This window comes from Miniopterus natalensis, chromosome 16 (genome assembly GCF_054644295.1).
Source record: "Miniopterus natalensis isolate mMinNat1 chromosome 16, mMinNat1.hap1, whole genome shotgun sequence".
NCBI classification, from domain to species: Eukaryota; Metazoa; Chordata; class Mammalia; order Chiroptera; family Miniopteridae; genus Miniopterus; species Miniopterus natalensis.
The window spans coordinates 32,691,884-32,755,325 of record NC_142096.1 but is presented as its reverse complement, the minus strand read 5'-3'; the positions used below and the strand labels follow the sequence as shown (position 1 = coordinate 32,755,325).

The following is a 63,442-nucleotide window of genomic DNA, read 5'->3' as shown; positions in this document are numbered from 1 at the left end:
CAGGACTTACGGCCATAAGCATTTATACTCAAGCTCGCATTCCTGTAGGCCTATTGAAATCTGCCTGGGCTAGGAAAGGCTTGCCTGTGTAGCTCTTCTTCAGACTGTGGGTTGACTGAGCCCGGCTCCATGCTGTGGCTTGGGTTTAGGTCTATGCCACCTGTGTTCATTCTAGGACCAGACTGAATGGCATCACGATAGATTGAAAGGATTGTGACGATGAATGAAACATCAGACCATCCACCAAAGTGGTTATAGCCTGTAAGGGAGAAGATATGCACAGGAATAATTATAATAAAATTTAGAAATAAGTAGGTTTCATAGAGAAGTATTGATAAACCATCATGAGAGTCTAAAAGAAGGAGTGACTCCTTCAGAGTGGGAGGAATAAGGGAAAGCCTTGGAGAGGAGATGAAATTTGAATTTGGCCCTCAAGCTTGGGTAGGAATTTGATTTGTGTAGATGGGAGAAAGGACATTCCATAGCTGAGGAGGCAGCCCATGACCCCAAGGTGAGAAAGCCAAGGGCATGTATAGGAAACCTGTAATAATTCAACTTGGCTTATGAATTAAGAAACAATTTTCACTCATTTACCCAATAAACATTTATTTTGTATCTAAAAAGTAGACTTGGGGTAATTATACTATAATAGACAGCAAAACCAGACATGATCCCTGTCCTCATAGAGCTTACATCTTAGAGGAGACAAATTTAATCAAAGTTGTAAACCGGGTCCAACCTACACCAAGAAACAATGTGTTTGCTACAAAGGACATCGGTATAATAAAGGATTATTGGAGAAATTAAAAAAAAAAAATTATACAAACAAACACCAAATCAAGTCTGGGAGAAATGCTTTGAAGGAGGTATGAGGTGGATGTAGTAACAGCAGGGTGTGTACGAGTGAAGGGAGGGTAAAGACTTGCCTAAGGAAAGATACTTAAGTGAAAGGAAAAGCAGAAACAACTAGATAGAACGGGGGACGAGCATTCCAAAGAGAAGGAGCAGTAGGTGCAAAGGGCCCGTGGCCACGGTGAGCAGAGTAGGAGGAGGTATGTGAGAGAAAGGAAGGTTGGACCAAGACTTGAAAGATATTAAATGCCAAGTAGAGACATTGCTCTGTAGACCATGTGGGCATCTTGAGTTCGGGGACCATGTCTTATTCAATTCTGTATCAAACATAGAATAGTATCTGATATGCACCTGATGCCCCAAAACACTTGCTGAATTGACTCGAGTGCAGATGTCATTTTATAGCTAAGAGAAGCCACTGAAGCGTTCCATTGTAGACTGGAGTTTTACATGACAAATGACACCAAGTAGCTGTGTCTAACCTACAGATGGAAATATAGACCTCCTGCTTGGGAGCATGTTCGTGGGGCTGAAAATATGGATATGGAAGTCACTGGAACTGTGGGCAGGGGTGAGAATAGCACAGGTATTAGACCCTTGACCCCTCTTTCCTCACACTGGACCTTGGTTCAGCAACCTTAGTACTTGAGTCCTGACTAGGAAAGAATTAAGAGCCAAGATTCAAACTATAAGAGAAAGTTTATTTAGAAAGTCACAGCATAGAAGAAGTGAGTGGTAGAAGAAATGGGCTCAAGAAACAAGTTACAGAGGCCAAAGAAGGGACCTTGGAGCTCAGGAGAGAGGAAGGTAATGGTGATGTGCTTGAGGGGAAGAAGAAGGGATGGGGAAGACCTGGGTGTGCTCCCTGGGGGGAGAGCGCTGGGTCCTCCATCCTAAAAGTTTTTAAGGGTGGAGATCTTAGGGTAGGTCCCAGGGGAGGATCTCCATAGAGGATTTATCAGCTTTCCAGATGTGTCCTTTCAGGATCTTTGTCTCCACTGGGCAGGGGGTCATTAGTCAATGCAGCTGGCCTTGATGTCAGCCATGGTGTCAGTTGTCTGGTTTTGCTGCTTTTTTGGGCCTAGAGCTGAAACACAACTGAGGCCTAGATGTATTATTATTATTTTTTAAATATATCTTTATTGATTTCAGAGAGAGGAAGGGAGAGGGAGAGAGAGAGATAGAAACATCAATGATGAGAGAGTCGTCATGGATCGGCTGCCTCTTGCACGCCCCCCACTGAGGACTGAGCCCGCAACCCAGGCATGTGCCCTGACCAGGAATGGAACCACGATTCCCTGGATCCTAGATCAAAGCTCAACCGCTGAGCCACGCCGGCGGGGCAGGCCTAGATGTTTGATGTGGGTCAAAACATCCTTGTACTGGGGGCTTAATGCTGAGGGCTGTTCTCTGGCCCCTTTGTTCCTTTGCCCTCTCTGGAGGTCTAACCTGCATGACTAGCAACATGCCAGGGGAGGCAAGGTCAGGGGAGGGTCTGAACCGCATGACCAGCAATATGCCAGGGGAGGAAAGTTTACCCTTGTTCTTCCAGTTTTGCCCATTGCTAGGCACTGGGGGCTTTCTACCCTAGTGACCTTCTGTATCCGGCCTATGGTCCTTGCTCTGCTCATGTCTGTCTAACTGCCTACCACAGAACCATGGGAATTTCCCTTGTAGGAGGATGTAAATTGATAAGGGGACCAAGGACAAAATTATAGGGAAACAGTCATGTTTAAGTAGCATCTAGAGAGAAATCAACAAAAGAGACTAAGTAGAGATGGAAGAGCTAGCAACTGCAGTCGTGGCTATTCTAATTATTTAATACCTTATACGCCCAGGCTAAGTGAACTGAAAAAATAAAAATATTTCCATTACGATTGGAAATATATATATATATTTGCCACCTATCTAGAACATTCTAGTAAATTAGAATTTACTTAGAAAGTCTAGAAAACAGTAAAATTCCAGAAAACCTGCTATTGATTGATTGACCCAATCAGCTAAAACAAACACACAAAATCCAGGTGAGCCACTAATTCTTAGATCCAAGAACACCAGAAGTCTTTGATACTTGGATTTTAGTCTTGACTCTTCCAATAATTTGGGCAAATGATTTAACATCTATGAACCTGTTTCCTCATCTTCAGAAAAGAAAAGCTAAGGAGGCTGATAGCTACATGATCTCTTAGCTTGCGTCCAGCTCTCAAATCTGCAGTGTCCCCAGAGATCCAAGCAAGTTTGAGATGGATTTCTTAAACAGATTTATCCAAGAGCAAATCCTGAAGTAATGACACCTGTTTCCCAAGCCTACCCTTCCCCCTTCCTCCATGAATATTGATTTGGCACAAGCCAAGGTCACGCACCAGGCACCGGAGTGCCCAGGGCACTAGAGGCGGCACTGGGGGCTTCCCCGTCCGTCGTGAGTCCGGTAGGACTTGCCATTTACGCGCTCTGGCTCGCGCCTGGTGTCGCGTCGGGGGACCGGCGCCCACTTGCACCTCACCCAGGCAGCCTCCCCTTCCTTGGTACCTTTGAAGCGGCTCCTCAAGCCCCTGAAACTCCTGCATCCCAGGGGAACCCCGTCAGCCCGCTTCGGGGGTTTGTGTAACGAGTCTGGGCTCTAAGTGAGGGACCCTCTGTGCTCGGGAGCTAGAGACTTTTTTTCTACCAGAATTTTTAAAGACAAGAAAAAAGAAACCTTTATTTATAGGAAACGTCTAATGTCATCCTTACAAGGGGCATTTACTTCAAACTATATAATCCCGAAACGCCGGTGTAGGAATTGCTGGAGCCGCGTCCTCTCCTGCACTAGACGAGCGGATGACTACCCGCGCCGGGCGCCGCGCTCGGTCCCAGTCACACCAATGACAGCAGACGACAATGCCGGGAGGCCTCCCGCGATTCTGGCGGCAGCACGCAGTCCTTCAGGGCGGGAGCTGAGTATTTCCTTAAGGGCTGGAGGTGAGGACTCCCGTCCGGGAAAAAGACCACGCGCCCTTCCTCTGGGCGGACTCGGTGCCAAATCGCTCACATTCCGGAGCCCGCGCACTCACCGCAGCCCAGGTGCTTCCGGCCCCGCCCACTTCGGGCCCCGCCCACTTCGGGCCCCGCCCACTTCGGGCCCCGCCCCACAGGCAGGCCCGGACCCTGAGCTCCCCACGTTCCCAGCAGGCGCCGCGCGCGCCGTCGCCCCGCCCCTCCGCCCCGCCCCTCGCGGCGCGGGGAGATGGCGGAGTTGGACGTCGGGCAGCACTGCCAGGTGGAGCACTGCCGGCAGCGAGGTGATGGCGGAGTCGGCCCCGCTCTGCCCCGCGGGCCGTGGCGGCGGGAGGGGGAGGCCTGGGCGGGCGCGTCCTCCGGCGCGTGCCGCGAGCTGCGCGGGCGCTTCTCCGTGGGAGGGAGACACGTGGTCTCCTTGGCAGGGACCCCGGCAGCTCCTGCAGACTCCGGGGCGTGCCCCTGGGTTTTCGGGTGCACTCGCCGAGAAGCCGCGCGGGGGGAGGGCTGGAGCCGCCCTCCGCCCTGCCACTGCGACCTCAGGCCTGCCCCGACTCACTGTTTAACCCGCTACTGTCAGGCGAAGGCAGCGGGCGCGGTCAGTGTAACCCGGCTTCACGGGCTCCTCCCGAGACGAGCTTCGAGCGCGAAGGCCCTTAGCTTCTACCAGAGCCTCAGGGATTCTGACCCTCAGACTATTCCGCCTGGTGGCCCACTGTCCCGGCCCTGTCGCTCTTGCATCCCGATTGTCACCCCATCAACAGACGTCTGCCCAGCACCTGGTTTGGGGCTGGGACTTCGTAAAGCTATGAAATTCGGTCTTTTCGTAGAACAGCTTTCAAACTGGTAGGTCAGCTGCATTTCAGAGCATCAGTGACCATGGGATCTCTGTCCCCTGAGCTGGGGGACCCGTGACGCACGGAGCCCATGGAGTAGCCGGCGCAGGGCAGCGTGGCCCAGGCTTTAGGATTTCACACGTCTCCCCAGGCAAGCCCCTGACACACTGCAGCACACAGCAGGCTCGGTCCTTGGTACCTGGGTTTCATGCCACATGGGCGCTATCGCATTTGGCTCGAGAGAGTGGCCAGTAGGCTTCATCTCCCGTTGCAGCTACAGTCACTGGTGGCAGGTTCCTGAGTCACTGATGAGAAGGACTCTGAGGTTCAGCCCGGATTAGTGGGAGCGCCACAACTGACTAGGATACCTGCTGTGGCCTGTGGGCAAAGGACAGCATCCCTGCTGGGCTCTCGTTACTTACAGCCCTCTGTATATGTACCTTTCAATGGCTGTGATGCCAGCCCTCCAGCAAGTAAGAACCTTTGCTTCCTTGTACGTTTTTCTTCCTGAAGCTTAGCCAGTTGATTTTGACTGTAAGTTATATATCTCTGGTATACCCTATTAACCCTAATAAGTTCACCTTATCTACCATTTGTGAGATATCCATCTTCCTTTCCAAATTCAGGTGTCTCCTAAAATCTAAATATCTGAAATGAGGCCAAGGTCTAGCTCTTTGGACTAGTGGACAGGGGTTAAGATTTTGGAGTATGTTAAGTGAATATCCTAATTTTTTTTTAGTTTCTGGGTGGATAGAAGGATGGTGTAGGGTGTCAGGAAATTATCTTGATCTTCACCCCGAGTCCTCTTGGTTTGCATCTAATATTTACATGGTCACCCAAAGTCTCAAAATAACAGGCAGGTACAACATTTCCAATTTGAAAGAGACATTAAAGTTTTACAGAGTATTACATGCTTCAGTTTCTGTCTTGCTGACAAATGTATACACACTTTCTTGGTATGAAACATGTTCACAGAATCATTCAGTCAGAGCAGCAGTGACAGTTCATTAAGCGCAGTTCCCAGGTGAAGGAAGAAGTGTATTTGGGCTCTCATGTCCCACAAGCAGAATTACCCAGGGGTCCTTTTTGATTATAAGATCCTTTCTTTCTGTTGGGAGTTGAGGTAACCTGTAGGATGAGGTCTTCGGGGGGAAACTGTAGCTTCCTATAAAGGGCAGTGTCTTTTCACTTCATAAAAGTGGTTTGATTGGATATAGCCAGCCTTACTTGGCTATAAACTATTATTTAATATGAGGTACACTGAAAACAATCTAGAGAGTAACTAATTGCATCTGGTGCCACATCTGGGAATGGATACTTCCATGTGCTTTCTAAAAATTCTGTTCCTAACTTAGTTGTTATTTAGTTAGCTAATTCTAATTTGGTTGTTCCTCAAGGGAAAACATAGTTCAGGATTAAATTTTAGTATCAATCAATCTATCGAATTTCTGGAGTCTCTAAAAGCATTTCCACCCAGTCACCATAGGATTTTTCTCAGGTTGAACATATTCAAGATGAGTTAATTGTAATTATCTTAGGAATTATAGTTACTTTCTTACTATTCATATCTTTTACAAACATCATTTGGTTTTTATAATTACCCTATGAAGTAGATATAGCATAAAGCATAGCTGTAGATATATACAAACACACATGTACACACAGACATTATATACTTATATCTACATTTATTTCTATATTACCTAATAATAAAGCTTTGATTTTATGTGTATATATATATATATATATATATATATGTATATATGTGTGTGTTTACATAGATATAATACATATACTATAAAATAGATTTATATATAAAATCTCCAGAGCTCTACTGTTAGGTAACTTGCCTAGCATTGCTAAATTAATAAACAGTGGAATCAGAATCGAAACCCAGGTTTTTCACTTAAAATGCAGTGTTTTTTCAGTATGCAGTCTTCAAAAACAACACCTACTAACTCTGGGAAACAAAAACAAACCAAAAACCCCCAGAAATTTTTAGATTTAGCATGCTACAAGAAGTAACACTTATCTCCTAGTAATCTAGTAACTTTCTCCCAGAGGACTTGGGGTTGTGATGGCTTTTGTTTAACCACTACTTGATACACTCGGACATTGATCAAAAAGGAAAGTTCATCTATGGCAGTGGCTCAGTACTTGAAGATTCTATATGCTTAAGAAAACTAAATCAAAATCAGATACTGACCAGAAAATGTAACATTTTCCCTCACTTTTAGATTTTCTTCCATTTGTATGTGATGGTTGTTCAGGAATATTTTGGTAAGTTATGTTTTTACAAAGGGTTTGGGAGTAATTTTAGTGTTTGCAATATGAGGCTTATTTCTGAGCAGCAGAATGATGTAAAATAGCTCTTACTTTAGCCATTGATATTTGATATTCATTATGATAATCACTTGGAAAAAACAGACTAGTCATAGGCTCTGATTACTTGTAGATATATTTGGTTAATCTTTAAACTTCATAGATGGCATTATCTGTGTGTGATTTTTTTTTAATGTAAAAGTTGTACTTGTGTCTTTTAATCACAAGGAGACAACATGTCCACAATATAATGTATATGGAAAAAAATCCAGTTAATGATTATTACTCTATTTTAATTAATGAAAGGAAAGTAGCCCAACCCATACATTTCCTAAATTGGATATCACATGTTCTTTGCACACACATAATATACAAAATAAAACCAAAGATTTTGGAAAATGTATTTTCTTTACAATTACACTTGCACATATCAGGCATTTAATTAATTTAATTTTTATTTAAAAAAATATTTTTATTGATTTTTAGAGAGAGAGGGAGGGAGAGGGAGAGAGAAACATCGATGTTAGAGTGAAGCATTGATCCGCTGCCTCCTGCATGCCCCCTACCAGGAATCGAACCTTCGACCTTTAGTTACACAGGCCAACGTCCAACCAACTGATCCACAGTGGCCAGGGCAGGCATTTAATTTATTGAACAGAACACTGAAAGAACAAATTCTCTTAGGAAGATAATTCAGAAAGATTTATTAGAAGTAGTGCATGTTTTAAAAACAGAACTAGAGCACTCCTTTGACCTTTTATTATTAATGGTCTTTGAGAAATAAAAAGAATCAAAAGATTTTTCTTTTTTTCACACACCTGAAAGCACTCAGAATAAAGGTAATTTAGAGTGATGAGTTGTTTTTGCTCATATGGAAGTTGAACAGTTGCATTTAAAACTTTTGAGGCAATAGATGCTCTGTATCTGGTGTTTCCGGTTATCCTTATATGTAGAATTCTTAATGGAGTGTAAATGTAATTAATCTTAAGGGAACTAACCATTGAAATATCTCACATTATTGCAGTTATCTTCATATTATTGGATTGCATTTAAATAAACACTGTTTTTTAAAATTATTTAAGCCTTGAGCACAGAAGCAGAGAGTCGCACAGCTGTCCTGAGGTATGTTAATAGTTCTGTGTACTAGCACACCTTTGTATTATGTACTTCTCTTCCTATCTGGAAGGGGCTTCAAACCAGTCTGTACAGCAGAGTAAAATTTGGTGTATTAAGCTAATTATGCAAAGTATTATTTTTGCTTCATTTATATTTCTCAGTTTGTTTTAAAGAAAAATTGGTCTACTTGGTATTTATACATTTTTATTCTCATAATTCTTATTTCTTTGCACTTCAGTTCTATTTAGGTGGCCCACTTGCAGCTTTAGGCTCTATATTTGCAGATCTAAAATGGAATTAATGTCCTCATCATATATTCCTTCCAGTTTCCTCCATTCTTTTTTTTTTAATCCTCATTGGAAGATATTTTTTCTCATTGCTTTTCAGAGAGAGTAGAAGGGAAAGAGAGAGAAACATTGATGTGAGAGAGACACATTGATTGGTTGCCTCCTGCATGTACCCAGTCCAGGGCTGGGGATCAAGCCTGCAACTGAGGTACTGGCCAGAATCGAATCTGGGACCCTCCAGTCCACGGGTCAGTGCTCTAACCACTGAGCAAAACTGGCTAGGGCTCCTCCACTTTTGTGTTCATTTTTACTGGTGCCTGCTGTTAGGATTCAGTGGCAATAAATTGTTCTGATTCAGTCAGCCTTAGACAACCAGGAACAAACCTGTAGTTTAACAAAGTCCCATTCTAATTCTGACCAAATCCAGAGATTTAAAAAGGGCTGGCAGACAGAGGCCAAAATATCTTTATTATTGATAAAGGAGAAAGTGAATGGTAAAGCTTAGTAAGGAGAGCCCAATAGGTCTTCAAAGAAAGCCAAAATTAGGCAGGTTGCTTGCCAGTCACAGTAGTGCTGGACCAGGGTAGGCCTCCTCCTGACTTCCAAGTTCAGTTCCAAGAGGGGAAAAAAGAAAAAGCTGAGCCTACCACATGGAAAGTAGTTTTCTCACATTTGACAGTCCGATAAGCGGCCCTACCTCCCTTGGTTCAGAGAGAGACAGGAAGTGAAACAGAATCATTCCATTTGGAAGGAAGCATTAGCCTTGCCCTTGGACATCTGTTCCTGCCCATTGTTTACCAAGCACCTTACCAAGGATTTTACATCTGTTCTCTCAGTTATAGAAAGTTATGGTTAAATGGGTTTCAGTCAAAGTCTGGCATTGTGAAGTTTAGGTGATTTATTTGAGGAAACTAAAAATTAACAAATTTATTGGTATTATGTAGGATTAACTGGAAGGAAATACTTATTTAGAGTCATACAGTAAACATACTGCTGCTTCTTACACAGCTTGCCCTGTGCCTTCCTTTTTCTTATGATGTCATTTAATTTTCTATGAATGTCTCTCACAGAATGTCTATCAATTGGATCTCAGTTAAGTAGTGAAGAAAAATCATTTACCTTGAGACTGTGGGAACAAATTTGGAAAAATAGTTAAGTCAGTTCCAGCAAGATGTAACTATTATTTATATAGAGGAATATCCTTTGATTGTAGATTTCAAGCAATTATTTCCCTAAGTTCATTCAACTCTGGAAGCATAGTTATTTAATACAGGCTCCCCCGGTTTTAGAAAGTTCACTTTAAGCCCCTTCACTTTTATGGAAGACCCACATTAGTATCTGTGCTACCCAAAAGAAATCCAAAAAGGGTTTTCACTCTTATGAACAAAGGTGAAAAGTGAAAATAGTGTTTAGCATTTGTTTTGCAGTGAACTAGCCATGCCCTGTAAAGGCAGTGCCCACCCCGAGCTGTGAGAGCAGCCCCACCAGGCTCCTTCCTCAGAACCACACCTGGCATCTCAGCATTAGGGTGCCCTAGCTTTGAACTGTGTCTGAGCATCTGGGAGACCCATTTGGGGGGTCTGGGAACACTAAAAGAATTTTCCATATAAGTTAATGGTAATTGTTTCTTCACTTTGTGCCATTTCAACTTATGAAAGATTTCATAGGCATACTCAACTACTTTCAGATAGTGGGGGACACCTATACTCAAAGTAGCCTGGCTGATCTGGGTTTTTAAAAAATCTTAAAACATCTCATCTTTTTCTGATGTAATATTTGCTGGTAATGTGATATTGAACACACCATCAAGAACAGTATATCATTATGAAAACTGTCTTTAACCCTCTGTATCATGGATAAACATATAATTTTTAAGTGTGCATTTATATATATTTACTTAAAATTGGTGTAGAAAGTAGGTATGATTTGCCGTTGAGAACTGATGATGAGATGATTACCTGAGCATATTATTACTGGGGCATTTTTGTGTTGGACTGTTACAAAGTAGAAGACTAAAATTATAGAATAACTGAATAGTCACTTTAACTTGACTTAGAAGATAAATATACCACAGTAGGAAATTATGAAAATGTAGAACAGTCAACACAATAATCATTTCTCACACAAATATTATAATCTGCTTTGTGGGAGTGTCTAAGTTGCTCTTATAAGTTTAAGCAAAGATAATCTGAATGCTGCCTTCCAAAGTAGATTTGTTGATTTACTCTCCATGTGAAATACTCCCATTTTCTGTTTTTTTACATTTTCAGGTGACTGCAGTCAAGGAGAGATTGAAGTCAGATACGCAGGCGTCTTACCCATGCTCATTTAAGGACTGTACTGAGAAAGAGCTTGTACCAGTTATCTGTCCTTATTGTGAGAAGAACTTTTGCCTGAGGTGATCACTCAGATCATTCACACTCTGTATATATGCTTAATTTGTATGCAAATACTTGAAGTAGTGTCACTCTTTTGTTGCTCACAGACACCGTCATCAGTCAGATCATGAATGTGAAAAACTGGAGCTCCCTAAGCCTCGTATGGCTGCCACTCAGAAACTCGTTAAAGACATTATTGGCAAGTATCAAGGAAGTGTGTTTCATTGCTTTCCGTGTTGCCCATATACTCTGTTAGTTCCAAAGCTCCTGCTTCTTATGCCAGCTTTTCAGTATGGAAGGTGTTAACAGCCCCTGGTCCTTACAACTTGCAAAAGATTTTGATGACATTCTTGTAAAAGTATTTTTTCACAAGACCTACCTGACCAAAGAAAATTTGGAAATGCTGTAGAAGTTCCCTAATAGATGTTCTCTTGCTGGGCCACTTAGATCAACTGGTTAACCATCGTGGCTAGAAATGGCATTCATGAGGCTAACATGGTGGATTGTAGTCTCTAAAGACTAAACTTTAAGCCTAGTCTGCTGTCCTATGAATGCTTCTGATAATCTGACATACGAGGAGGGAATGTATTTATAACCTAGGCCAGTCTCTCTGCCAACATGTTAATTTAGCAGAATTTTCATTCTCTGTTAAGGATACTACCTTTATTAAAATCTTGTATAACCAAATCTTAAAGTTCTCTGTAGAAGTGTTAGTGATTGGATGAAATAAGCTTAAATTGGAAAGAAGCATGTAACTGAGTTTTTTGACGTGGAGATTGCTTGGATCAACCTCTGGTATTTTTCCATTAACCATGTAAATATAGTACCTACACAATTAATGTTGTCTCTGGATATCTCCATTGTGTGTAATTTGTGTAAGTTCTAGGGCCATAATAAAAAGTAATAATGAATAAAACTCTGGAAAATACAACTGTTCTTATCTGCTTATGTGCTTGTTCTTTTTTTTTAGATTCCAAGACAGGAGAGACAGCAAGTAAGCGACGGAAGGGTGCAAGAAATAGTGCAACAGCTGCAAAGGTAGCACTGATGAAATTAAAGATGCATGCTGATGGAGACAAGTCATTGCCACAGGTTGGTCTTAGAGACTCTGAAAAACAAAAAAGTTTAAATATAGTTAAAGCCCCTCTCTGCTCCTCCCTCCCATCTGGTAACAACTAACCTGAATCTGGTATGTGTCATTCCTAGTGTTACAGGTGTGTAGCTACAAAAATACATCGTTTTGTGAGATTTTTCACTTTGCAGAAATGGCAGGGAACCATGTGTGTCCTTCTTCAATAATTTTTGTTTTTTCACTTGGCATCATGCTTTTAGCATTTATCCATGTTGACACATTTAGTCTAATCTGTTCATTGTGATAGCTGGATATTCCATGTATGAATACACCACGTTTATTCATTCTCTTAATGAACAATATTCACAATTTTTCCACGTTTTTTTGCTGTTATAAATTCTTAAACAGCGGATGTCCTTGTGTGTATGTGGGAATGTTCCTCTAGGCCATTCCCCTTAAAACTCTATAATATCAATTACATTTTATATGTATGTACATACATAAATACATAAATACCTTAAAACAGTTTCCCCTAGCCTTACAACTGTATTAGATAGGCTGATCTTTTTTATTTTATTTTAAAGATTATTGATTTTATAATCCCTGCAGGATTGAGACCCTCAGACTGGAAAATGTTTCTCTAGGGAATAGAAAAGCTGGGTCCTGGACTATGCTCATCTTCAGCTTTTCTGGATATGTAAACTTTGTACTGTCATTGGTTGTGCTGATTTTTTGCCTTCCTGTCTGAGAGTTTCAGAGTTTCTTGCCAACACTGGGCACTATGCACTGTTACCAATCTGATAGATGTGAAGTTATATCTCACCGAGGTTTAAAGTTAAATTTCCCTTTTTATTACTGAGGTTCAACTACTTTGCCTAAGTTTATTGGCTATTGACTTTCTCCTGTGAATTATTTGTTCATATCCTTTGCCCATTTTTTTCTGTTGGGTTGTTTGACACTTTTTAAAATAGATTTGTAAGATTTTTTTAGATGTTCTGAATGCTTTGATTACAAGTGTTGCACATATCTTTTCTCAGTCTGTGGTTTGTCTTCCCTTTGTTTTTGATCTCTTTAGTGATTCAGGCTTGTAAAATTTTAATATACTCAAATTTATTAATGATTTCCTTTAGATTTTTACTTTTCACAATTAGTTGTTTAAGATATTTTCTTATATTTTCCTTTAAAAGCTTTATTTTATTCGATTATTTTGTTTAGCTCTTTATTTCATTTATAATTTAATTGTAAGTAAGTGGAAGTAAAGATTTCCACACACGCACCCCCCGAATGGGTTACCTATGGTCATAACATAAGATATTGAGAGTTAGTCCTGGTGATTACACCTCTGTCACCTACCATCTTGTCCTATACATGTGGGACTAGTTTGGGAATCCAGTTCGGTTCCTCTCTTTCTGTCTATCTTTGCATCAGTGTCCAGCTGTGTTAATTGTCATAGCTGTATAATAAGTAGGACAAGTCTCTGCACCTTATTCCTTGCTTTCAGCTGTATCTATTCTTGGCCATTTATTCTTTTGTAAAAATTGTAGAATCGCTTTGTCCTGCTCTGTGAAATTGTGATTGATTGGAATTGTCCTGAATTTTTCTCCTAGAACAATTGCCCTCTTTAGAATTTTGACTCTTATCCATGTGAATGGTCAATTGTTCCAGTTTTTCTTTAGATCTTCTTTTCTGTCTTTAAATAACATCTGTTGTACTTACCATACCTATCTATATAGCTTTTCTTGGGCATCTTCTTAGGCTCTTCATAATTTTTGCTGTCTTTGCAAATAATAACTTTTTTTAAAAAAACTAATGTTTTTTTAATTGGTTATTGCTGATTGTTGTATGTTGTCCTTCTATCCAGCAGAGAAATGTCTAATTGCTCCCGTAGTTTGTAGGTTTTCTGTACAGTTACATTTTCTGCAAATGACAGTTTTGTGTTTTGAGGGTTTTTTGTTTTTTTCCCAAGTTTTCTTTCCTTTTACTCCTCCCCCTTTTCATCATTATTTGTCTTAATGCATTGATTGAACTCTCCAGAACAATATTGGATAATACAGGTGACAGCAGGCATCTGACTTTAATCCAAATGATTCTAAAGTTTTACCATTAAGTATTATCTTTACTGGAGATTTTTGATAGCTTTTTTCAGGTTAACAATATTTCTTCCTGTTCCCAGTTTGCTAGGAATTTATATCATGAAGTTTTTCTGTAAGTTTTTTTCCTGCATCTATTAAGATGATCTTCTTTCCCCCCTTGTCAATGTGATAAACTATGTTGATGGATTTTTCTGTTGTTCAATCACCCATGTATTCCAGGATAAACCACTTGACTCTGGTCTATAATTCTTTTAAAATGCACTGCTACATTGATTTTCTAATATATTATTTAGTGTTATTTTGTGACAGTAGCCAGATTATACTTAGTTGAGTTTTCCTCTTCTACTCTTTGAAATAGTTGTAAGGGGTGGGGATTTTTTGTTCTTGAAGGTTTGGTAATGGTTATTATAGCCTTTTGGGGGGAAGAATTTCTAACTCTATTTCAAAATGTTAATAGTTCTTGGTTTATTTGGATAATCTATTGCTTCTGAAATAAAATTTTGTAAATAACATTTTTCTTAAAAATTTCTGGTGTAGATTTTCCAGTTTATTGTTGTAAAGTTGTTCAACTTATTATCTTACGTTCCAGAATCTCTACTGTGTCTTTGGTCATTCCATTTCATTTCATTCTTAATATTTTTCATTTGGATTTTTCTTTGTTTTCTCCTTGAACAGTCTTCCTAGAGGTTTGTGTTTGAAAAGACACAAAGAACCATATTTTGGTTTCATTGACCTCTGTATTGTTTTTTGCTTTCTCTTTCACCAAATTCTGTTCTTTTATTATTTTCTGTTCTCTTCTTTTGTTCAGATTTCCTCTAATGTTGTTTTTTTAACTTCTCACATTGAATGGTGAACTTATCTATTTTCAGCCTACTTCTTGGGTGTTTTTTTTAGGTAACTTTAATTCAGACACAGAACAGTTGCAAGAATAGTACAAAGAAAGTAATTTTCTGTATTCTTTACCCAAATGTACCAGTTGCTTATATTTTGCCCTGTCTGCTCTATCATTTGCAGCTCGCTCTCTCTGTCTATAGAGGTCTGCATATGTGTGCCTGTGTGTGTACGTGTGTGTGCATACTAATTTTTGGTCTGGTTATCTGTCTGTTTCTGAGACAGATGTGTTAAAATCTCCTGTAGCTGTGGTTTTCTCATGTTTTTTTCTTTTAATTTGAATGTTTTTGCCGAGTTGTATATTACCAGGTGTGTGGAATTTCTTCATTGTTATATCTTCTTTATGAATTTCGCCTTAAATGCTATTTTGAATTACAATAGTATTGTTTCACTAGTTTTCTTTCAGTTAATATTTAACTATTATGTCTTTTTTTATCACGTTATGTTCAACTTTTCTGTGTTGTTTTGTTTTAGGGTGTCTCTTGTAAGCAGCATATAGCTGGACTTTGTTTTTTTAATCCAGCTTGATAGTATCCCTCTTTCATAGGTGAGTTGAATCCATTTATATTTATTGTGGTCACTGATACCTTTGAATGTGTCTCTTCCATCTTATGATTTTTGCTCACCATCCGTTTCCTTTGTTTCCCTTTCCTGTCATCTTTTGCATTGATCAAATTTTCTATATTTTCTCTTATTCTGCTCTTTTAGAAACCATTAATTGTAGTCTTCTTCTTTTAGTGATTATCCTTAGTATTTTCCTTTCTTGAAATCTTTTTTTGATGTTTTTAAATTTGCAAAGGTCCTACATACTTTTAACAAGTGTAATTATTAAAAGATGTATAAAGGAAAAAATCAACCTCACCCTGAAGGGTTCATACTGGATTTGCATTATATGGTATTTACCAATTTTGAGAGAAATGACCTTTTTATTACATGGTGGTCCTGTTTAGGAATCTTATGTCTTTTCAGTTATTCAGATCATGCGTTCCTGCTTCTATAACATACATGTCTCCATTTAAGTCTTACTCCTTATTTATATTCATCCCTGGTTATTTCTGTTGTGAACAGGACACTTGTGCCCACCTCTGTTTTCAGGTTCTCATGGCTGATAGAAGAGAGGCCTTGATCTCTGTGTACTCATCTGGTCAGCCGCGCCATCAGCTCTGTCATTAATTTCAGAAGTTTCTTCACCGCTAGGGCCCTTGATTTCCTAGATATACAGTCACATCCATTAACAAATAAGGATAATGGTAATTTCATGTTTTAATAACTATACTAGTTATTTAATTTGCTTATACTGTATTATCTAGAATCTCCAATATAATAATAATAATAATATAATAATGGTCATAACAGGCATGTCTTTATATTTTAAATTTTTAATATGTATATATAATTAAATACCAGTTTTCCTCTCAAAATCTAAAGTTACTTGGTATTATATCCTCTTAATAAGGACAAGGAACTTGCCTGGCCAGTGTGGCTAAGTGGTTGAGCGGTGCACCATGAACCAGATCACGGTTTGATTCCCGTCAGGGCACATGCCTGTGCTGTGGGCTTGATCCCCAGTAGGAGGCGTGCAGGAGGCAGCTGATGGATGATTCTCTCTCATCATTGATGTTTCTCTCTCCCTCTCCCTTCCTCTCTCTGAAATCAGTAAAAACATTTTTTTTTTTTTTTAAAAAAGGGACAAGGAACTTGCCTTGCCTACCCACTCGAATATCTCCCATCCCTTCATCTTTGTTCACACATATATATTATTTTCATCAACAGCTGTGTAAATCTATCAACATATTTTTTGAGTTTCTTCTTTCCTTAAGACTTATTTTTATTTTGCTGAAGTCCATTCTTTAGCGGTTCATTCATTCAGAGTCTTGGCTGGTAAACTCTTAGTCTCTTTTGTCTGAAAGTGCCCTATTTTATACCTTCGCTTGAGCTGCATTATCTATTAGACACTTACCTCTGTGGATCTGCTGTACATTGGCCTCTGTTGTCTGTTGTTGGGGAAACGTTTTCTGTCTCTTGATTCTCATTGATTTATGGGTAATCTGTCTTTTTTGGTGGCTTTTAAGATTTTACCTGTGATAGTTTGCGATTTCAGTGCAATGTTTCTGGGCATGGATATACTTGAATTATCTAGTTTGGCCCTTGAGGTACATTTAAAATTTTGACTTTTCACTTTTGGAAAATTATAGTCATTTCCTCTCTGAATATTGCCTCTCCATCATCTATTCTCTTCTGAAACTTTTGTTAGTTTCAGACACATTTTGGGATTTATAATTCCTATCTTGATGTCTATTTGTGCTGCATTCTAGATGTCTTCCTCAATTCCATCTTCCAATCAAGTAAACCTTTTTATGGAAAGTCATAGAAATTTATCCTGAGTTTTTTATTGCAGAAACTGAATTTTTTAATGTTTATATTTCTTATTAGATATTTATAGTTTTTCTTGTTTCACTTCTTCCTGGTTTGGTTTTATAACTTCTTGTTCCTTTTTTATGGATATTATTCTTTAACTTTTCGCACTGTGAATCCTAAATAACTTTTTAAAATGTCCTTTTCATGTTTAGTTATTTTCATCTTTGCTTTGTTTTGAAATTTCAGTTTACAGACTATGCATGTTTGTGTTGAATAGGAGCTCCTTTCTGTGTCTCTCACTGTGCCCACTCACCTTTCTGCATTTGTTTCATTTTTGATCTTCAGACATATTTATCTTTTTTTTTTTTTAGGTGAGGCTATATCTTTTTAATATCCTCTTTTTATGTTTATACTCTTATTACTTTAATTTTAGAGCAGGAACCTACTAGGTTATAGAGTTAGCCCAAACTTGAATTTCCAATGATTTCTTATTTTTTCTTTTAATACTTGTTGTCTGTAATAACACACTCCACTGGTCTACAACAAATCTTAATTCTTTGGTGCTGGGATAGGAATTGTCTTGAATCTAATATTTTTGAAGATAATTATAATCTTTTCTTTATGACTTGGAGATGCTCCTCTTATGCCAACAATTTTATCGTAGCAGGAATTTATGTGTAAAACCAGCTCTTCTTAAAGCTGGTTTTAGGAATCAAGGAAGATCTGAGGCCAAGCATCTTTGCTCTTATACTTCTTTTTCTGCATTTATTAATTTATCAAGAAAATACAATATGAGGAAGCATATAGAGGTTAGGCTACTAGAGGAACCATCCAGACCGAAGAATCCTTCTCTTTTATTTTTATGGTTGGTACTTGTCTATTTTTTCTTTTCTTTTTTTAGCTTCTTTATTCTCAAAAGCCCTGCTATCTTTAAATACGTTGTGAGGTCTTTCACATGAAAAGACATGTTTTATGTTTCAGGGATCTTTCATTTGCAGGCACAGAAACTTGATACCAACTAGCTTAATCAGAACAGTTTTTTTCCTCATGTGGTGGGAGTGGTTTTGATCTGGTCTCTAGGGATGACCGAATTCCAGACTCAGATGCAGTAGAAAGAGTCCATTGTGTCCTTGACTTCTGCCTGACTTATTCTTTCCCATTTGACAAGACTTCTTCCACCTTGGTTCAGGAATGGCTGAGAGGGCTGGGGGATAGCTGCAGGCAATTCCAGGTTTAATTCAGTAAGACTTAAAAAAACTCTGGAAAAAGAGAGCTCCCCCTTCCCGCTCCCAGCTTTTGAGTATAAAATCCCAGGAAAAGACCTTAGTTGGCCTAACTGAGGGCACATACCTGTCTTTGCACAGATCTCTCTCGCCAGAGTCTCTAGTCCTAGTCCCACGCATTCAGGTGGATGCTAGGCTACTATGATTGACATTCCCACCAGCAGTTTTACCATCAGAGGGTAATCCCTCTCTGACCAGGAGAAGAGAGGATGAGATGCCACCAGACAAAAACAGATGTCTAGTTCATGTATATAATCTGCATTTTAACTTTTTTGTTCTTTACAGACAGAAAGAATCTACTTGCAGGTTTTCTTACCCAAGGGGAGCAAAGAGAAGAGCAAACCCATGTTCTTCTCTCACCGATGGAGCATTGGGAAGGTCATTGACTTTGCAGCTTCTCTAGCCAGTCTCAGAAATGACAATAACAAATCCACAGCCAAGGTAACAGCTGGTTATAATAGCTTCCCCGGGAGTTTTAGGGTATGCTACACGCGCATGTTCATTACAGTGTGCTCTGCTTCTCTCCTAACAGAAGTTAAGGTTGTGTCACGTGACCTCGGGAGAAGCGCTACCCTTGGACCACACACTGGAAGCCTGGATCACCAAGGAAGACTGTCCTTTATACAATGGTGGGAATGCTGTCTTGGAATACCTTAGTGAGGAAGACCAGTTTTTAAAGAATGTTGACTCTTACTTGGAATAGTCATTCAAGGATTCAGTCCAGGAATCATGAGGAAAATTCTATGTTAAGTCAGTTTCTTTTACTACAAGTACTGTACATTTTTTTATTTTTAAAAGTTGCTGTAGTGGTTGAGCATTGACCTAGGATCCAGGAGACTGCAGTTCGATTCCCGGTCAGGGCACATGCCTGGGTTGCTGGCTCGATCCCCAGCAGAGGGCGTGCAGGAAGCAGCCAATCAATGACTTTTTCATCATTGATGTTTCTGTCTCTTTCTCTCCCTTCTCTCTGAGGTCAATAAAGACATATTTAAAAAAAAAAAAAAAAAGTTTCTTTAACATTTTTTCCATTATGTCATAATGCCCATTGTCAGTTTCCTATAATTGAGTTTAAATATTTTTGTTTTAAAGTTTAACTCTGAATTGACACGCAGTTGTTAGCAAGTTATTGTACTTAATTAGCTTTTATGAGGATGTGCTGTAATAACAAAAACAAGGGTGTATTTCTCATTGGTTATGTGAGTTGTTGACTAACCATGACTCTACCCCGTGTCACCTTGACCCCAGAATCTACACCAAATGTTTTGATGTCCTTGGGACATTGCCATTCTTATGACAGGGGAAGAAAGAACTGGCTCTTAGAAGATACATGTATTATATTCGCTTTAGTGACATGGCCAAGCATAGCACCGTGGTGCTGGGAAGTGTGGCTTTTCCATATACCTGCTCCATGGTGTATAAATAGATGTGTGTACTTGAATCAGAAGAACTGAGAGATTGTTTCATTGACTCTTCAGAGTTTTTGGATGAGGAATCTCAGGTCTGGGAGGGGAAGTGATTTTCCTGCTGTCATCTACCCACTCTGGGGCATATCTCTGACAAAGGTTCTCTTCTAAGGAGTCACCACCTGTTTTTGTTTGTGTGAATGTATTTCATGAGAAGAAAGATGGGGTAGCTCAACTTGATTGCAGTCTCTTTATATCTACCAAAGCAAAACACATGCCCAAAGTAACTACATTTTACCACCACATGAAAATGAATGCCTCTGACCGATGTGTTCCATCCTCAACAAAAGACTACTATATAGAAGGAACAGAAATGATTTCTGGTGTGCATGTCCCTTTTCTATTTTAATTATATGACATGCATAGTGGCTTTAGGTTTTAAGGAATAAATCTGGAATGTTCATTTAATCTCTAATATTTTTTCATATTATTTTCATGCAAAAAATGGAGATGGCTTCTAACTTGCATCAGTTGCTTATACACTCATTTATTAATGTAGTTATTCGAATACCTACTAAGGGTAAGGATTTAATTCTAGTTGCCATGGTGACTACAATGCAAAGCAGTGTGGCAAGTGCCAAATGAACAGATGGATAGTAAGTATAGCTGTGTTCCAACAGATCTTTCATCACAAACTGAATGACCAGAAGTAGAAATAATCCTTAAATCTGTTTTCAAATACCAGAAAGTTTTCGTACAAATGAGTACCTTAGCATGTGTCATAATTACTTGTGTGTGGCAAGGCATCAACACACGTCTCATGAATCAGCTAAAGCTAAACGTACCAGAGAAAGTGCCAGTGGGGGTGAGTAGGGGGCAGGGAAGGCTGGCAGACACTGAGCCACGTTGGGGGAGAAGGCAGAAGCCGGCCTGTCAGTAATTAGAGAGAGAGGAGAGCACGGGGCACGGAGGGAAGGACTTATGTCAGGAGGCATTCGTGGTAAGGTAGTTTCCAGGTAGTGGGCAAGCTTGTCTGGAAGACACAGGCACCAGCTTCCTCAGAGGCTCCAGAGATGGGGGCTCCAGCCTGAGCAGCCTCCTCAAGAGAACAGGTTGTGGGCAAGAGAAAAGCCCCCGAGCTTCTTGTTTCCAAATTACTGCTATCAGACAGCTTTCTCCGACCTTCTTTTAGGGCTCTCCATTGAGTATGCTCATTGAAATTTTAGGGTTTCACTGTTCCCACCCCACCTTAGTGTCTTTCCACCTGCTTGCAGACAAGTAATATAGGTGGAAAGCCCACAAGTAGTTTCAAATTCAGATGCCGTAGCTGTAACAACAGTATGATACGAATGAGCTTCCACTGAAATGTAATCGGCCAGTGAAGATGTGAAGGACAGATGAGTACATTTCCCCGATTTGTTGGATTTCATTCCCTGCAGACCTGAGGTAAGGGGAAGATCCAGGGGAGCTGGGGAAGGCAAAGGGCGCAGACAGGAACCAGAGGCAAACGAAAGGTTCATTCCTCACACTGTTGACCTGGGCAACAACAACTGTGAGTTAAAATGTTTGGTCACATACTGTGAAGATGGCTTTGGTTTTATAAGGTTTCTGTTTGTTTTGTTTTTGTCTTTTTAAACTAGGAACGGTCTCTGGGAACTTAACTGAGATATCAGGAACATTAGTTCTGTTCCATTTTCAGCATCAGTACACTGTCTTGATGTGGCACATGGAAATACAATTTATGAACTATAGGGTCTATTGCATTCTTTAAAACTTAAAAAAAAATATTTTTTAATTAGAGTTGACATTCAATATTATATTAGTTTCAGGTGTAGGGTCTACACCTGAAAGATTTGAAAGATTAACCTACATAAGTAGAATTTTTAAAAACTCTATGAAATGTCCAGTAAAACTGCTTTAACAGTTTTTGAGGAGCAAATACTGTGATCTAAAAATACTTACTTCAAACTGTCCTTGTTGCGTTGAACACCGGTTGTGTCTTGGTTCCCTGAGGGATCTGCAGAAGTGGTCATCTGTTCAGAGACTACCAGATCTGTAGGCTTAATAGCAGACATACTAGCAGGAATAACAGACATTCCTTGTTTGGGAAATACGTCATCATGGGAGTATGTGGGTTGAAGTCCAAAAACTCTGATACTTTTCTTTATTCTTGGCAGGCAAGGCCCAGGCACATGACTCGGCTGGGTCAGTGGGACGTCCTTGCCCTTCACTGTGAACAGAGACGAGTGTTACAAGGGAGCAGTAAGAGCATTAGTACCATGGCCTCGCACTGCCCCACTGCGTCAGGCTCCAGGTCCAGCAGCAGTGGTCCCTTAACCAAACTGTCCCTTTGGCATGGGTCCGGTCACCTGCTTTCCCTAGGTTCTCAAACTACCTGGTCACCATCCTGGAAATTGTTTTTCCACTTAAGGATTCCAAAAACAGTTTCAGATTTTGCCTAACCGATGCACTCGCTGTGTAAAGTTGTAGGAAATCTATCAGCCGCCTCAGGATGTTGCAGGGCTAATTTCTGGGCTCTGGTTTTCTAAGTCATGCTGAAGGGCCACCTGAGCGAGCGAGCTGCAGGAGGGTGAAGCCGGCGTCTGGTTGGATTCCTTTGCTATGTACCCTGCTCCGGGCTCAGTGCCCAGCAAACGTGGCCAATGAACACTTACTTGATCTTGACATGAATGAATAAAATAGTAACACCCACCTGCAGGCCTCCTCAACACCTATTTTAGATTTTCAGATCTTAAGTGTTTCTAGTATAGATTTTCCGTAAGAAGAAAGAAAACTGAAAAAACAATGACCCTGTCTTTAAATGCAGGAGAAGAGGAAGCTGTTTTTTCATGAGCAGAAACGAGGAAATGGGGAAGGGAGAGGTTGGGTTTCTGCCGTGATCAGTTGAGGCTGTAGTGTGCTGCGGCTCATACATTTTCATAACTACAAGTTAGGCAGGTTGTGCCACTCACGAGGCAGCTTGGTATTTGTTTGAAAGTACACAGTCCCTCCTCCTGTACTTTGATCCCGCAAAACAACTCTTTGCTCAACCTCAGCCCGGCATCGGGACGCCCCTACCGGGAATGTTCTCTAGTTGTTTTTCATGCTTTTGCATATGTGATTAAGCTTTCAAAATGACTCGATGCCTCTTTATTGTCTTGCTTTCTGTGGCTCTTGGAGAAGCAGGGAAACCATTTCTCAGTCTCCTGAGTACAGGGAAGACTGACATCCTGTTTTTCACAAAGACCCAAGAAACCGTCCTCGTCAGATCAAGTTACAGAGACAACTGGCCCAACGCCAGCCACCTCTCTGTGCAGCTCCAAGACCCTAAAATGCTGCAGGTGGTGAATGTGACCAAGACCACCTCGGATGCCACAAACTTCATCATAAAGCTAGTGACAGAGGAAGAAGGAGAGACAAACCTGACCATTCAACTGTGGGATTCCGAAGGTAGGCAAGAAAGACTCGTTGAAGAAATAAAAAATGTCAGAGTCCGAGTGCTCAAACAAAGAGCAGCCGGCCTTTTCCAGGCATCGATGCATGTGGATAGAAACATCCTAATGCTTATTCTGCCAATGATACTGTTAAATAAATGCGCATTTGGTTGCAAGATTGAAGCGCAGGTGTTTCAAGCAGTATGGAAGAGACCTTTGCCAGTAATTCTGGGGGCAGTTACCCAGTTTTTTCTGATGCCGTTTTGTGGATTTCTTTTGACTCAGATTTTGGCATTGCCCGAGGCACTGGCTTTTGGGTTTGTAATGACCTGCACGTGTCCAGGAGGCGGTGGGGGCTATCTCTTTGCTCTGCTTCTAGAAGGAGATATCACTTTGGCCATTTTGATGACATGCACATCAACAGTATTGGCCCTGGTAATGATGCCTGCCAATTCTTACCTGTACAGTAGGATCTTAGGGTTATCTGGTACATTCCATATTCCTGTTTTGAAAATTATGTCAACACTTCTCTTCATACTTGTACCTATATCAGCTGGAATGGTCATGAAGCATAGAATACCTGAAAAGGCAAACGTCCTGGAGAGGATCATTAGACCTCTGAGTTTTATTTTAATGTCCGTGGGGATTTATTTGACCTTCAGAATGGGGTTAGTGTTTGTAAGGACAATTAATCTAGAGGTGCTTCTCTTGGGTGCCCTAGTTCCTGCTCTGGGTTTGCTTTGCGGGTACTCCCTTGCCACAATCTCGAGGCTGCCTCTCCCTGTGTGTAAAACTGTTGCTATTGAAAGTGGGATGCTAAACAGCGTCTTAGCTCTGGCCATGATCCAGCTCTCTCTCTCCCAGTCCCAAGCCGACGCAGCTTCTGTGGCTCCTTTCACAGTGGCTATATGCTCTGGCTGTGAAATGCTACTGATTCTCATGTTCTACAGGGCAAAGAAAAGATGTGCCCTTATCACAGAAGATAAAAGAAAAAAAATCTCCCCTGATCTAGCAATCAAAGCATGGCAGCATTTCCGCTTGGAATGTGGTACTGTGGGAGATTCAAAGAATATCTAAAATGAGGCCTGCTGTCCACCTACTGATGACCTGACTGCAAACTTGACACTAGGGAGGAGGCATATACAATATCAGAGTACGCACATTACCGTAATATAGTCATTATCGCACAGGAGCTCAGGGAAAGAGACCACTGCAGCTGTGTTGGTCTGGAAATGTTTTATGGAGTTGGATTTGAATATACTTCGCGACAGTCTCTTAAGTGGGAAAGAACAATTTAAAAAACACCTCCTGTGGTGATTAGTGATTAGGAGAATATCCCAACTTTTTATGGCAGGGGTGTCCATGTAACAGACATTCTGTAAATTCTCATAGTATTAGGTAATTAGTTTGCCAGCCAGTAAGATACCCAAAGTTCTCTTTTTGTAATTTCCCCAACTTCAGTGTGCAAACACCCAGACATGAAAGTTGGGCTTCGGCATCGTGGTGGCTGGGTGTTATTTGCTTTATAAAATGGTAATTGTCCACTTGGAGTCTCTTACTACTGAGTCCTTTCAACAGAAACTCCACTTAGGAGTGGAAAATACAGCTAAGCTTGCACAAATTTAACATATATATTTCCATGAGCATATCCTACTGACCAGGAGGTGAGAGACCTGCCTTCCTAGTCGGACTTTATCATTAACCTTGTGACTTTGGGCAAGACACTTCTCCACACTTCAGTTTTCACATCTGTAAAGTGAAGAGATTCAGTTGAAGTTTAAGATCTTGCTCAACTCCTGAGTCTAGGATTCTGGCATGAAATTCCAGGACCTAGCAGCATGGGCAGGGAGATGGGGGGGAGCAAAGATGGTTCAGGCTGATGAGAATAAAGGCATGTGATTGCTGTAGTTAAAGAAGCAACCAACACATGGGCTTCTTGAGCGCAGGACCCCATATTCTTTGAATTCTCTGTGGTGTTTAGCACAATGCCCCGAACAAAGTAGATGCTCATTAAACATTTAGTGGATTAATTAATCAGTAATATCTATAAAGGTCAAGGTCATATGCTCCGGAGCCAGACTGTGCCTGGGTCTGCCATTTCAGCTCTGTCACCTACCAGCTGGATAACATTGGTTAAAATACTTACTCTCTCTCTACCTAAATTCATGTGGAATGTGGGGGTGATACCTACCTCATGCTATTGTTGTGAGGATTAAATGAGTTAACAGGAACAAGGTTCTCAGAGCACTGCCTGACACAAGTGAATTCATCATTACTATTACTATGTGTATCCGATTGGTCTTCCATGTTTAAAGCAGTTGAAAATGCGTGGATGGAGCTTGGAATATATTTTGTTTCTCTTATAGATGTATCATGAAAAATGAAGATTTTTACATAAAATTTATTTAATTTGGGTTGGAATGAAGTTACTTAGTTATTATTTTTTAAAGAACGAGATGCATAAAGCATGCTGCCTAATTGGTGAGTTCATACCAAGTAGTTTACACAACTGTGATTGGTTAGAAAAGGGTTCAGAGGCAGAGGGTTAGGCCAGTCTTAAGTTTCATCCCGTAAGAGAGAGGATTCTGTGATACGTTGTCCAAGTATACATTTCTATGATGTATGTTTCTATATTTGGGAAAGCTGTTGGCATGACAGGGCACGTCAGGGGCTTAACCAATATCTGCAGCCCCAGCCTATTTTACGTCAAAACATTAAGTGCCGTTAGCTACCTGGGAGACTCTGCCCCCTGATGACCTGCACATTGCACATGTAAATTTTTTTTAAAATCAAAGTCCCCTAAACAACTCTTACCCAAGAAAGTCTTGTGATGTGAACCTGTTTTATGTTTGTTTGTTTGTTTTAGTGAAAGGAGTTGCCATTTATAAGCAGTCATCTCTTGGGAATAAGTAGGGTTAACAAGATACCCAAGTGCAAATACAGGGCAATTGGGCACCTTTTACCCTTGCAGAAGCATGACCAGAAAACTCTCTAGCTGACAAAGGCCATCCTTCCCCAGAAGTCCCTCCATGTACAGTCAGGTGTCTGGGGAGGAGTCAGGGGCTTCAGATCTCTCCTCCTTTCCATTTTGAGGTTTACCATACTTAGCACCTCTCTCTTGGATGAAGTCAGCTGGTGAAAAGGGATATCAAAGGCCCTCTGAGGGAACTTGATATTAGTGAAGTGTGGAACTATGACCTGGACTCCACGCCAGAGAGCAGGTTTTGTTCTCACACTATATGAATGGGGCTGGAACCCGGCCCCTCCCTACCTCCCAACCACCTCGGCATGGTAGATCTTTGGGATTGGGAACAATGACTGCAAATGTAGCTTTAAAAATTGCCCCTTTGAGGAGCAATGCACCAAGAACTGAGTGCCCTGCAGCCACCTGGACCATTCACAGACAAAAATCTTTTGGATTTTGTGGGACCAGTTTGCCACACAGCAAAAACCAGAGCTGAGTGCTAGACCACCCGGTGCACTAGAGGACTTTTCATGTCACTTTCTGGCAGATGTTTGGGAGCAGAACAGCCTCTGTGGACTAAAAACTCTCAGAGCTACCTGAGAATAATTGTGAGGTAGAAGCTGAGGTCCCTAGAAAAAGGTTGAACTTCCTGCTCATTTGAGTTAGAAAGCTTGAAGTGATTTTAATTTGAGAGAATCAGATACTTGATCTTCTGTCTATGAGTGGGACCATGTTAATTTAAAGGAGGTTTAAAGAGGATGCTGACGACATTTCTGCAAATGCCTGGAACATTTTATTTGCTTATGAATCAACACTTGTTACCATGAAATTGGCAAGAGTTTATGTTAAGGTGTCTGACAACAAAGAACCAAAAAAGCTAATTTCTGAAGTTTTCTTCTTTTTTATCAAGAACACAGAAGCATTTTTTGCTAGACAAATCAAGGTATTCAACTCAGATACTTAAGGCATCAATCTTTAGAAGAATAAAAGCAAAATTCTGGCTCTTTGTGAGGTTTGAGAATTGGTCATTCATCTGAGAGCTCTTTCATCTTCAATGTGTTGGTGACAACACCCTGTTTTTTGATAAAATAAAGGGAAGCAATCTCTTCACAAGCAAGGAGCCGAACACCACACTTTCCTGGTCCTGTTGTGGCTTGGACATCTCGGATCTGTGCAGTGCTTTTTGCATTAAAATGGTAAGACTGTATCCCATGATGCCAGAGCTGTTATTTGAAGACTTTAAGGACCTCAGACTAGTTCTTGTGTCTCACACAACGTAGCCTCGCTGTTCCATAGAGTTCCCAAGAGTGGACTCTGAGTCGGTGTGTCCCACCCTCTGCCTTTGCTGTGTGACCTGAGGACAAACAGCTTCCCTGGACCTTAGTTTCCTCATCCATATGGTGAAGCTAATTGTACCTTTGTCATGAAACTGTTACAAAGTTTAAGCAAAATAATGCACGTAAAAATGCAATTGTCTGAAGCATGTTAAGTCCTCACTAAATGGTAAACAAATGAATTATTGAGATAGGGGCAATTGGTTGTGGCCATCACCAGTCTACCTGTTTTATATATATGTGTGTGTGTGTGTGTGTGTGTATGGTTTATATATATAATTTATATGAGATATATATATGTTTACTACCTAGTATACGTTTGGCAAATAAAAGTTGCAAAATTGTATGTATACCTGCAATTTGTGTTTTGTCAAGAGTAGTCTGGAATAAGTGAAAGGGAGAAAGAGGGAAATGGGAAAAGGGGAAGGAGTGGAAGAAGGGGTGAGCAGAATAAAGAGGAATTTTTTTTTTATGAACTGAAGAAAGTGCAGGCAGGAGGCAGCGAGTCAGCGCCAGAGGCGAGGCAGGAGCCGCTGATCCGCGAGCCTCAGGCCGGCCGGATGCGGCGGGGCGGGGCCGAAGCAGCCACGCCCCCGGGGCGGGACTTCCTGTCTTGGATCGTTCCTGTGCCTCCGGAAGAGCCGAGTCCAGGTCCCGCCCGCGGCCGGCGAGCGGACGCCCTGCAGCCCGAGGTGAGAGCTGAGTCCCCGCGACCCCGCGACCCCGCGACCCCGCTCGGTCCCGGCGGGCTCGGCGGGCGGGCGGCGCGGGGCGGGCGCGGCGCCGGGGGCCCGCGGGGTCGCCCTGAGTCACCGCGCCCACCGGCCTCCCTGTACCTTTGCGGCAGCTGCCGCAGGACAAGCCCGCTTTTCCTGTCGCCGCCTCCGAGGGAGCTCGGGGACCCGGCGCAGCCCGGGCTCGCGTAGGCACCGTGCAGGCCCCCTGGGCCCGCAGTCGCGCTGTTGGGGACACGCAGGTGACGGCGAGGAAGGCGGCGTGACCCCCACCGCGGGCAGGCGGGGGCCGGAGAGAGCAGTGGGACGTGCTTCAGGTGTTTGGGGAAGTGACGGTGAGTCAGGTGCGGCCCCGCCATCCAGAAATGGACCCGGAGAGGCCGGGGAGGCGAGGCAAGCGCACCGGTCACCGAAATTAAGGCGTGTCGGAGTGTGGGTCGTTCGGGCCCGGGACTCGGTTTCCCTCCTCTGGTGACTGACATTTCCACCTGCGGGCCACACCCCTTCCCGGAGCTCAGGATCCCTCTGTCCAGCTGCCTAATAGACGTGTCCCTTTGGCTTCACGGAGGCCCCTGGTCCTCCACTAATTAAACTCCTGCTCTCCTGACCTCCTTCCCAAATCCCAAACTTGACTCCTTTCGGTTGCTCCCTGTTGCTGTAGACGTCACCATTATCTGTTCAGTTGCCATCGAGGGAAATCTGGGCGTGTTAAGCACTTCCTGTCCGTCATATCCCCAATCCAGCCTGTTACTCAGTGCCCCCAACTCTACCTCTGGAGGCAAATACCTCCTGCACCCCAGCCCCGCCCCCGCAGGTGTAAGCCAGCCATCGGGTGTCCTCTGGACTCCTGGGTTGTAAATCTAAATTCCTGAAGGGATCTGCCCACTCTGCTCCCCTCCAACCCCCAGTCCATGCTGAGTGGCCCCGACAGGATTCCTCTGGGGTTCACATCAGTCCTCTTCCCAGCCCTGCACAGGCCGATCCCTGCTCTCGCCTCAACCTCATCCCTCCCGTTTCCCTTGATGGAGCTGCCACCTGAGGCCTTCCAGCCCCTCTTCGCTTCCAGGTGTCTTGCAGTTGTGTTAGTTAATGCCCGTTCACTTGTCACGTCCCCAGGGAAATGTTATCTGAGGCCTGTGAGCCAGTCAGAGCTCCTCTCTGTTACATGCTTCTCATTGCTCTTCTTGCCTTTGTCACATCCGAGATTTTGCACGTAGCCCGATGCTTTGATTAATATCCGAGTCACCACAAGAGAGTCAGTGTGAACTGTGGGGCAGTGCATAGCATACGGTATTCAGCAGGTAGTTCTGGATGGTAAATGAATGATGACTTCTGGGGGAGAATCCCCAGAAGAAAGGGCAGCTTTGAGGGGGGGGCGGGAAGAATGCTGGGCATTCAGTGCCGTTAGGTAGGGAGAGGGGAGCAAAGCCTTCCTCTGCTCAGCCTGAAAGACATGAATGGGAGTAAATAAGAATGGAAGAAAAGGTTTGGAAGCAGCTCTTGAAGCGCCCTAAGCAGTTACTTCTGTAACTCAAAAAGTGGCTTCCTTTGTAAATTTTTAAATGCTTTTCTCAGGAAGAAAAAGCAGCTAGCAGAAGCAGCTCTGTGTCTGCCCCTCGCCCTTTGCTATCTTCTAAGCACCTGTGATAGGGATTCCTGATGAGTCTTCAAGGTGAAGCTCTGTCAGTTATTTTCAGTTGTGAAGGTGACATAATTCGGGTTGCTTTATAAATAATGCCGCATTTCTGAGTCTGATGGCTTGAAAAGCTTCACTGTTCAGAGTACAGACTCCAGAGTTATTCTAGTTTCCTCAGCAGTTAGGGGACAGCTAGACAGCAAACCCTCAAATATGTCGGGTTTTTTCCTCTCCGAAACTCAGGGAGAGAAATTTCTTCTTTGCTTTATTATTACTGTATTTTAGTCCTGGAATTTTCTCTCCAGGTCTGCCAAGTGCCTCCTCCTGGTATAAAAAGATACACCTCTCTTAATGTGGGACTTCATTCCATCCTCCCTGGCCAGGATCACTAGTGAGATTAATCTGTGATTTGTTTGGAGTGTGTCATTTCTTTATTTGGCTTGTGAGGAGATATTATCCTGTGTGCTGGTGGCTTGTGAAGTTCCCACAGCGAACCTGTCCTAGCAAAGATGAAACCCAGTCTCTGAGCTTAACTGTCCTGCCTCCTCCAAACAGAAACAACACTGGAGGTGAGGGGGCAGTAAAAGCTCTTCCTGTCTGCTGAGCCTCCGTGGCCTTCAGCTCAAAATAATCCAGGTGCAGAGTGGCACAGTTAGGGGAGACTTGTTCTGAACCCCTACCTTTGAAAATATTTCTGTGTCCTCCATTCCCCAAACCAGTGTTGTTTTAAATGTGACATGATTGTGGTCACTTTGGCAGACACTTTCATAGAGTATTTTTTGTTATGAAAAATGTTTCCACAAAGAAGTGGAGTAATTTAGGTAAAAATTTTTTTTTTTTTTACTGGGTCTACCAGTGAATCTTGGGGGGAAAAAAAATTGACTAGAATCAGGAAAGGGAAGAGAATCCTGAATGAAAGTATGTTGCTAATTGAGATGCTTTTGTTAACTATTCTGTGATTAAGACTTTGTCACTCGTGTATCCTGACATGTGTTAAATCTGTTTTGAAGATGGCTGATCCCTGGCAGGAGTGCATGGACTATGCGGTCACCCTAGCAAGGCGAGCTGGAGAGGTACGAACTGCCGAGCGTCACCAATGCTTCGGAGTGGGCAGCCTGTGGCCGTCATGTTAAATTAAACACACCTGTGTTGCTTTTCATTTCACTAAACACTGTAAATGGAGTGAGTACTCCAATTTTATGTCATTAACTTTTTTTAATGGCAGTTGTAAACCTAAAATAGATGTAAGGTTCTATGATTTTGTACCTAGAATGACATAACCACTAAAGGCTGTTTTATAAACACTGTTTGGTAAGAAATTTTTAAGAATATCATTTAAGACAGACTGAATGTCTTACACCCTTTCTCTATTTCATTTTTCAGTTTGGTTTAAAATTACTTACGCTTTTCTATTTGCTACCAAACAATCTCTTTAGGTAGTTCGTGAAGCTCTGAACAATGAAATGAACGTTATGATTAAAAGTTCTCCAGCCGACTTGGTAACTGCGACAGACCAGAAAGTTGAAAAGATGCTTCTTTCTTTCATAAAGGAAAAGTACCCATCACACAGGTATTTCTTACTTCAATTCCAAATGATAAAAACAGAACCTAGTTGGAGTCAATATACGAGGCAATGTTGATTCTAGACACAGAAGTGGACGTGAGTTAACTTAACCTGGAAAGGAATGTGTGGGAGGCTCAGCAGCCCTTTGAGACGGGGACCTGAACATCTCACAGGAGCCACGGCTGCCGAAGCCTCTGGTTGCCTTGCTCTTTATTCCTGTGCCTCGTTAGCTTGTGATTACAGATCCTGGCAGGGACGCCTGCCTGCTGAACTCGGGGCGCAGCCAGGATGGGATATTGAGCTTCCCTCATAGTATGAGGAGTGTTTGGATGCTGGAAGACTGTGGCAGAGGTCTGCCACAGGAATGATTTAGAAGCTCAGTTTTAATCACTATATTGCAGACTTTTCTAGGCAGTAGCTTTAGGGAATTTGAAAGAAACCACTAAGGTCAGGGCTCTGTCACAGGCACAGCTAGAGCAGAAACACTGTCGTCATTTTAAAGCTGCAGCACCATTCTCTGCTTCTTCCTGGTCATTGTAAAGCCTTGGCTAAATCATTACACTTCCTCTCAATGAAAAGGTGTGCAGCTAAGAGATAAAAGATTACAAAAATGATTGTTAGGACAGTTCATAAAGGGAAAATATAAAAATGAAAGTAGGAAAGGAAAGAAAGCAATGAACTTAGACACCATTTCCGGAATTAACCCAAGATTTATTGCACAGCGTGTTTTAGGAAGACAGGTAGACACAGTAATTTTGGTGGGTGATTTGCCTTCCTGCTGACTTATTTAATGTTCTCTATTTTGCTCATCTGTTGCTTCGTAGCAAATTACCATAAACCTTAGCAGCTCTAGACAACAAGCATCTATTGTCTCAGTTTTCTATGGCCAGGAATATGGCAGTAGCTTAGCCCCAGTGTCACATGACATTATAGCAAATTGTGGGTCGGGGCTGTAGCCATCTGAGGCCTCTAATGGGGCCGAAGAATCCGTTCACCTAGGTGATTTCTGGTGACTTCTCTTCCTCCTGGGAGGTCTGTTGGCAGCTCCCCTCAGTTCCTCCCATGTGGGCCTCTCCTCAGAGCAGCTCAGAACAGGGGCGCCTGCTTTCCCCAGGGCATGGCAGGGAAGGGGGGAGCAAAGTGGATGATAAGATGAACCACAGTGCCATGTTGGGAACAAGTCCTCAGGTTTGCACACTGGCCCCTCCGCTTTGTCCTGTTGCTTAGAAACGAGTCACTACATTCAAGTTCACACTCAAGGCATGAAGCGTTCAGACTGCCTCTGGAAGAGAGGAGGGTGAGAGAACTGGGGGCATCTTTTTAAAACCATCACACTCCCCAATAAGTTCCCACCTGCCACCAGCACCCATTCAGGTGTGGGGCGCTCGAGCCTTTGCTCAGCCTGGCACGTGTCGCAGGCAGGCTTTTCAGTCCTGCTGCCTTTCACGTGGTTGGGGAAGTGAAGTTTGCCCACCCTCATCATTCTGAAGGAAGAAGGGGCGACGATAGAAAAGTGCTGTGTAAACTTTTATGTTTTCTAGTAGACTCTGTGGCTAAGGAAACTTGTTGAAAGTGGTGTAAAGTCATTCTTGCTTTTAGTTTCATTGGTGAGGAATCCGTGGCCGCTGGGGAGAAAAGTGTCTTAACCGACAACCCGACGTGGATCATTGACCCTATTGATGGAACAACTAACTTTGTACACAGGTGCGTTTTTAAATGTTTACTGTTGTAATTACTGTGCGTATGTGAACTGAAGGGACCTTTAGAGGGCTCCATTCACAGCACACAGAGCAGCAATTTTCAACCTCCTTCATCTCATGGCACACGTAAACTAATTACTAAAGTTCTGAGGCACTCCAAAAATATATTTTTTGCGATAAGACAGAGAAAAATATAGGCATAATTTTGATTCATTCACATCAGATGGCCATTGTGATTGCTGTTGTCATTTTTTTATTTGACAATCTAAGGGTAAAGAGGTAAGTGCCCCTGACTTAATAGTCAGGCATTGCATGTATTAAAAATGCTCGTAGCACACCAGTGTGCCTCTTGCAGCAGACTAGTTGAAATTTGCTACTTTAGAGAATTGCATGATTTGTGGAATAAAATGTGTTATGAGAATTTTTATCAGATATGGAACTGGTGATGAAATACTGCTGGTAGGACTTATGCAGTACCCTGTTCACTATTCTTTTCCCACTGTGGGAGCCAGGACAAAATATAAGCAAGCACCGTTGCTGCTTTGAGATCAGTTACGGAGCTCATGGGATGGGCACTGGAGGGCTGTCTATACCGAGGGCGTTCAGTCCAGGAGAAGAAGCTTGAAAAGAGCATGGGTTTTAGGGTCAAGACACTTGGGCTTGAACCCGGGTGCTTTTATAGGCTTTGCAACCTGGGGCAAGTTACTTAACCTTTCTAAGCCTCAGTTGTTGTTTTCTTCTTGTCTATAAAATGAGCATATTAGTGGTGCCTGCCTCAGGACTGTGGGGACTCAATGAGTAGTGCATCTATACAAGGATGCAGGAAGTGTATAGAAGAGCCTGTTGGAATTGCCGGTGAGAGTTAACATGAGCAGCCTGATTGGGTGGGATCACACAGAGATGTTGTAGTTGAAGTTGCCCTGTGGCTGCACATACCTTTAGTGATATAGAATCGTTTAGTCTGTGAAGCCAAGATCTAGACTCTGTGATAGGTGGGAATGTGGAAGGACGCTCATGGGGTATTGTAACCCAGAAAGATTATAATGCAGTGTGTAAAGAATAGCCTGATTTTTGTTAAGATAAAAACTTAAATATTTCTAAAGGTTTTTATTTTTAATAGTTATATTGAACCCGTTTTGTCTATTTTCTTTATTTTAAGGTTTTTTAAAAATTGATTTTTAAAGAGAGGGGAAGGGAGAGGGAGAGAGAGAAACATCAATCAGCTGCGTCCTGCATGCCCCTTACCAGGGATTGAAATCTAAACCCAGGCATGTGCCCTGACCGGGAATCGAACCAGCGACCTTTTGGTGCTGGGCACGATGTCCAACCAACTGAGCCACACTGGCCAGGGCTTGTCTGTTTTCTTTATCTTGACCCTCTTCTGAGTCAGAAATTACAGCCCATGTCTTCAGGCTCTCATGCAGCCATAGCAGCCATGTGGCTAACAGGTTACCTTTCCAATGGGAAGCTCCAGGTTGGGTGTTTGTTATATACACTGCTCAGGGTGGGAAGGAGGAGACCATGTGAAAAATTTTGTAAGCAATTATGTTATGAAAAATCATGTTTATTGAAAATAAGTCCTATCTTGGTAAATTTGTGTGTGTGTTTTTTTTAAAGATTTCCTTTTGTGGCTGTTTCCATTGGCTTTGTTGTCGATAAAAAGGTATGCTGTTTACATTCATGGTCATTTTCTGAGAAAGTAACTGTCTCCATAGTTCAGCTTTGTCCCTATACTCCGTTTATCCAGCTGCATTGATTTTGAAATAAGCTACAAGAGTATTAAAATTATAATACTTTTTCCAGTGAAGGAAATTTAATGTTTTTTGAGGAGCGAGGGTTGTGAGGAAGAAATACATACAAGTAACTGAACTACAGTTCAGTATTTACTCATCACTACGGATGTGAGAGTCGGGTGCATGAAGAGTTGACACGTGACCTGCAGTGGTTAATGGGAGAGGTGAGATTTGAGCGGGGGGTGCTTCAGTGGGTGTCAGTGAAAGGCCAGGAAGTGGTGGGGCCAGGGGAGGGGTGTTCCGGAACCCAGTATGTTCTGGAACCTGACCCCCTGCTGCATGTAAATCCAGGAGAGCAGTCTGTAGCTGTGGCATTGCCTTGCTGTTTGGCTATTTGATCAAACAATAAATGCTGTTCATCATCTCTGTAACTTTCTTCAGGAGCTTGTGCTGTATTTGATCAGCACGTACACTAGAGAGTTAGGAGGCTTCTGAAAATGAAAACACAGTCAGTGCAAATGAAATTAGCCATGGGGTTGTGCTGAGCAGTGAGAATGTGTACTTAGCCCTGCACTGTGTGTGGTCCCTGTCTTTGGGCCACAGTCAGTGCCAAAGTTAGATCTGTGAACAGATAGGATCACATGTAGTAGACGGTGGAAAACCTGCCGTGAGAGCTTGAGGAGGGTGGAACCGATTCGCCACGAGTGGTTTGAGGAGATCTTCATAAGGGAAGGGTCTTGTAATTTGGTCATGTGGTTTGGGTCGTAGAGAATGAAGGGTTTGCCAAATGAAGAAAAGGAACGCATTTCAATCAGACAGCAGCTTGAAGAAGAGCATGGCATGTCTGGGGCACAGCGAGATGGCCGCATGGTGAAGCCCTGGACATGGCAGGAGCAGGTTGATGAAAAGTTGGTTGTGGTCATACTTTGAGATTGTGGCCTATGCCACAACATTGAGGTTTTGGTTTTAGGTGGTGGAAACCTGTAGAGCTTTCTAAGTGCAGAGTGACAGGTGATTATAGCCACATGGAGATTAGATGGGAGGGGCTGGCGATTCTGAACTGAGATGGTATAGTGAGAATAGCTGACGAAACCCCAAAATCAGGAAGTATTTTCAAGATAAAGTTGGAGAGGGGAAAGGGGAAGGAGCGAGGTGCAATCAGGTGATGAGTGTGGACCTCTTCAGTTGAGGTTTCTCCAAGATGAGGCTCTTACCTGTGATGATGGTGCTGGTGGGAGCCACAGTTCCAGGTGGTAGCTGATTTGTGGGCTGGAAGGAACCAACCTGTAGGAATACAGAGGGCTAAAAGGGAAGTGGGAGAATGGAAAACCCTGAGGCACACAGCTTTCAGAGGTTAAGCAGAGAAGACGGTCCTAAAAGAAGTGACACCAAGATAGGTTAGGGAGTGAGGTGGGGGACTGAGTCCTGCCAGAAACACGGAGCTGCTGGATTAAATACTGAAGAAGCGTTGATAACGGTTGGCAGTCTCCAGTCCTTCAGAGAAGGAATTTGGCCATACAGGGTCACTGGTGGTCTCTGCAGGGAGTTTCAGAAGATGCATGACCAGGGCAGAAGCCAAATGCAGTGGGTTAAAGAAGGGGAGAGGCAAAGTGTAGACTGATCTTTGGCAGTGAAGGGAAAGGAGGAAGTAACATTTTGAAGGTTTTGTAGTGGGGAGAGCTTTGTGAGAAGGTACCAGAATCTAAATTCCAGAGACAGATTTGCAGGGAGCAGCTTTCCCCAGAAGTACGAGGGGAGGAATTGTACATAGGAGGAAGGATTCACCCTAGAGCGTAGGACAGCTCTGTCCTCACCTGGGCGAGAGGGAGGGAGGCTGACCAAGGTGCATGCTCCTGGGTTTATAAATGGCTGGGATGAGAGGTCAGGGAGTCAAGTCTGATGACCTCTTTCCTCTGATTGATCTAGAAATCACCCTTTTCAGTATCCCACCGTGTAGCCATTTGAAAACATTCGTCAGTATACCAGATTTTCTTGTTACTTACTTAGAGTAAGTATTAAAAACACCCAAGTTTGGTAAGGAACCTGGTTTCCGTCTGCAGATGGAGTTTGGAGTTGTCTACAGCTGTGTGGAGGACAAGATGTACACGGGCAGGAGGGGAAAGGGTGCCTTCTGTAACGGTCAGAAGCTGCAGGTCTCACGGCAAGAAGGTAGGTCACCCTCCGCTGTGGGTGTGGTTCATAGTAGCTACTCATATTTTGTTGTTTTTGAATGTTAACCTGTGGGGTTCTCCAAGTGTTAACTGGTTCATAAATTGTGTTTATTTTCTCTGCTCTCCCCCCAACTGGGGTTTGAATGTGGTAGTGGACTCGGAGAAGCTGGTGGAGTTGAGCAAACCACACTCTGGGGCATCCGCTGCAGGGGCTTAGGACAGAGTTCATGGTGGATTATTGCAGCCACTGCCTCCCGAGTTCTTTGTAGAATTGCTCTGATCTGAAACCACTGGGACCACCTATTGGACAGTAAATTAGGGAAAAGTGTGTTAAATTTGAGATCATTAAAAATGACACATGTACATTTTTGTGTGAGCTTGACGATGGACATTTCAGTCTTTCTGCATGACAGCTGATCAAGGTTTGAGGCACTTTTCTCCTATAATCCACCCCCAGCATTGTCCAGTTTGCTCGTCAAATTTTTTTAAGCACAGCAAGAACGTAACGATACTTGCAATGCCATCTAAATTCAGAATCCTCCCACGCTGCCATAATTTTTCTCCTCAGACACTTAATTTGAGAGCAGACTTTCATTTCCTTTTTATTGAACCCTAAGACCCCAAAGGAGTATGCATCCCGATTGTCAAGATGTTAACGTATGAAAAAATGTGTATCTCAGAATCGAAGGAATGTGGTCACTTTCCTACCAACAACTCTTTCCCTCTTTAATTATTCTATTGCTCTTCATAATGTCTAATTAAATTGTGTGATTAAATATTTCAGGTATTTGCTAATTTCCCACTAAAGCTAGTATGCATGCAGGCAACTTCGTTATATTCTGCATTTTTGAGGGATGACCTAAAAAGCTAGACTCCTATAAAATGACCACGGAGAGATAATAAGTTTATCAGTATTTTAATACTTAAAGACTTAGAAGTAAACAAATTTGATACAACCAGAAAGAGGGCTAAGGAGAATGTCCTGTTTTATTCTGAATTGCAAGTGTCAAATGTTTTTACCATAATTCTTATTATTAAATTAGTGGCTATTGAAGTCATTTTCTTTTAGACATCACCAAGTCACTCTTGGTGACGGAGCTGGGCTCATCCAGAACGCCAGAGACCGTGAGGACTGTCCTCTCCAACATGGAGAAGCTCCTCTGCATTCCCATCCACGGGTAAGCTTCCGTCCCCCGAGTTTCAGGTGGCTTAACACACTGAGGACCAGCTTTCTTTTAGAACTGAAATTTGTTATTAATTGACATGGGATCAGTACCATAATTCTCATTTTCTAATGTAATCTAAAAAACTTTTATTTGAAAATAATTTCAAACGTAACAGAATTTACAGAAATAAAATAATGCAAAAAACCCCCCAGTATATCTTTTGCCCAGATTCACCTATTAATATTTTACCCCTTTTGTTTTACCCTTTTTTATTCCCTCTGTGTGTGTGTGTGTGTGTTTACATACATGCACGCCTTTTTCCCCCTAAACTATCTTAATCTTAAGGCAAATGACTCACACCATAGCCTTTTACCCCTAAATACTTCATTTCGGTACTTCCTGAGCAGGGATCGCTCTTCCACGGCCGCAGTGGATTACTGGCTTTATAATGTCACTTGTTCTCTGATGTGCGTCCCAGGTCGCTGTGGCCAGTTGACCTGGAAGCATCCTTCATAGCGCTCCCCGTCCTCCGGCGCAGACCCAGGCTCCAGCCGGGTCTTACCTTGAGCCGTCCTGTCTCTGTAGCCACCTCTGCTTTGTAGGCTGTTTTTGAGAAATCTGATGCCAGTCTAATTTTCTTGGCTTTTCAGTTATTTCACGATTTACATGGAGCCTCTGAGAATTTTTTTCCTTTCATCTTTGACGTCTGGTGGTTTTACAAGGATCTGTTTTGGCATTGGGCGTCCTGGGAGAGCTTTCTCCTTCAGCACGTAGATTTGTGTCTTTCTTTTTTCAAGTTTTCTTGAGTTATAGTTTTAAATATTAGTTGAGGTCTGTTTTTATTTCCTTCTTCAGAGGCCCCAGCAGGCGAGTTCACCTCCTCAGTGTCCTCCATTGCAGCCACTTTCTCTCTGAGCCTTCTGACTTGTTTTCTTCTGCTTTCCCTCAGGGCCCTTCATTCAGTTTCGCTCGCTGTTCCCGTCAGGCTGCCCTGAAACGCGTTTTCATTCTGGACGCCCCTGTGTCTTGTCTGCCCCACTTTCCTGAATTCAGTCACCTTGTTTTACTTCTTCCTGGGTTTTTGCCTCCTGTGTTTCTATGTTTAGTTTTTGTATTTCTGAGACTTTATCAGTCAAAAAAAATCCCAAGACACTTATTAGCAGCTGAGCAGGGAGCAAAGTCAAATCTGTGTGATACTAAAGGTGGGCAGTCCTTTTTACTGGGTTTTCACAAATGTAATTACACACATAAGCCATGATAATGGAATTTAGTATTTCAGCTTTTTCCTCTGAAAATATCATACCGTGGTTTTTAATGTTATTAATTACTTTGTGAGGATTAGATTTCTCATTTATATAATATACCATGGTCATTTGATTTTATGTACTTTTATTTTAAAATTAGATATGACCTTTTTTCACATGTGTCCTCTAGATGGTTCAGATGATCTCAGTCAACATTTAGAATGAACTGAAGTTAAGGAGGAGGACCTTATTTGAAAGAATTCTTTTTTCCAATCTCGTTTTTAAATGCTGTTGGTTAGGATCCGAGGAGTCGGAACAGCAGCTGTCAACATGTGCCTCGTGGCCAGCGGGGCTGCAGACGCGTATTATGAAATGGGCATTCATTGCTGGGACATGGCAGGAGCCGGCATCATTGTCACCGAGGCCGGAGGGGTGCTGATGGATGTAACAGGTAGAACAATGCGGCTGTAAACCATTTTCCTCTCTCGCCTCTTGGACTCTCTCCTCCATGTGTGGTTCTTGTCTTCCATTGTTTGATGTGTATCATACTTCAGCTCTTAAAGGCAAAACAAGCCTTGTAATTTTCTGCAAATTCAAAATAAACATTGCGGGGTACAGGCAAGGATAAGATGCTAAGGGTAGTGTGGAATTCCTCATGATAAATGGCTAAGCCTTTTCAACTGTGAGCAGCAGGAGCTCTGGAGAGGCTGTAGAAAAGTCTAGAGGGTCTGTGGACCTTAGAGCTCTTTGAATGGTGAGTGTGTAATAGCTGATGAAGGACCTCTGCCTCTGTCACTTGCTGCCTTGGGCCTGGAGAGGTTAAATGCTTCAAACAGATGGTGACATTTCTTTTTTTTTTGCTTTTTAAAACAATATATCTTTATTGATTTCAGAGAGAGGAAGGGAGAGGGGGAGAGGGAGAGAGAAACATCAACGATGAGAGTCGTCATTGATCGGCTGCCTCCTGCATGCCCCGTATTGGGGATCGAGGCCGCAGCCCGGGCATGTGCCCTGACCAGGAATTGAACTGCGATCTCTTGGATCCTAGGTCAACGCTCAACCACTGAGCCATGCCCGGCCAGGCAATGGTGACATTTCTAAAAGTCAGGGTGAACCTGGCTTAAAAATTTACCAGTGGTCTGGGAAATGGGCAACAGAGAAATCAGGAAATGGGAGGAACATGGTGTCAAAATGCACTTTGGTCATATTTCCTGTCCATAGACACTCAGACATTATAGAGATAATAGGAATAATAAAAGTGCACACAGGGTGGGACAGAAAAAGGTGACATTTCAGCCTTGTATTATTGAGAGACCTCCTTCCCCCCAACTGTTATTTAAAAAAGTGGCCTGCCCTGGCTGGTGTGGCTCAGTTGGTTGGGTGCCATCTTGTGCACCGAAGGGTTGTTAGTTCTGTTCCTGGTCAGGTACGGCCCTGGTGGGGGCGTGCGGGAGGCAGCCAATCGATGTTTTTCTCTCTCTCCTTTTCCCTTCCTCTCTCTCTAAAGATCAATTAAAAAAAAAAAAAGATGCCTAGAAACTCATTTGTGTATTGCCAAAGCTTACACATTATGGGTATGTGACAGAGGAGCATTTTGAATAGATAACTGCAAGTTAAAATGCTGTGATTGACCGTAGCGCCCATTGCTGTACTGGTTCTGCAGGAAGAGCTGCAGTGCCCGATGTAACCCTCTTCCTTGTCTGATCTCAGGTGGACCGTTTGACTTGATGTCGCGGAGAATAATAGCTGCGGGCAGCAAAACCTTGGCCGAGAGAATAGCCCGAGAGATCCAGGTGGTGCCTTTTCAAAGAGACGACGAAGATTGATCCTCACAGCCTCACACTCGGCCACGCTTGCTGCCTCGCCCAGATTTGCTGATGCTCTGATGGGATCAGAAAATTTAGGACATTGTTTCAGTCCTATAATCTGATTGCTTTAAATTGTCTTTGGTGTCCAGATGAAAAAATTGCTCCTTGTTCCATATTTTACTAGGACTAGGTATCCACGAATAGGTGAAATGTTTATTGTTTTAAAAGTGTGTGTAGGAACGTACTTTACGGCAGCTGATGAGATGGGTATCACATCCGCCGACATAGTGAACGGTTCGGAGTTTCTGAGTCTATATGAGCCTCTGAAATTTTGACTGGCTATGTAGATAGGCATTCTTAATTACAAAGTCAACTTTTTGGAAAACAAGTTCTCTTTAGATTGAAAAGCCGTATGTCACTGAATTTGTAAGAAGTATGATGAGTACTTCCTAGGCCCAGGTTTCTCTCTTTGCAGAGAACCTTGCTTTGTGCATCCGTGTACAGGTAGCACCTAGCATAGCACCTGTCAGATGGTCAGCAACGCAAAAATAAGTGTTGAAACAACATATTTTGAAGGCAGCAAATCCTAGGTGTAATAAATACGTAAGTAAAGAGGCCACCATTCTCTATTTTTACTTCAGGTTTTGAAGTAAAAATTACGTAGACATCCTTTTTGTATTTCACATTACCAGTCCTTTTAACATTTCATTCCTTACCATTTTCATTGCCACCGCCAGGCGGCGCTCCTTAGTGTGACATTTCTGCAGTGAGTGTATTTCCCAGACACCCCATTTCAGTACTCATACTGTGATGGATTTCTGCACCGCCCCTGTGTTCAGACTGATCTGGCTGAGCACCGGAGGCTAGACCGTGGCAGATACATGGAGCTGATGATACTGAGCTGTTTGTTTTTTCTCAGACTCCTCGTTTACTTCATTGCCACAGGTTCCTATTCGATTTTTAAATATTCCTTAATAGTCTTGGGCTTATCAAACTCAAAAATAAAACTGTTCCAGTTCATAGATACTTGTAAAGATTTATTTATTGCTTAGCCTTGTCCTAGGCCTATTAAGTTTAGTTATGGGCTTATGTGAGCCTCATATTTGAGGGAACAAAAGTTTTCAAGGCAGGGGCTACCTTGGGCGTGTCTCATACCTTAAATGTGTGAGATACTAAGACTTGAGTGTTATTATGCATTTGTTCTGTTGGTCATGTGCAGTAAAACATCTCATACTGTATTCTTGCAATTAAATATATTTTAATTAAGACAATCGTGAGTAACATTTTAAATAAAACATAATTGAAATTTCCATTAAGGTTTATAGTTTAAACTACCTTTTTGTTTATCTCTTTTAATTAATACATTTTCTTTGATAAGTAATAGCATTAATATTTAACATTTGTCGAACACAATGTCAGCACCTGACACCCATGATCCTGGTTAATCCGCACAGGAGCCCAGGAGGTTATTGTCCTCATTTACGAGGCACATAGACATTATTTAATTAGCCCACTTTCCCTGCTCAAGGCAACAAGCAGTGACACTCACGTAGAGGGGGGGGGGATCCATAGTCTTACCTGCTACCCAGCAGCCCTCACCTGGCTGCCAGCAGAGCCATTTGGGACTTTCAAACATGCATTGCTTGGGTCCCACCTGAGGGAATCTGATTTAGTTCATCTGTGGTGTGGCCTGTCCATCTGTCCTTTTATAAGGTGTCCCAGGTGATTCTGTGGGTGGCCAGGATTGAGAGCCATTTGCTACACTGCACTGCTTCCCAGAAGCTCTGATTTCTTAGCAATGGCCCCCCCCCCCCCCCCCCCCCAGCCCTTAGCCCACCTGCACAGACCTCAGAGGGCTTCGTGGGGTAATTGGATGTCCTAACATTGAAATGTGGTTGTGAGTCATCCCTTTGCCTGGTTTGAAAACGATTGTACCGGCCTTTTATTTCCATAAATGGCCACTAGGTGGCAAACTACACTTAGGAATCGCCTCTGAAAACATTTTCTTCTTCCTGCAAATAACCTCATTAGCCAATATTTGAGTTTAATATACAGTATTAACACCAGGGTAGTTTTCTCATAACTTGAAATGCTCTGGATTGTGGGTTAACTCATTCCCTTCAGCAGAGCCATGGATACCCTGTGTGTACTGTGGTCGTCTTGACTTCAGTCATCTTCCAGCTTTAGCTTTAAAAAGGGGTTCATTAATCACAAACAGAAAAATATTTCTTTTATCATATTTGAGAACACCTTTCCACCAGTAGGTCCCAATGTCCCCGTCACATACCGACCCATTCATAAAGGCTTTTACCACGGCCTGCTCACCTCTCTTAGGGCGCTGATTGCAAGGTGAGGCGGGGGCGGGGTGTAGGCCGTGTCGTAGGCCCATGTTCCCCTTCCTTGGAAACTGCTGGGGTAATGGAGGTGTGGTGGTGATACGTGTGAGGAAAGTAACTGGGAGAAGTACCTGAATGAGGGAGAAGCACTGTGCTTGTCAGTGAATGATTTTTACTTTATCAAAAAGCCACTGTACTTCCCGCTGCCCTTCATTAGAGTCTCGGTCTATGTGCCAGCTGAATGGCTCACGCTTGAAGCCACGGTATGGACGTTAGAGGGCACCGCCCTGTCCTTCGTGGCCTGTCCTTGCTGAGCCCCAAACCTTCCCCCCATTTCATCCCTGTCTTGCCTCCCGTTCCCTGCTAGCTAATCCCCATAAAGGCATTAATTTGTGGGCACTTTGGAGAGTGGTTCTCAGGATCACCGGGAGCGAAGGGGACCCCGAGATTGTTTCGGTAGGTTCCAAGGAGGGAAGTGCACCCTGCCCGCCCGCCTTGACCACAGCCGACGTGCCCTGAGCGGTTAAGCCGGGAAGTCTGCGGCGTGGGGAACCGACTGCTCCGGACCCATGGGTCTGGCTGGGAGAACCAGACTTTCCCCTCGCCTCGCTGTCCTCACTTCCGAGGGGGAGGCTCAGGAGAGACCGCAGTTTGAGTCACTGGGTGATGCTGCCTGACATCGGCTCCGACTTAGAAACAGGTGTGAGACCGGCGTCCTCACTGCACCTGCTGGGCCTTCGCTTCGGGGATGTCTGCTTGTCACACAGCCCGTCTGCCCTCAGACATGGTGCCAGCTAGGTCAGCTTTATGATACCTGGGTAAGAATAGGGTCATCTTGGCCCAGCGGAAAAGTCTGATCAGTGTGATTGGGAAATGTTTTGCAGGGCTCTGTATGTCAACACCATGCCTGTCAAGATGCTGCTAAACTTTGAGGTCAGTTTTAAGTGAAAAGATCCACCTGAAGTCAAGGGCCCTCAGCTGAGCCACCATTCTGAGCCCTACGCTGTGAGGCACGGGCTGGCTGTCCCAGGGCCTGGAGGTGGCAGATGGTGTGCGAATAGTTTATAAAGGGGCCAGCGCTTCTCGAGCCCCTGGCAGTTAGCATAGAGCATTCAATCGAATTCAAAAAAGTTGAGCACCACTCACTCTTCGAGAACTAAGTCCAGAATGGATAGGAATGTGCCAAGGCCATGTGCTCAGCAGTTAGAGTTGGAATCCAAAGCTGTAGCTGCTGGTTTTTTGTTTTCTAATATATCTTTATTGATTTTGGAGAGAGGAAGGGAGAGGGAGAGAGAGAGAAACATCAATGATGAGAGAGTCATTGATCAGTTGTCTCCTGCATGTCTCCAACTGGGGATCGAGCCTGCAACCCGGGCATGTGCCCTGACTGGGAATTGAACCATGATCTCCTGGATCCTAGGTTGATGCTCAACCGCTGAGCCATGCCGGCCGGGCCAAAGCTGCAGCTTCTTCCTAACTACGGGCCACCTCCAGCATGGGCTGTGGGGTGTGTGCATGCGCCTGTGTGTAGTCAGAGGTATAAAGCACTAACTGGTACCAAGAAGAAAACAAGGCAAGTATGAGGAGAGAAAGCCCAACGCGCTGTGAAGATCTGGAGGGAAACAGTCTCCCCTTAGGAACTGGACACTTGGCTTGTGAGCTGAGTTAAGGGCCTGAAGGAGTGGATGGAACTGGGAAAGACGGCACTGAGACGGCACCCCAGGAGAATGAAAGGGCACGAGAGAACCCCTTCGGACAGGAAAGGACTCCTGGTGACCAGGTGAGGACACTGGTGTGGGGAGCATCCGGGGTCAGTCTAAGGGCCATCAGGAGGACCACGGGGCGGGGGTCTGGATGCCAGCCGGACTGGGAGTGTCTCTCATTTGGTGGTGGACTCCTTGAGGTTGCTGGGCGGCAGGGAGACTGACAGCAGCTGCATTAAGAAGATGAAGAGCTGATCCAGTCGGGAGTGGTGCTTGGAAAGCAGGGAGGCAGATAAAATTTTAAAGAAGTCCAAGAAGGAACAAGCGAGGCCACTTGGCTGTGAGCAGCAGGACTCAGGTCCCAAATCCACAGAGAGATGTCATTCTCAGGACTCTGGCTTTGGGAGATGGGAGCAGAGTTGATAGGAGTTCACTTTGGACTTGTTGGGCTTCAAGCAACAGCAGGAAGTCCAGGCAGAGGTGTCCAGAGGATGCCTAGATTTCAAGAAGGGAGGACTGGTCAACCGTGAGGGTTCATGCAGAGGTGACAGCAGGCACTGTAGGAAAGGAGGTCACTGCAGAAAGGCAGGAGGAGGTGGAGGTAAAGATCTTCCCAGGGTGTGGGTCCCTCCACCTGGAGACAGGTTTATCAGGGACATTGGTACGTATGAAATAAACTAAAAATAGTGATTTAAGAGCAATTTAACTCCATCAGAAACTGGTATCTTGACCTTTAAAAATAAGATGGGGGTTATCAACTGTAAACCCACCTGACTGTGGAAGAAACAAGCTGGATGCAATGAGAGAGCTGTGTGGAGTCAACTGGCAAACTCACCTGGATAGAACGGCCCAGACACAAAGGGCTTCCCGGGGAGGGAGGCACCGCCCTGGGATTTTAGCAAAGGTTGGATGACCCGCTGGGCCTCCTGGTCGGTGAGATTCAGGATCCTCTTGTGTTGTTTTGTTGTTGATTTTAAATAACTGTCAGCCTGAGATAACCTCTTTTCAGTTTTCTCCTCAGGTGTGTTTTACCACCTTGTGCAACAGGAAAACACACTGGCAATACCTCCGTAAAATGCAAACTCAAGGGTGGGCTGAGGAGCTGTGCCTGTGGCTGTTCCTAGTGACCTTTCCTGCTTGCCCAGCCCTGTAAGCCGCTGCGGCCTCGTGACCCAGTCATTCTTGGGCTGCACCACCACTGAGCAAACAGTGACTCCAGCCAGAAGCACTTCAAATGGAAAGATTGCTCTTCCAACATTTACCAACCTGCCGTGGGCGGCTCTGGCCAGAGGCCGCTAATGACATTCAAACACGTGGAGGAGGGTTCATAGGAGCAAACTATAGTGACCACGCTCTTAAAACCCGTGGTGAGTGGCAGATAGTGACAGGGCATGTAATGACCAAGGAGGCAACTGCTATAAAGTAATTCACAAAATAACTCTGTGGAAACGACCATCTGCACGGGCATTAGGTGCTATTTACACCGGCAGGTGAGCGTGAAGGGCCGCTCACCCGTGTCCACCCCCGCTCCCCACCCCGAGCCTGGTGGCTCCTCCAGGGGCGTCTAGCAGCCCCAGTGGACGTGGCTTTGGCTTCCTCCTGTCTCCTCCGGTTGTAAAAGTCAGGCGAGGAGGCAGGCAAGTATCTGTTTAAAGATCTCGAATCTTCTAAAGAGTCAGATCTTGTCATTTTAGACTCCAGTTCCTTCACTGACTCCATGAGAAAATGGAGGGGACTTACAGCTAGAATGGTTCCCCTGCACCAGCAGTCAGGGGATGCGTCCTAGGGTTTGGAAAGTCGTGGAGGTGGCAGAGCACTGGGTGAGGAGGGATTAGAGCCAGTTAATCCTGAGATCGGTTTCCTCTCATGGAGCCGTGATCATTAAGCGCTGAAGGAAGTTATTCTGCAGAAGCCCAGGGCTGGCCTCCTGTGCTGGGCCCCGCGAGGACGAGCAGACTGAGCGCCGGGTCTCGAGGAGCACGCGTGTCAGCGGAGGAAACAGTAACAACACCACGGGGAAGGTCTACAGCGCTGCCAGGTTCAGAGCTGCCTGAGGCGCGGGCCTTGCTCCGCCTGCTTTGCAGTTTCCTTGGAGAGTTGTTGGGGGGATTTGCTTAAATAATAACCACAAATCACTAGCACGCAGTACAACTATCTGATACTGTTTTAAGCTCCTCGTGACAAGTTTCTGAATCATTTTGTTCACCCAGTGCGGTCCCCCCAGTGCCTAGAGTCGCGCCTGACACGTGGCGGGCATTTATTTATAAGCACTTGTTGGCTCCATGGCTTTAACAACGAAGAGGATCACGGTGGGGAAAAAGAGGCCGCAGAGGAGATACAAGTAAACTGCAGAAAGGACCCCTACCTGCTCGACGGAGCCTTGGTGCACCGACGCCACAGGGAGCAGCTCTTGGGGGGAGAATGTAAGCCCAAACCCAGGAGTCAGTGCTCAGAGAGGGAAGTCACGTTGTGGGGTGAAGGAACCCCACGCTTCCTGTCTGGCCCACTAGGGGGAGCCGGTTACTGCACATAAACCAGCCTTTCCCCAGCGAGCTGAGCCCAGGCCCCTCCAAGCCATGGGCGCGCTTTTCCCTAGTTAGGAAACTGGCTGACCTGTCTCACTGGCGTCATGGGCACTGTCAGGTAACGAGGGGACTCAGGCATGTTGGGGTTTTAGAGCTTCTGGGGCATTCCTTCGTTTGTGTGAGTGTGCATGCATGTGTGTGCGTGTGCGTGTGAGTGTGCGTGTGCATGCATGTGCGTGTGAGTGCTTGAGAGTGCGTGTGCATGCATATGTGTGCATGTGAGTGTGCATGAGTGTGTGCACGTGTGTGCATGTAAGTGCACATGTGTGCATGTGACTGCATGTGTGTACATGTGTGAATGTGTATGTGTGTGTAGATAAATATCTTGCTATTCAGTTAGTGTTCAGCTGCCTGGATCTCATTAAGCATCCAAACCCCTTCTCAGTAGTGGAGAAGAATGGCCCTCAGCTGTCACACTGTTGTTTAATGACAGCTGACCACCTGTCTCTCAGTCCACCCTCAGGCCTGTCCCTCTTGTCTCCTGCCCTGTGGTGCCATCACCTGTGTGGTGACCTGGAAGTCACAGCTCACTGCTTACTCTCCAATCAGCAAGCAAACCTCTCTCAGTCCAGTTGAGGGGACCCCAGAGCCCAGCCCCAGGGCCCCTTATGTTGGGAGTGGCTTGCTTGGGGTGCTGGACCCTTGGCCTCTGAGCTTCTCTGGTGCCAGAAGGTCTATAGCGACCGGATTTCAGGGGCATCACCCCAGAAGCTGGTTGTGCTCATCTGGTAAACGATTAACTCCTCTCGCAGACACCGGATGGCAGCTCGTCCACAGGACGGGTGCCGAGCTCAGTCAGGGAAGCAGCTGCTTGTTGGCCAGGCCCCGGGACAGTCACTGCACTGCGTGGGGACTGCCGAGCCAACAGCCAGGAGCCCTGCGGCTGGGCTGCGGGTTATGACTGTGACGAAGACCCAGCCGCTGTGGAGTGAGTTCAATCACAGACACACGGGCCTGCGTGGGGAGCGGCCAGGCCGCCCTCACGTCATTCCCAAGCTCCAAAGTGAGCTGATCCGACTCAGACAGACCCTTTGAGGTGAAAACCCCAGACCCCTCTTCCGGACGGTCTTCATTCTTCCAATCCTTCCCTTGTTGGCTCACTTCCCTGCCACGTGTCTCGGTCACTGAAAGAATGGCATGACATCATGGTGTAACACAGGTGTGACAAAGATGAAGAGGTGAACATCGTATAATAAAAACACCTCCAAAGTGGCTGTTTGGAGAGGAAGGATCTTCACAAACATTCCTTAGGGAGGACCTAAGCCAGGGCACTGACTTGGTTGCTGACTTGTTGACATGGTTCTGTTTCACTCCACCAGCTTCACAGAACCGCATTCCCTCTACTGCCTGGTGTGATGTGGGCCGTGGCGCCCACGCAGGACGGGAGTCCCTTGTCCCAGTCCAACCTCCTTTAGAGAGTAGCCTACAAAACTCCAGAAAGGCCACGTGCTCTTTTCTGTTTAGCTTCCCCCCGTTAAACACACGGCACGCTAAATTAATGACGAGGGTCTCGTGGAAATGGGGAAGATCGTGGCTCCACGAAGGGCTTGGAGGGGTTGAGAGAAAAAACCAACATACGAGCAAGACATTACTGTTCCCCTTCACAGACATCACATTAGCTGTAGACACGAATGCTGACTGATGAATCCATACCATTCTGAGAAGCACAGGAAACATTACACTTTCCCTGCCAGGATAAGGCACCGTACCTATATCTGGGGGACATATGTGGAAAATATTATAGTTTTCAAAGTAATTAAAAAGTTTTTTTCTCTTGGGAGGATTCCCAATTCTAACTTTTGGCCTATAGTTAGGGTGAAAACAAGCAAAAGTAATTTTTTTTTGGTTTTGAAAGTGAAATGAATATACAGGTTTTCCATTCTTCCTCTCCCCTGATGAGATCCCTGATCTCTCCTTCCCTCCAGGAGCGACTTCGCCTTCCTCTCCCCGATCCTACATCTCACATCATTGTATTTCCCAGCGGAGCTGAAGAGCTTGTAAACTACAAAGCAGAGTCACAGAAAATGTTTTGCGCAGCAATATGGGGAGATTTGGGAAGTGTGTGTGACAGTGTGTTGGAGAACAACAGGAAATACACTTTCGAAGTGGGTTTCTCCTGTTCAGTCTGGAATAAATGGTCTCAGAGTTAACCACGTGGCCCTCGTTCGTTCGTTGGTTCACTGGACGCCAAACTGTGGCTTTAAAGGACCCCGGCATTTTGCTGATGAAATTTAAAAGGGCTGGAGGGTAGAAAAACACTTGCGATGTTTTCACAAAGAAGGTCAGGGTTGGAGTTGGGCCTCCAGCAGTTACTACCTATGTGACTGAGTCTCCATGAAATTGAGGTTTTATCATCTATAAAAAGAGAGTGATCCTTCCCCACATAAAGTAGGATGTTTGAAAACACTTTGTAAGGAAAATGCTGGTTGTTATGCAGAAGAGATTTCTCTGTGACTAGCAGGGCCTGCATTTAAAAAAAAATTATGACTTAAAGGAACTTATCTATGTATTTGCCAAGGATGTATCTGATAAGGGGCTAATTTCCAAAGTGTACGAAGAACTCATACTACTCAGCAAGAGGAAGACAAACAACCCAATTAAGAAATGGGCAAAGGACCTGAACAGACACTTCTCCAAAGAGGACATGCAGATGCCAAGAGACACATGAGAAAATGCGTCGCTAATCATCAGAGAGACGCAAATTAAACCAGCATTTTAAACACCAGTAAGTTTTAGCATGTTAGCTACAATATTACAAATTTAGAATGTTAGCTACAGCAAAGGGGGGAAAAATTAGTGCAATTTCAGTTTGGTTTTTTTGGCCAGTTGGTATGTAACTAGTACATGGACCCAGCTTTGGAACTCGGACTTGGCCTGGTGTGTTTTAGTTGATTTTAGAGCAAGGGAGACAAACACTAATTGGCTGCCTCCTGCAGGCCCCTTCCTGGGGATCACCCAGGCATGTGTCCTGACCAGGAATCGAACCGGCAGCCCTTCAGTGCACAGGACCATGCCCAACCAACTGAGCCACACGGGCCGGGGTAGGAAGTACTTTCACATCTGCTATCCCCATGTGACTCCCTCAGGAAGAGAGGGAGGTCTTAGTTCAGAGATCTGGAACTGAGAACAATTCAGCCGCTCAGGATCTCACAGCCACTACAGGTAGACAGGGGACTAGTGAGAGAACAGATCCTGCGAATTTCCACCCAACCTCACTGCTTCCAGAGGCTGGGGAGGGAGAGCGACAGGTTCCCAGGGAAGACGCGTGATCCACGCGGGAGCAGGGTGAGGGGACCTGTGAGCTGGGGCGAGCGGCAGGGACAGAGGCAGACACGCGGCTCCTCCAGTCCCACCCTGAAGGTGTGACCCAGTGCCAGTTTGTCCAGGATGGCTTCCAGGGCTTCCCGCACTTCCTGCAGAGAAGCCGCACAGCCTGAGGCTAGGAGTGCGGACTTGGGTGTCACAGTGTCCCTGTCTTAGCTCTGCTCTCATTATCTCAGTTGCTCTTGGGGGACATCGCCCAATCTCTCAGATATGTGTTTCTTTAAAACGCTGGGGAGACTAAATGACATGACGGCCTTCCTAGCCCCCGGCACAGGGTCCGCTGGGGAGTTCTTAGGGACCTGGGACAAACGAGGCTGTGATGGAGGGAACCTGCGACATCCAGGCCGTGCAGCTGGCGGCTGTGCCCGTCACCTGAACACAGCCCTCAGCCCTGTTTGGTGGGGCCGACGGAGGGATGGCCCACCCAGGATCTAGATGGGAAACGACTTTTCTGGGGCAAACACAGGAAGGCCAGGAATGCTCTTTGATTGAAAGGCGATGCACATTTTATTTGTTTTCTTTCAATTTGTTAGTTTAGGGCTTCGGTCCAGCGTCTTCTCCTGAGTTTGGAGAGATGGTGGATCTCTCGGTCCTGTCACCTCAGCACGGGGAAGTTGCATGGAGAAGACAGTGCGGGTAATTGTGCCAAATCCCTGTCTTCGTGCCCCCGGTTGGCAGTTTCACTGTGCTTCGTGTGGCGCTACCAGCAGATGGTTGCTGCGGCCGCATATAAATACAGCTGAGGGTGTGGCGAGAAAGACTGTGTTGGGAAGAGGTATTTCATGATTGTTTTTTTCTCAGAAGGAATTCAAGGAAGAAGATTGTGGCTTGGCTGGGGAAGAGAATGGAGGGAAGGAACAAACATAAACGGAGCGAATCATTTTTCAGAATCGTGGTCTCTGAACCTGACATTCCTACGAAGAATTGTTTGAACTACGTGGGAGGCCTTTCTGCTCATGAATTATGGTTCAGGAGTTAGAAATTAAGTCGCTTCCTCCTGGGCCTGACTAGAGAGGTGGGTTACCCCATGCTGCTGATAACTGTAGCCTTTTAGAGTTCCCGGGGGCTTGAACCGCTCCCCAGGGTTGGGAGCGGGAGTGTTGAACGCTCACCTGGCCTTTCCTGAGCTCCCGGGAACAGGGCGTCAGACACTGAGTTTTCTTCAGGGCAGAGCCTATATTACCAGACAAGGCTCATCTTTTGGGGGCCTCAGGGAAAGTAGGCCAATGATCCCCATCCCACCTTCCTTATAGTTGTAGAAAGCAAGGCACATGGCAAGAGAGAGCAGGTACCCAGCAAGGCAGATGACAAACCCCCCTTTTTATTACATCACTGTGGACCGTTTGAACCAGAGCTCTTACTGTCCTGACCGAGGAATAGCAAGTGGGTCCTAGACCCGTAAATGAAGAGAAGGGAGCACAAGGGCTACTCTCAGCTGAGCCCATGTTTGATCAGTAGGCCGGGAGGGCATCTCCCAGGACACCACTCCTGAGGAGGCATAAGACATCACTAGAATGTCACAGGGTGGAGAACACGTCACCACTGGAATTCCTGTTGAGTGTGGAGAGGAATACTTTGGAATGGGAGGGTGGGTTGGGCTAGGACACCCAAGGGAAATGCCAGGGAACAAGATGTGGTTGTTAACCTGCCATCTAAGGAGAAAGGGTATGTTTAAGCCAAGTCTGCGTTTGGCTGAGTGGAGTATGCAAGTCTGGAGCCAGAGCGGAATTGTGAGGACATGAGAAGCTCCCCTGATGATAGCTTCTCTCCCGGCCATCAGGGTCCTCCTTTTCTGCCCTCTTCCTGGACGTGTTCACCCAGCCTCCATACTCTTAAGTGACAGGAGTACCTTGGCCATGTGAGCCCTGAGTGTGACAAGTCTTGGTCCCCTGGTTCCTTCACCTGCAGCAGGCTCAGGGTGTGGGCAGCCGGGAAGGGAGCGTGGGCGGACTGCCCCTGGCTCACTGTGGTGCAGAAAAGATGAAGAAGTGGGGCATCCCAACTTCCACGGTCACCCTCCCCTGAGCAGGGATTGGCAGAACTCTTATTCTGATCACTCTGTACCTCCGAGGGATACACAGGACAGACTCCTCTCTGGCCCATACTCTACCCACTTACTTGTGCGAGGAGGGTGACAGGGATGTCCTGCATGCCTCGCGGCCCTTTCTTCTCCCTGCAGAGCACAGGGAGGGCAGCAGGGCATGTCATGGGGACCGATTCTCGCCAAAAGTAACGTTGATGCAATCCCTGTGTCCATTTGGCCCAGAAAGGGACTTGGGCAATCGTGGGCTGCTGTGTTCCAGTGGCCTCTTCCCTAACTGGCTTCTCAGACTGTCCTCACCGAGGGCCCCGTCTGACCCAGGGCCTCCACTGGCTGCCTGCCCATGGAGACTCTAGGCCACGAGGACCAGGGTGTTGCTTTTGGGTCTTAGACTGAGCACAGGGGACAATGTGTGTTTCTTTGATTAAGCCTACATGAGATTTTAAAAATCAAATATAAAGGATCTTAGAATAAAGCCTTTTTCTTATAAGAAATGTCTTGTTTTTATTCTTTGGCTAATGAAAGACTTGCTATAGAAAACAAAATGGAAAATACAACCTTATTTTTTGGGGAAAAAAATTATCCCAGATATCAGCTAGGAGCTCCCTATAGTTTGAGAAAATACTTAAAGATTTTAATTGGTTTCAGACTGAACTGAAATAACGGCTACTTTTCTAGCTTTCTTCCCATAGCAAAACTAATCTTGCAATAACACGACGTGATGTTCAGACCGATTTCCATCTGGAGACATGTTGCATTCAGGGCACCACATTATAAGGAAATACGAAAATTTAGACACATACAGAGAAAAATGATAAGAATAGTTAAGGGATAGGAAACTGTGTTATATAAAGAAAGTGCAGGAATTTATTACCTTCTTCCTGGAAAAAAATAACACATACTTAACAGGGAGAGGCTAGCTGTCTTAAAATATTTGGAAGACAACTAGATTTATTTTGTCCATATCGGGAAAGCATAATTATATCTAATAAATAGGAGTTATAGAAAAATGAGTTTGACTCAGTATAAGAAAGATCATTCCAGCAGCTGGTGTCTTCTAGAAGGCAATTCAGTGTCGAAGAAAGTTTTCTTTCCCTAAAATCATTCAATCTGCAAATATTTGTTGTGGTTGAGTTCCAGGCATTGTTCTAACACTGGAATATAGCCAGGAAAAACTGGAGAAAGGGCCTGATAGCCACATATCTGGGCTGTTATGGGCTATCTTAGGATCTGAAAAGGAAAGTAAAATTATGTTATTTCTATGGGATTTTTCCCTACTCTAAAATTTTATACTTTTATCCATTTGAAAAAAAACAGTAACAACAAGCTTCTTTATCACCCACCATTGTAATTAGTACTTTCTGGACATGGACTATTGTCTGATTGTTTTCCTCCAGGGCTGACGAGCTGTATGTTGTATGTGGAAGCTGTTCCATCAGTCTGGGCTCTGACCTTAGCCAACCCAAGAGAAAGGCAGCCCCCCAACGCGGTTCCTATCACCATAGCCTGACAGGCCAGCCCCTTTTAGTTGGTCCAGTCAATCAAGACCTTTTCAATCTCGCTTTTCTTTTCAAACACATTAGCTTTCCTTTTGTGCATCGCTACCTGTAGCTATGTGCCTTCCGGATCTTCGTTGCGATCCGTGGGGGAAACGTTCACCAGGACAGGGGGAGATACAAGGTGTTCCCGCCAGCTTTCCATCCAGCCACGAACCCATGCTGCTCGGTACTGGGAATGCGGCTTGCTAACTGCAGGGCTACACGTGGGGTTCTTAAAAGCCTAGCAACAGGTGTGAAAGATTTTGAGAACTGGTTTACAAATATCAAGGAACTGCCTTTGTGGCAGGTTTTGTTCTGCTCATTAAAAAAGTGTGATTTGTTATTAAGTGCCGCGATTCCTTAGAGAGCACATGCTCACAATCTATATTCAAAAATTTATTCTAACAGTTTCCCACAATCCAAATTTACTTTAAAAAAAAAATTAGACTTGGCCGCGTAGTTCAGGTGGTTGGGTGTCATCCCGTGCACCAAGAGATTGTTGGTTCAGTTCCAGGTCAGGGCACATGCCCGGGTTTTAGGCCCATTGCTGCAGGGGGGGTGAAGGGGTGGTGGTGCAGGAGGCAGCCAATAGATGTTTTTCTCTCTCTCTCTCCATCTCCCTCCTTCTCTCTCTACAGATTGATTTTTAAAAACCTTAAAAAAAATTAGAACATCTAGAATTTTTGATTACTGGAGCTGACTTTTTCTAGTGTCTCTAGGGGTGAAATTACATTCCTGAATCCTTGTTATTTTACACCAATGCTCTCTTATTAAAACTTTCTATCAAGAATATGCTTTAAAATTTATCCCAATCTGGAATTTAATAGAACAACTTATTTTAACTATGGTATAGAATGTTGCTTTGATTGAATTGAGATTTTAAGTAATAAAGTGTACTTATAGAAATACAAAATAAAATTATGATAAATCTCCTTAAACATATTAAAGATTTAAAAAAAAAATTGTCCTGTGCAGTTATATTCTTTCCATCACCCCCATGGCTGCTTTTTTAGTCATTGAATATGTTTTTCACTTTAAAACTAGGTTTCCACCTTCAAGTGTTATATTGTTGATCCCGCTCCATGAAGTTTCTAGAAATGGAGCACAAAGGAAATCCAGGGGCGCATTTGCTAAGCCAGTGCAGTCCCATCAGGTGTCTGGGTCAGTATCCTTTGGAAAACTTCTCCCTTTTTCCCCCCATTTTAAAGCATAGTTTTGTCCACTATCAAAAGATTATAATAAGAATTAGGTTGTGTCTTTTGGAGTGTCGGTCACTGTATTCCAAACATCTGCAGTGCAGAGCTCAGGGTAGGCACTCAACACATATTCACTTAACAAATGCTGACTAGAATGAGATATAAATGGGGAGCATGTGGGCACCGACGGCATGGAGCCCTAGCGAGGGGACGCATCTAGACTGGTCCAGATTAGGGAAAACTGAGCTACGGTGCCACCATAAGAGTGTGATAGCCACAGATGATTTGGACAACACTTTTTCAAACAGATACACGCAGCATTTCCCCCCAACAGCCTTGGGGACATGAGAAGTGAGTACGCAGAAGTCTTGGAAGGCCAAGTTGGAACTGCAGTTTCTAAAATTCCTACTGTTCTTCACGCGGGTCCTCTGAAATCCTCTGATTTGTTTTACTTCTTAAAACTGTGGGCTTCTTTTCACGGCGACTACATCAAACGAGCACAGTGTCACCGTCTCTGATGCCAGCAGACCTCGGCCTTGGAGCCTGCGTGAAGGAGTTGAGCTCCACAGCCTCAGTTTACACGACCCGTGTCACCTCTTCGTCTGTTTGATCCCTGTGACAGATTGCTGATTTCTGGGCATCACAATGGGGAAATTTCACAGTTGCTCAAAGTTCTCGATCCTGCTCTAACAGGTTACACGTTTCTGAGTAGCTGCTCCTCTTTTTCTGGAGTCCATTTAAAAAGAAAGGGGTTATTCCACATTCTGTATTGCTGTTGGCTGGTTTGGTGAGTGCCAAAGGGAAACCTGAGCTCTGAAGGCTCACTTGGCTATCTGAAAACTCCTATAGTCCCAACAGGATAAAGACCCAACTCATTAGCTTACCCATCCGGGCCTTCCTTCAATGTATTCTCATTTTTCTAATTTCTCTTTCCACATTGGTCAAGGTTTTCATCTATTTATCTATCATCTATCTATCTATCTATCTATCTATCTATCTATCTATCTATCTATCTATCTATCTATCTATCATCTATCTATCTATCATCTATCTATCTATCTATCATCTATCTATCATCTATCTATCTATCTATCTATCTATCTATCTATCTATCTATCTATCTATCTATCTATCTATCATCTATCTATCCATCTATCATCTATCTATATATCTATATCATCTATCTATCTATATCTATCACCTATCTATTATCTATCTATCATATATCTATCTACTTATCATCTGTCTATCATCTATCTATCTATCTATCTATCTATCTATCTATCTATCTATCTATCTACCTACCTACCTACCTACCTATTTATCTGTCAATCATCTATTTTAAATAATTGACTAAAGGCTCCTTCTCCAAACCAGGCACATTCTCAAGTACTGGGGGTTAGAGTTTCAACATACAAATTTGTATGTGTGTTGGGGGGGGCGCACAATTCAATCCATAACACCAAGCCAATTCCAGAAGTAGTTTTCCTTTTGTAAATTCCAGCACTTTCAATGTGTACGACACTGTTTCAAATTTTCTTAGGCATCACCCTCAAATTGTTTTCCAAGTGGGTTATGTTTGTGTGCATTTATCTCCACCTTCTGTGCAGAGTAAGTGTCATGAGGGTGGTGACCTTGTAGACAGCGCAATCTAATAAATAAAAAGCTTCTCGATCCTGGATGAACTTTAGAATCCTTGGTGAACTTAAAAAAATTCTTAAGCTTGACCTTCACTTCCAGAAATTCTGACTTAATGACCATGGGTGGACATGGGCCCTGGTGTGTTTTAAAAGCTGTCCAGGGGATTCTAGTGTCTCAACCAGGGTTGAGAACCACAGTTCGAGTAGAAAGCAATGAGGGAGAAGGAATTTTGTTCTGTATCAGGCTGTACTCTGGGCGGTGCCAGGCACGTGGCAAGTGGTCAATCCATATTTGGTGGAACGAATCCTGTTTTCACTGTTTTTTGGCTGTGTGGACTCTGAAAGGTGTTTCATAATTTCTCTAAACCTGTTTCTACTATTGACAAAGTGGAGATCATGGTACCTGTATTGATGGGGATGGTTTGGGGAAATGAATGAGGGGACAAAGTAAGTTATTTGGCTTGTAGTGGATGCTTATCAAACGCTAACTGCCTTCCCCCTTCAAACGTGCGTGCTCTCTGTTTCTGACACCGGCAGGAGTGCTGCTTGGGCAAGAACACAGAGCATGGGAAGGGAGTGAGCGAAGGCCTTGTGGAGCAGTAAGTGATGGACGCAGTGCTGAGTGATTTAAACGGGGCCTAAGGAATGATCATGTCTCATCTGCGTTGTTGGCGCTGTGGATTCCACTGCTCCCTCTAGAGAGAGGTAAGACAGGAGATGGGAACCACAGATATGCTGGAGTGATTTACGGTGTAATGTTCTGCCAGTACCTGCTGACTGAATGAAGCAGTTCTAATTTTGCTTTCTCTCCCATTAAAAAGAGCAGAGTTAACAAAGAAGCTGGAATGTGATCCAATGAACTCATCTGGCCCTAAACCTTACTTGCAATAACCTGTTGGATTGCCCTTGAACCCCAGAGGCCTTAAAGGTCTTTGTGTGTTAAGACTGCATAGGAAAGAGAAGTGAGGAGAGAGGGAGAGAAGCACACTTTAAAAAAAAAAAGTTTTTATTGATTTCAGAGAGAGGAAAGGAGAGGAAGAGAGAGAGAAACATCCATGATGAGAGAGTCATTGGTCGGCTGCCTCCTGCGTGTCCCCTACTGGGGATCCAGCCCACAACCCGGGCATGTGCCCTGACCAGGAATCGAACTGTGACCTCCTGGTTCATAGGGCAACACTCAATAACTGAGCCACGCTGGCTGGGCAGAAGCACCCTTTGGAATGGCCCCCCCTGTTGTCTGTGGTGTGTGTGTAGACATGTGCTTTGGTGACATGCTTTTCCACGATCCCGATGTTACATTAAACCTGGCCCAGGCATCCGGGCTTCTTGAGCTGGCAAAGAACGAACTATTTCTAAATCGTTGTTAATTGTTCGACTTTCACTTTTATTCTCTCTAGATATGAAGCATGGGCATTCTGATGTTTCCCTCCTTTCTTCACACGACTTTATTTTTTAAAGGTAAAGGGAACAAGTGAGTTTTAGAAAATCAGCCCTGTAAGTCTGTTTGAACAGGTAGAAGTCGCCTGAGGGAAAATGCTGTATTCCAAGGGCCTGGCTTCGAAACGAAGCCGAGCCCTGCCCTGGCTTGGGGCGGCGGCAGCTACGACGGGGTGCGTGAGGCACAGGTCAGGCGGGATGGGAGCTTCGCCTGCTCACGTTTTATCACGGGGGTCGGCTTGGGGGGAAGTCTGTCTGCAGGGCTACTTTACTCACTAGACCTTCGCTTTCCCCTTCCTGTGGAGTTTGTTTCAATTCGTGCAGGCTAACCCATGAGGAGTCATTTTTCCGGATTATTTTGGCATTGTATTTAAAATTCCCACTCTATAGAAATTACTTTACTCTGCTGGAATTTTTTTTCAAACCTGTACTCTCTGTGGACGTGCTCTCCACAGGACCTTTTCCGTTTGGACACCTCAAACTGACTTCCAACTGGCCTCGTTACAGGTGCAAAATATCTCATCCCAAACCTACGCCTTGAAATCAGAAATGTCTTGCTCCAGAGGTTTACCAGACCTGGGCAGGGTAACACGAGGCGTATGCCATGTGGTGTGGGGCAACACCCCATGATCAAATATAGGATTTCTTCAGCAAAATGTGCTTATTCACTTATTGCAAAGATTGCAAAGGGCCTCATGTCAATTCAAGTGAGCTTGGCCAGACTGTCTTTTTTAATGAGTTTTACTTGAAATCGTGGGTCAAGGACTGTGAGCTGTGTCTCTATTTCTTTCCTCAGCCGTCCCCTCCTCTTGGTTCTGTCATTTCTCTCACGGTGGCATGCCCAGAGGCCGTGGTCACCCCGCTCATACTCCAGCGCCTTCCCAGAGCCAAGGTGTGACTCACAGCCAGGATGCATGGCCCCTACGCCCCCCTCAGATTTCCCCTGAGGGCTTTCCTCCCATGCCTTTCCCTGTCTAGTCCCCACCGGTGCCCACTGTCCTTCCAGACACCAGGACAGCCTGGCTCACAGAGCCCCAGTCTCAGCTCAGAGCCTCAAGTGATCCCTTCAAGCCCATGGTCATAGCCGTCTTTTGGTTTTCCCCACACCAGGACTCTTGTACTGGCAGGTCTCAGCTAGCATGGGACACCAAAGTGAAGGGGACATCCACCCAGCAGCTAGTCCCGCTGCTACGGCGGCCTCCTGTTCCCTTCCCCCCTGGACCTGAGACACCCCCTGGGGGTGTCCACCCTTCCCTCCTCCCCAGATGCCCATGGGCACTTCCTGGCCTCTCAGTCACTGGTCAGGACCTCCTCCTGGAATTGCCCCCCACCTCCCCTTTTTAGGCCAGAATTTCTACTTAGTAAATTCTTGGTTAATCCTGCAGAAAATTACTTTGCACTGGACTTCTACAGTACTTTGGACAGTTTTCTCCTGTGGCCCCTGAGCAGTGTGTTGCAATGGCTTCGATTCTACGCTCCCCACCCCTCTGGTGGTCACGAGGCCCAGGTGGGGTCTTGCTCCTCTTTGCATTGGCCTGAGGTCAAGACAGAGTCAAATGCATTTGGGGAAAGGCAGCTCACACAAATTACGTACTTTTTTTTTTAAGTGTAGGACTTCTTATTGGCTGACCCATACAGAGAAACCCTTTTCCACGTAATTCTATCATTTTTTGCCCTCCCTACAGAAGGTTGAACGGTGGCCCCCAAAAGCTATGTCTACTTGGTAACCCCTGGAACCTGGGAATGTCACGTTATTTGGCAATAGGGTTTTAGGAGATATAATGAAGGATTTTGACATGATACCATTCTAGATGGTCAAGGTGGGCTCTGGAGTCAATGACGAACTTCCTTACATGAGATAGGAGAGGAAAAGGCACACATACGGGAGGACAGGCCATGTGAAGAGGCTGAGGGTGGAGGGGCGTGACCAGGAGCCATGGACTCGGAGCCCCCAGAAGCTGGGAGAAGCAGGAAGGACCCACTGCTAAGGCCTCTGGCTGGAGCAGGTGGCTGCCCACCCCCGGTTCTAGACTTCTGGCCTTCAGAATTGGGGAGGATGTTTCTGTTGTTATAAACGAACACACTCCCCCTTTCTCAGTCACCCCACTGCTTGCTTTTATGTTAGTTTGTATGCAGCTCTGGACCAGGGCCTCTCATTTCTCGCCCTAACCTAGACTGACCTCATCCGCTCCAGATCAGTAGGTCTGTGCTCAGATCTGTGAACGTTGCTTCTGTTGCACTTTGCCTGGCTGTGGACACTGGGTGTAACTGACCTCACATCCCCGTTTCTTCTACAGACTGCTTCCGGTCCTGAGTGCCCCTGTTTGTGCAGCATCCCAGCATCAGGACCACTTTCCACTAATTTCTGACCTTTATTCCCATAACCTGTCAGTCTCTTAAGTCCTTATTGAAAAGACTTTATTTTATTTTTTTTTTAAAGGTTTTTGGTTTGAAATTTTTATTCTTGGGGCTCATTATGCATAGACACTTATTTTATTTTATTTTTAAAAAATATATCTTTACTGATTTCAGAGAGAGGAAAGGAGAGGGAGAGAGATAGAAACATCAGTGATGAGAGAGTCATTGATCGGCTGCCTCCTGCATGCCCCCGACTGGGGATCGAGCCAGCAGCCCGGGCATGTGCCCTGACTGGGAATCAAACCCCGATCATCTGGATCCTAGGTCGACACTCAATCGCTGAGCCACGCCCGGCCAGGTGAAAAGACTTTATTCTTAAAAATTTACCTCTTTATTATTGTTAGTTTACATATTGCATTATATTGCTATTCATTCGTGACATTGTTACCGGGGAGACAAGACCTGGGTTCTTGTCTTCTTGAAGGAAAGATTTCAGTCAAAAGACAAAGTGTAGCAAAGTAAGTAAGAACTTATTGACTGCAACAGAAATATTCTTGGGACAGTGAAACAAAGAAGAGCCTAGAAGAAGCAACAAGAGAGCCTGGGCTGGGCTGCTTTGGCTCACTGAGCAGTCAGAGAGAGAGAGAAAGAGAGGGAGAGAGAGAAGGGGGCCTTGGAGACAGGTTCATGGGGGAAGCCCTGGATGAGCTGCCACTGCCCGTTGCTCCCCTGGTTTCAAGTCTCGTGGGATCCCCTCGGAGGGGAGAAAGGAAAAGGAGATGGTACTAGCATGCTCTCCTGGGCAGCGGGGAGGAGAGCGCCCACTGGGTCCTTTGTCCTGAGTGTATTTCTCTCTCTCTTACAGGTGGAAATCTTAGGGGTGGTCCAGGGGAGGTTCTCAATAGAATATTCATCAGCTTTCCAGGTGAGCTCTTTCAGGACCATGGTCCCCACTGATTGGTTGGTGCCAGGGGAGGGGTCATTAGTCAATGCAGCTGGTCCTGAGGCAGCTATGGAGTCACTTGTCTGGTTTTGCTGCTTTTCTGGGCCTGAAGCTGAAATACAACTGAGGCCTAGATGTTGTCTTTAGGGAGGAATGCTCAGGGGTCTAAACCGCATGACCAGCGATATGCTAGGGGAAGATAGGTTACCCTGGGGACAGGGTTCTTATTTTCCCAGTTTTGCCCCTTGCTAGGCATCTGGGGCTTTCTGCCCTGGTGAGTGTCTGTACTTGGCCCATTGCCCTTACTCTACTCATGTTTGCCTAACTACCTATATAACAACATTAAATTTACCAGCTGAATCATGAAGTGTACAGTTTGGTCGGTTGTGTTCAGTATAGTCATGCTGTTATGCAAGAGAGCTCCACAGCTTTTTCATCTTGCAAAACTGAAACTCTGGATCCACCCCTCCCTTCCCCCACACTGAAACTCCTCCCTGCCCCAGCCCCTGGCAACCACCTTTCTACCTTCTGTTTCTGTGATTTTTTTGACTACTTTAGATTCGTCATATCAGTAGAATCATATAGTATTTTTCTTTTGGTGCTTTATTTTTAAAATAGAATTTATTCTTTTAATTATGGGACAATTTTAGGGAAATTGAAATTACTGAGAAGTATGAAGAAAGAAAAAAAAATAATTTCCCCATAGTCATACCATCTAAGACGCTTACCACAAATTTAGTACATTTAATTCCAGTCATCTTGTTATGCAATTTTTTTCATAGTTTTGATCAGAGTGTAAATAATTTTGAACACCCATAGGTGAATGAATGAGCAAGTCTTGTTGCTTTTCAAAATTGTTGGTGTTTGTTTTCAGGCATCGCTGAAACAGAAGTCCTCGTCCGGTACCCAACATCCCCTAAATTAACTTCAGAATAGCATTTGCTTTCCATCTTCGCTTTGTCTG

General features: G+C 44.2%; 3 protein-coding genes across 5 annotated transcripts; all 3 read left to right on the top strand.

Annotated features, from left to right (window-relative positions):
* Window positions 1-4,047: 4,047 nt before the first annotated feature.
* Window positions 4,048-20,044, top strand: ZFAND1 (zinc finger AN1-type containing 1). Its single transcript, XM_087825467.1, has 8 exons — window positions 4,048-4,133; window positions 6,923-6,965; window positions 8,090-8,129; window positions 10,681-10,808; window positions 10,896-10,987; window positions 11,759-11,880; window positions 18,771-18,926; window positions 19,018-20,044. The coding sequence occupies exons 1-8, from the start codon at window positions 4,079-4,081 to the stop codon at window positions 19,186-19,188; spliced, it is 807 nt and encodes a 268-aa protein (XP_087681593.1). The 5' UTR covers window positions 4,048-4,078; the 3' UTR covers window positions 19,189-20,044.
* A 2,902-nt stretch (window positions 20,045-22,946) lies between these two features.
* On the top strand, window positions 22,947-24,399 carry SLC10A5 (solute carrier family 10 member 5). Its single transcript, XM_016215985.2, has one exon. The coding sequence runs from the start codon at window positions 23,023-23,025 to the stop codon at window positions 24,397-24,399; it is 1,377 nt and encodes a 458-aa protein (XP_016071471.2). The 5' UTR covers window positions 22,947-23,022.
* A 3,837-nt stretch (window positions 24,400-28,236) lies between these two features.
* Window positions 28,237-42,687, top strand: IMPA1 (inositol monophosphatase 1). 3 transcript variants are annotated; one of them, XM_016216113.2, is made up of 9 exons: window positions 28,237-28,313; window positions 31,002-31,064; window positions 31,428-31,561; window positions 33,155-33,259; window positions 34,873-34,918; window positions 37,049-37,157; window positions 38,229-38,337; window positions 39,869-40,020; window positions 41,280-42,687. In XM_016216113.2, exons 2-9 carry the CDS (start codon window positions 31,002-31,004, stop codon window positions 41,393-41,395), a joined length of 834 nt encoding a protein of 277 aa, XP_016071599.1. In that variant the 5' UTR covers window positions 28,237-28,313; the 3' UTR covers window positions 41,396-42,687. The 3 variants fall into 3 exon arrangements, with proteins under 3 accessions (XP_016071599.1, XP_016071600.1, XP_016071601.1); XM_016216114.2 differs by lacking the exon at window positions 28,237-28,313 and adding an exon at window positions 28,662-28,690; XM_016216115.2 differs by lacking the exons at window positions 28,237-28,313; window positions 31,002-31,064 and adding an exon at window positions 31,080-31,173.
* The last annotated feature ends 20,755 nt before the right edge of the window (window positions 42,688-63,442 follow it).

Excerpts from the sequence above, each read along its gene's own strand:
- IMPA1 (XM_016216113.2), top strand. The coding sequence starts at position 31,002 with ATGGCTGATCCCTGGCAGGAGTGCATGGACTATGCGGTCACCCTAGCA. Across the intron at positions 34,919-37,048 it reads GCTTTGTTGTCGATAAAAAG|ATGGAGTTTGGAGTTGTCTA; the intron begins GTATGCTGTTTA and ends TTCCGTCTGCAG. Across the intron at positions 38,338-39,868 it reads CTCTGCATTCCCATCCACGG|GATCCGAGGAGTCGGAACAG; the intron begins GTAAGCTTCCGT and ends GCTGTTGGTTAG.
- SLC10A5 (XM_016215985.2), top strand. The coding sequence starts at position 23,023 with ATGACTCGATGCCTCTTTATTGTCTTGCTTTCTGTGGCTCTTGGAGAA.
- ZFAND1 (XM_087825467.1), top strand. The coding sequence starts at position 4,079 with ATGGCGGAGTTGGACGTCGGGCAGCACTGCCAGGTGGAGCACTGCCGG. Across the intron at positions 10,809-10,895 it reads GAGAAGAACTTTTGCCTGAG|ACACCGTCATCAGTCAGATC; the intron begins GTGATCACTCAG and ends TGTTGCTCACAG. Across the intron at positions 18,927-19,017 it reads ATAACAAATCCACAGCCAAG|AAGTTAAGGTTGTGTCACGT; the intron begins GTAACAGCTGGT and ends CTCTCCTAACAG.